Source organism: Adiantum capillus-veneris, chromosome 8 (assembly GCF_014529385.1).
Source record: "Adiantum capillus-veneris isolate H3 chromosome 8, ASM1452938v2, whole genome shotgun sequence".
NCBI lineage: Eukaryota > Viridiplantae > Streptophyta > Polypodiopsida > Polypodiales > Pteridaceae > Adiantum > Adiantum capillus-veneris.
Window position 1 is genome coordinate 69,741,346 of NC_140938.1, and position 72,089 is coordinate 69,813,434.

The 72,089-nt window shown below is 40.8% G+C and overlaps 3 protein-coding genes and 1 pseudogene across 3 annotated transcripts; all 4 read left to right on the forward strand.

The window, feature by feature from the left end:
• Positions 1-549: 549 nt before the first annotated feature.
• On the forward strand, positions 550-1,260 carry LOC147452328 (uncharacterized). The gene has a single exon (XM_086518923.1). The coding sequence runs from the start codon at positions 550-552 to the stop codon at positions 1,258-1,260; it is 711 nt and encodes a 236-aa protein (XP_086375049.1).
• A 1,198-nt stretch (positions 1,261-2,458) lies between these two features.
• LOC147452329 (uncharacterized) lies at positions 2,459-3,890 on the forward strand (annotated as a pseudogene).
• A 22,929-nt stretch (positions 3,891-26,819) lies between these two features.
• On the forward strand, positions 26,820-27,950 carry LOC147452330 (uncharacterized). The gene is made up of 3 exons (XM_086518924.1): positions 26,820-27,178; positions 27,484-27,696; positions 27,849-27,950. Exons 1-3 carry the CDS (start codon positions 27,005-27,007, stop codon positions 27,948-27,950), a joined length of 489 nt encoding a protein of 162 aa, XP_086375050.1. The 5' UTR covers positions 26,820-27,004.
• A 142-nt stretch (positions 27,951-28,092) lies between these two features.
• Positions 28,093-29,643, forward strand: LOC147452331 (uncharacterized). The gene is made up of 6 exons (XM_086518925.1): positions 28,093-28,162; positions 28,254-28,352; positions 28,448-28,555; positions 28,640-28,798; positions 29,051-29,116; positions 29,515-29,643. Exons 1-5 carry the CDS (start codon positions 28,160-28,162, stop codon positions 29,081-29,083), a joined length of 402 nt encoding a protein of 133 aa, XP_086375051.1. The 5' UTR covers positions 28,093-28,159; the 3' UTR covers positions 29,084-29,116; positions 29,515-29,643.
• The last annotated feature ends 42,446 nt before the right edge of the window (positions 29,644-72,089 follow it).

Genomic DNA, 72,089 nt, shown 5'->3' on the forward strand with positions numbered 1-72,089 from the left:
GAAATGTTGGGAAGGCTCATGTAGTACAGCATTTGCGTACCCGAAGCAGACGTTAGTATGTGAGCAATCGTGATAGGCCAATGCATGCATAGTTGAACTATGTAGGTTTAGTTATTTGCGCGTGACCAGAAAATGTGTGTACAAACCATTTAGAGTTACAAAACTAGAATACCTAATCTAATGAACTCATTAGGACGTAGGGTTCGAATGCTAGAATACCGCAACATGGACAAACCATTTAGGTATCACCATAAAAACTTTACAACTTAAATCACACGAAAAAGTCATGAGTCATCGCTTTGAGAGAGAGAGAGAGAGAGAGAGATGAATGATAGTCTTAACATGCTAAACTTATGTTAAGTGCTAACAAGATAGCAATCTCATGGATTGGAATTAGCAATCTATTTCTCTAATGATTCATGGAGTCAAGTTCTCATGGGTTGGTAGTGACGTGTGAATAACGTATTTTTCAGAATGAACACATAGCACAATCATGAGTATGCTCTCAATGAAGCTATTTGGAATACCATTACTAGGATCCAATCTATGATGGATTCCCATCGAGCTTCCATAAAGCTTCAGGACGATGTGATGCGTATCTTATTTCAAGGCTTATGCTTTGTTTGTGAACGTAAGGAGAAATATGTTGCTAAGCTATTGATAGAGAAGAGCAGTGATTGGAATGGAAGTCTTAATGATTTCAATACACCTAGTAACTTCTCTGAAATACTAAAGCTCTATAAAGACAAAGGTATGGTCATTCCTCAAGAATGGAAACTATGTCTTGGCAGCAAAAGTCATCCCCATGAACCACAAGTCTTTCCACCTAGCCAGGAAGATGTTGATCGAGACACCTCTATGTGTATTTGCATCGATGGAATCCGATCAAGACGCTGTCAACGGGATTGCCTTATATGTTGTGAAAGATGTTCAAAGTGCAGTAGAAGCAGAAAGGAGATGGTGCCATTCTTATACACATCGTTGATAGATCAATTGAGGTGTCTCTGTCAAAGTGAAGAATATTGTCATGATTTCTTGAGCATGTGGAGAGCTCGAGAACGGTGGTTGGGTAAGGTGCCTTCTCAGTCTCCTGAGTTCATTCAAGAAGTTTGGGATGGAGAGAAGATGCGGATTTACCAAGACTTTTGGAATCCTGATGCCCTTTGGGAGGCTCCAATTGTGTGTCAAAATGACAAGTGCAAGATGATGTATCGTGCATTTCCTAAGTGTTTGTCAAGTAAAGAGCTTCTCAGTAGCTAGAATGAGGACATACAAGCCTACGAGTTTGCATGTACCAGGTGTAAAAAGAATATTCGGGTAGAGAGAAATCTTATCAAATGAGACCCAAGAAATTTTTCTCTTCTTTTGCATTGGGATGGATTTCAGGCAGCATCCACAACTATGAAGGATAGTGCAGTAGTTGAGGTTACTGTCTTGAATGGAGGAAAACGATCTACTCTTGGTTCTATTCCAGTATTGTTTTTTCCGCTATCAAACAAAGAGTTGGAGAAGAAGCATGGAGACATTCTATCTTCTTTCCTACAACCATTGCTTTTGGATCTAGAAAGCTTAATTTTAGATGGTTTCGAAGCTAACTATGCCTACAACAAAAGCCGTATTCATCAAGGGCTTCCAGATGAAACAACAAAGCTGCGAGGAATCCTAATGATGTGCACTAGGGACCATCCAGATCAATGTAAGCTGGGACAATTCAAAGATGGCGGAAAGAGCTTTTGTCGGCGTTGTAAAGCACATGCATCACTTCAGCAAGATGCAAATGGGTCAAGATATGTGTATGATAATAACAGATTTCAAGCTAGACATCCTCCTCAAGGTCGACATGTAGAAGACATGTGGTCAGCAATCAAAGGAGCCAAACGATCTTCTACTAAAGGATGCAGGTTTGTGCGAGCAATCCATTCTCTGGAGATTGTATCACTTATATGCATTCGACCTGTCAAAAGACTTAGTATATGATGCTATGCATGTACTATCTCTGAACTTATTTCAAAAGTACATCAAAAAGTTGATCTCATCTGCTACCACACCAATGAAGCGTGAAATCAACAATGTCGTTAAGGAGGTTACAACTTCCATTCCAAAGATTATATTGCACTCAGGGTGATGGCCAAGAAATCCATCAAAGCACTTTAAAATGTTCAAGGCAGAAGAGTGTCAAAAATTTGTACAGTGGTGTCTGCCTCACATTCTAAATGTAGTGCAGGGAATCACAGATGAACAACATCAGCTTGGGATGCTTCTTGTTGATATTGCACATTTCTTTTTCAATTTCTCTAGAAGAAAAGGATGGTCATTGAGCGATATCAAAACATGCCGCTCTCTATTATTATCATGGAGAATCTTGTCAGAATAGTACGAGGGTCCCAATAGCTCCCCTTTGGAGCATGTGGCAGGTACATAAGACTCTCTCAAGAATATTGTCTCAAAGAGATTTTATTAAGTGCTTGATTGTTATAGTATTGACTAAGTGATGCTTGCATTACTACTGTGTATAGGTAGCGGAGAGATGCTTGACGATATCTTACGCCATGGCTCTCATGATTGCTTTTGGTGCTTCTGTTTTGAGAGGAGCATATCAGGCTACTTGAGCATTCCAACTAACAATAAAGCCAATGAGATATCCTATATGAATTTCCATAGTCGCATCTTGTTCACAAATATATGGAAGCAATTAGAAATCGAAAAGGACGGGCTATTGTGTGAAAACAAATATCTGCAAGCTCTTCACTCTTGCTTACTTTCACCTCAAGGTTGGAACTCTGATGAATTGTCAAACCTTGAGTGTCATAATTCGCATTCTTTGTGTGCCTTTCTTGCAACCTCAGAGAAGCAAGCTCGAGAGCTATGGAGTAGTGAAATTTGGCTTGGGCACCCTTGTGCTTGTAAAGCTTTGCTTAATAGAAATGGAATAGTTATTGGACGAAAATTGAGAAAAATTCCTTTCTTATTAAGTGCCAATGAAAAAGAATCGATCAAGAGCCTATCAAGTGGAGACCCATGCTCCTATGGATATGAATATTCCAAGGTTTTTGTAGATGAAGTGAAGTACAATGTAGGAGATTATGTGGTAGTAGCTCAAGATCACGACTCTAAATTTTATGGGAGGCTATCTAAAATATTTTCTGTGGAGCAAGAAGGATTTTTCATTGTGTTTGTCACAGTGGAGGCCATTGTGGAAAGCTTTGATGGTATAGATGATGTTTCTGGAATGTTCATCTTACACAAAAGTAAGAGGAATCAGTGTGTGTCATTGATACTACTAGTCCACTGTATTTGCTGGAAGTTCTTTTATATTCAACAAGCAAGAGTTGATATGGAGGTCTTGCATGAAGTTAGTGGATCTGATCGACGTCATCGTCTAGTGCTTCCAAGGGGGCTAGGATGTGTTCCTCCTTGGCTAGAGGAGGGCGACATTGTAATTGCTAAGGGACTTGAAGTTACAACAATTGAAGCTTTGGTGCAAAGTGTTAATGTAAATAATAAGAAAGCATTGCTATACTGGAAAGATGATCATCAGGAAGAAACTTTTTGGGTCGATTGGAAATTCATCTTCTCTATTCTGATACCTGGAACCAATTAAGTAAGTCTTATGAAATACTATGTAAGTGATTTATGAAAAGTTTACTAATGTATGATTTGTTCTGCAGGTATCCAAAAGCATGGACGGGCGATATGATGCGTCACATATGGATTGATGGGACTTATTTCAAGTTTTCAAATTATTTTGTTGAGATTGAAAGACATAGGGATTTCAATTATATGTACATGCGTCCTTTCGTTGTATAGGAATTCAAATTTCTCTTTTAAGGATTATTGATCAAAGCTTGTATTGATGACAAGCTATTTAAAATTTAATTGAGTTGCTTTTTATGGTGTTTTGTAATTGTCTTTTTGTGTATTACTAGTCAGCTTTGAGTTGTTGTGAAGCTCTCTTATAGTTGTCATGTTGTCACTCTAAATTGTTTTTTTGGCAATCGACAATATGTATCAATTAAGTGAGAAATGAAGAGGTAAAATGTACTTCTGAAATAATCTTTTTGCTTGTGTTAAGAGGTTAAACATGCAATCTTTGTGTGTTATGAGAGAGTGATAATCCAAACATCTATTTCACAATGTTACTATGTTACTTGCATGTGGTAAGCAATGATAGCAACCTTCTGAAGTGTAAACTATAGTCACTCTTAAAAAGTGTAGTCACCCATAAAGAAAGCAATCCATCAAATAAAACATGTATCAAGCACGTAGTATCAATTATCAAATAAAATTACCACATGATTGTCTTTGAAAACCATACTCAACATTACCATGGAAGCCATAGTGCCATGATACCAATTATATTTCTCCTTAAATGAGCTAGTAGTCTATAGCACTATAGAAACAATCTCAAGCTACCTATAAGATCTATGCGATTGGCCTTGAACACAATGATTTCTACTCAATAGGGAATATGTGCATACACATGAGGACGTGGATGTGTGTTTTTAGTAGAGAGAGGGAGAGAAAGAGATATTTGTAGGTTATTTTCTTGTTTATAGTGTAACTCTATGATTAATAACACCAAAAAATTTAGTATAGAATTGTTTTTCACAAACTATCATGTCTAAAAGCTTAGCTCTCTGTTATTATTCTACACTAGATCTAAAATCGTACGTAAAATTTATTATTGACATGAGTGTCATTATTTCTACATGGAAAAAAACTCTCAAAAGTTTCCATGTGGAAATGAAGATATATCCGATTCTCCATTCTATTATTTCTATGTGGGAAAGAAATGTCCCTCAAAGTTTTACATGTGAAAATGAAGATATTTTTTATTGATGAAAGTGGGAAAAAAAACCATGTTAGAAAAGTTAAATTCCACTTTGGATATTTATTATCATAAGGAAAAAAATCCCCAAATGGAACAATTACAAATTATTATATGGGAATAAAGAATTTCTCATAAGAAATACATGTATTTCATGATGGGAAATATATTTCCTTTATAAAAATAATTTCTCCACGTTAGAAACTCATTAGGGAATTTGTCATGAAGTTCTTGTGTATTGTGAGCGTATGGGAGCCGTTGGATGTGATCAGTAAGCCCTTGACTCCCTTCTCCCGCCTTTTGCACGATGCCTTTCCACCAGATCAAAATGCCGCATTGACTGGTCGAGGATGGAGGATGGCGCGCATAGAGAAGAGAGCAGGTGATAGAGGCATAGTACAGACCTGCCTGATTCTGGTTCTTGCGTCGACAAGAGCAGTGCGAGTGGAGACTTATGACCTCAGAACGTAGACACAGCGAGAAGAGCTGTATATCGGCAACCTGTTCGACAACGGCAGCGAGAATTTTGAAAGCTTCTACTACAAGCACGACACTAGTACAATAAGTTCAGGGCCTCGTTTCGCTTTCTTTAGGCGGAATAGCCCTTGATTTGATCACCACTTATGGACATATATACAACTCTATGAGGGTACAAAAAGTACGACAAGGATATCCATGCCTGCCACCATAGTATTTACACACAATTATAATGCAGGCCAGCGACGCACCCCGCAGGACCTCCGCTTCCACATGGTGCAGCTTGGTGAGCACCTACTTGTCGTGGCTCTAGAGCGCCTTGAATATACTGATTCCACCTTCATACGCCTCCACGTCTTTCAGTTTGACTTTGCCACCCAAGATTGGATGGCGCTAGAGGGGGCTGCTTTTGACATCAAGCTTCGAACGCTCCCACGGAACTCCTTCTAAATTGCTAGCTGCAGCCAGGTGCTTCTGAGCTGCTGGTGGGTGCTTCTATGTATCTCTATGATTACACAAAACATGTATGGCGCATCATTCTGCCTTGTACAGGGCCGGGCTCCTCAAAATGAAGGGTGGACATTGCCTATTTAGGCTGTGCTTTCAATGCTAGCATCGACGGAAACCTCCATCTTTCTTCCCACAACTTTTACTTTGACATTTTGGGCTTGGCTAGTATTACCTTTTACGTCGACCTTTTTGGCTTGAACATAAATTATTTTTGTTTGAGAAAATAAATTATTAAAACAATGATGAAATTATGTAATGAAATGGTTTTACAACATTTGTTTTCTTTAAGTAAATTGTTTTTTCCAAACCTAAGTGATAATTAAGATTCATGTGTGGTGTATATGCACCAAACGTACGTGACTTCTTTTTAAACCCTAATCATGTTTGAGTTGTTTTTAGACATTAGAATCTTTGGAAGGCTGTCATATGTATTGATAGGATAGAGTAGTTCATTTAATGAAGTCAAGACCTTGTTTGGATATGCTGATAATTGAAGTTAGACCACCACTAGAGTATGAGTTATCAAGTGCTTTTGGTGTGGGAGTGCCTACTTGTGTAAGGGTGCTACCAAAGAGCAGTACCGTATGGGATTGCGGGTTTGATATAAAGTTTATATATTCTTTATGATTAGTTTTGGTGAGTTGTTTCCACCAATTTGACCTTATGTGAAGATGTATGCTTTTCTAACTTGAACGTGTGGTTAACTTTGCATATAAAGGCTTCTTTTTTCACCATAGTGTTAGCATAAGTTTCATATCAATGGAGTGATGTTCTATGATGATAACCTATGTTACAGGGTTGAGCTTGATGCATTGACATGGGTCAAACACTATCTCTTGTGTGTACGGTGCATGCATCCAAAAAAAAATAAAAGTTATTTTATCCATAAGGATGAAATTAGGGTATATGGCTGGCCAAAGAGATCATGGGGTTGTTTTGTGTCATTATTATGGTTATCTAATGAGGTTATAATGTGCATATGGTTGGACAAAAAAGTGATGGGACTCTTTTGTGTCATGATTATAGTTATGTAATGAGGTTATAATGTGCATGGAATCTCAGAGAAAATGTGTGGATGTCTCATGTGCGCATGTGTACTTCTTTTCATCCTTTTAAGTGAAAAAAAAACTAGCTCTACGTAGAAGGAGGAAGATGTACAATTGTGGTATGTTGTTCACATGTAGTTCAAATATTTTAAGTTGGTGATTTGAGATTATGCTTACTTGCTAGTCGGATTTTTTTTATACATTAAAAAAAATTGTTTTTAAGGACCATGTGTATTGGATGAGTTTGCCAACAATGAGTGGAATTAAAACTCCAAGTGTGGCACTTGGGTTCATTGATGATTATGGCTTATGATCAAGGACTGAGATTTCCCTTATGAATACCCTGATCTATAGAGAGTCCATTGTGTTGTGTTTCATGTCTGTTTCCCATTCCCCCTCTCCATCTTCTGGTGCCCCCATGGAGGAGCACACTAGATTGACAAGAAGCATAGTTTTTTGCATTGGTAAGCATGCCGACGTGAAGCTATGGACCAATTTTCACTGATGAAGAGAATTCACACAAGTAAATTGCAGATTTTGAGTTGTACATGCTATCATCGTGTATGCCTAATGAGGACAATAAGAAGCAAACGTTTCCATTGGTGATGCACGGTAAAGCGAAGGTGTGGTGTGAAGCTTTGGAAGGCAAGATCAAGGCATGCGTGGTCGGTTGTACGGCATACTTTTTTCATGTTTTCCATAAGAAGGCGTCCCAATTGAGGTGAATGTGAAGCTAAAGGCTCTTAAACAAGATGTAAGTGAGGATTTCAATCTATTTTTTGATTTTGTTAAAGCATGTTGGACACAATTATCGGCAACTATGCAGTTGGCTAATGGTGAGTACTTCAAGGTGGATAAGTTCATGGCATGCTTGCATCCCAAAGTGCGAGAAAAGGTTGAATTTGAAAGCCCATAAAACTACAAGGGTGCAGAGGTGATTGTACGAACTAAGACTAGGAAGATTAAGAAGAAAATTAAGCAAGGCATGTTGGGCTACAAGGTGGTGGTTCTACTCAACCACAGAGTCCTTAAGATGTTGTTTAGGATGAGAATCATGGGAATCAAGGTATGGGAGCTATTCCACAGCATTGGGAGCATACAGTCCAGGATTTGTCTGAGAAAATGCAAGAATTTCTATTAACTGTGATGAAGAGGGGACAACAAAGAGGATCAATAAGATTTTGGATGCAGGTATCATCTATTATATGAACGAGTCGGAGTGGGTTTCACATGTGGTCATCACTCCAACGAAGAATGGGAAGTAGAGAGAGTGCATCAACTACAATCTGTTCAATGCTACTACGGAGTGGGATCACTACTCTTTACCATTATAGGATGAAATCCTAAACCAAGTAGCGGGTCATGAAAGTTATTTGATTATGGATGGGTTACAGAATGTGCATCAGATTTTGTGGCCAAAAATTATGAGCCCCTTAAGTGGCAACAAAAGAAGACAAATTTTTAAAGTTTTTGTGGATTTTTTCTGGCCTCAAAGATGTGCTTCCTCTCTCTCTCTCTCTCTCTCTCTCTCTCTCTCTCTCTCTCTCTCTCTCTCCTCTCTCTCTCCTCTCTCTCTCTCTCTCTCTCCCTCCCCTTCTTGCTCTTTACACACGCATAGCATTCGTGCACTCACAATTGGTATTAGAGCGACGGCTTGGCGATGACAAGGAGCACAAGGGTTTTGAGAGCTTCAAGGTGATAGCTTGCTTTCTCTCAATGGTGGAGAGATCAAGAAGCTTTGTGAGAATGCAATGGCAGCTTGCGAGCTCAGCTTGCGAGTGGTGTATACTCTTATGGAAGCTCAGAAAAGAGTATGGAAAATTGTGTGTAAGTGAAGGTGTTTCCCTAAAAGCTGTGTGAGTAGTAGCATTGTTTTTAAATTCCTTTTTATGCTTGTAGAATGCAGATTTAAATATTCTACCCACTAAATCCCTTCGTTTTGATGTGGTCTACAACTTTGCAGAATACACTTTCTACAAAATCCTCACCGTTTTGTTGATATTCAGCTCAGACTGACTCTATACAAAAATTTTAAGTTTTTTGTTTTCACATAGTGTGCAAGATTAATGCATTTTTTGGAAGCACGGCAAGTGCTTAAAGTTGAGTGCATAAATTATGAGTTTAAGATGCAATTTCAGCATGTGCAGAGATTAATGCATTTTTTGGAAGCACAACAAGTGCTCAAAGTTGAGTGCATACATTATGATTTTAAGATGCAATTTCAGCTTGTGCAGAGCTTGTGGTTTGAAGGTTTTTGGTAGATTTGGGAAACAAAGCACGGAGGTGTTCACACACCATTGAAGCGATCTCTTGAGAGACACAGTTTTTGAGCACACAGGTGAAGCTTCTTTCACAAGTTTTCATAGGATACGTTGATAGTGATTTTGTGCTTTAGTTTATGATCTTTGCAAATGGATTTGCAGATGGTTATGGTGAGTGGTTGATGCCCATTATACATGCATTTTGGCGAGTGCTTTTGAGTGTCGATGAGCTCTCTTGAGTCTTGAGAGTATTGGTTTTGCATTGATCAAGTTTTTGGATTGCAACTCTTTTGGCGCTTGTTCATGCGCGGTCACTCTGTGGATGTATGCTGAGTGCGTATGTGGAATTGTGGAGCCATTTTAGCATTTCTACTCATTGGCATTGAGTAGTGTTTTGGTTTATGGTTTTGAGTCCTCTTTTGGAGACTGTAGTGGTCGAGGTTTACTCCCATTTTGCCATAACTTTTGTTGATAGATTTTTGTCAGTTTTTAGTGATCAAGAGCTTCTCCCACTTTGGCATCTTGGATGCGATTTTATGGTTGAGATTTGCATTGAGATTTTACTTCAATTGTAGAGGAGACTCTCTTGGTTTTTCACCAGGTTTTATGCATTTTATTACAGGTGCTAGAGCTCTATTTTAGCCAAGATTTGGCTTGTGCCTATACGGATGGTCATTTTGCTTGCGCTCTCATTGCATATGGTAACTATTTATGTGTGATTGGCCCTTTGTTTTGGCAGAGGGTTATGCGCTTTATGTGATGTTTATCATAGATTTGGTGGCAGGTGTTTGATCAGCTAGTTTTCTTTTGCATCATGTTGAGCGGTTATACTCTTGTGGACATTCCATTTACAATTTGTTTGGGCTGATGTGTAGATTCATTTTGTGCTCAATTATGGCATCTTGTAGTGACAGTTTGTCATTGGATACACAGGTTGGTGTATTATGTAGACATGCCGCTTGATGGCATTGTGGCAGGCCAGGACACAAGAGAAGACGTTATTTTAGGCGTTGGAGACAACATAAGATTCCATTAGATATTACTCAAAGTACGACTATGGTAGGCACTCCTATTTCTACAGGTTCACCTAGGCATGCATGGACTTTGTCTCACGATTGGTAGCTGGACAATAAAGCTTTACGCCATGTTTCTCCTTGTAGGGAATGGTTTAGCACGTTTTCTGCTCTGAAACATGATGGTGTTCATGGTGTGGGTGACATTCATTTTCGTTTTTCCAGTGGGAGTATGCTTGTGCTCCATGGTGTTAAAAATGTTCCTACTTGTGATAGCGCGAGGCCATGATGGTGCTCGTTTTACTCTTCTCTAGGTTCTTGGTGTCAAAGATGCCATAGTCTCTGTGTGTCAGTTTCCATACAAATTTTCGCAATCTAGGTGAGTACACTTTACTAATGAGCAGTGTGTAACACTTTGTTGATTTTGTGTGCACGGTCTAAGGAGAGACATGTAGAGCAGGACAGCTCTGTGAGTGCATGACTAGAGCACTCACCAGTCGTGGTGACAAATTTTGAGGCTTTGAGGGAGCAGAGCAGCGAGTCACATGTACCGGACATTGCAGTCATAGTGACTTTGCAGACATATACTTTTGCGGATGAGCTCCAGAGTGTTATGCACAATATGTCTAGAGATGTAGAGTCAGAGCGGACATGCTCTAGAGAGACACAGCGGATTGATCCTCTTAGGACAAAGATGCCTCCTACCACCGAGATGAGTGACATGGAGTTCTTTGACATGCTCATATTAGAGGTTGATATGGTGATGCCAGGACAATAAGATACAATCCCTATGGACAATGAGGGAGTGAAAACTACCCTAGATTCAGGGGATTGAGGTGTGGACATGTGCAGGGAATCATTTTCCCTTCCACTTCTCCTTGCGCTCCTTAGTGTTTGCTATTGCGGCCATAGCAGTCATCACACTTGCAGGGCATCATTTACCCTGCTGCTTCTCCTTGCTCTGAGTTTGCTATTGCGTCCTAGGTCATGAAAGACCAATTGTGCAAAGCACCACCAATTGGCATGCCACGAAAGATCAATGCTTGCATCACAATCTTACCCCTTGGCCCATGGTGAGTTAGGGAAGATCAGTGATCACGACCCCTTTACCCTAAGAGTTTCATTTGGGAAGAGTAAAAGGTTTGATCCTGCCGTGTGTGAGACTGACATGTGAGTTAAGCTCTGAACTTTTCCCCTAGGTAGCCCTAGCTCTATCTATGGCGTGAAGCAGTGCTCGAGAAAAAATCATTTTTCCAGACATACAAAATTCCTTTTCTTAATTTTGTCAAGAGTAAATTTAAGGAAATTAGGTTATTTTTTCAAGTTTTTACACTATTTTTCTCTATTTTCCCCTTACCCTCAACCGACATCTTTAAAATTGAAAACGACACGATATTAAGTTGAGACACATTTTTTTCGAACACTAGCGTGAAGAGAATAGCAGCGCCACCGCTCCCTCTTCCGTCTCATTGTCACAACTACTTTTAAGCATCATCACAAATACTTTTATCATGTTTAAGCTTCCTCACCACTGGCTTGTGCACAATAACGCCTCTCTGTTGTTCCAACACCTGGACAAGTTCCAACTGATAGGAGTCCAAGGAGTTTCAAATATCCCATGGTTTACTCTTTTCTTTGGCCCTCTCGAGGTATCAACAAAAGGATCGGATCTCCTTAAAACGCTCTGGAAGGCTTGGAACAGGTATAGACCCATCCTGAGGGTTAATTGGGAATCTAAACACAGCGTCGCAAGATATGCCCAATATCATATGTGAAGGGAACGCCCAATGCTGTGATTCCCTTAAATTGTATACAAAGGGTAGGCCTTCCTATACCCTATACATGATACAACATCATGGAATGCATTACTCGTAGGGTTTGCAAAGTAGGGGCATAATGAGGCAATCCTAGAAAGCTTTGCTAAAATGGAGTGTCAGGAAGTCTATTTGGATGCACCAACATGTGTTTTTTTGCATGCGATTTTGTAGCCAAAATAAGATTCTCTTCACTTCAGTACGGTATGCATCCCATGGTCCCAACATCCACCTATATCCCACACCCATTTCATTGCTTGTAATTGGGCTATCTAAAATGGTCTCAGATTTGGGTCAACAATGTTTACTAGCTACAATATTGATAAGTCTGAATTCATAGTATAACGAAGACATTAGACAAGATGAATGTGAAAGACCCATGTTGGTTATGAAATCCTTCTACTATACTCCACCTTACATTAGCTTAATTTTCATGAATGTACGGTGAAGAATAGTTCAAGAGTGTAGATGGAGTGATGATGAAGATGGTTGTTTGAAAAAATGACGCAAGAGTTGGAACATTAAAATATTTTACCCTTGATAACAAAGGGGACTCCAGGCTAGAGGAATCCTAGAGGGCAAAGCAAAATCAGCAATTAGACCTTGGTTAACCTCATGGTTAAATAGGAGTTTCTAAAATACGAAATATATTTGTATGGGAATTAATCTTGGTTTCTACTTGTTGAGAATTTTATAGGATATATCTTTAAGGCCTCTTAAGAATTTTCTTGTGATGTTAAAAGGACTCTTCTTCTTCTTGTTCGATTTTTCTTCCAACCTAGTAAGATGCAATGTTTATAGAGGCTACTTGTAGGTAGGATAAGCCACATGATTGGCGTGGACACCAATTAAACCCGCTTGAAGTGCTTCCTATAGGTTGAGGTAGAGTCAGGGACTCATGAGCAACCACATGAAACCCACTTGTATATATCGGTGTGGGTGGCTACAGGTAGGTGCTTCGAGTCAAGATTATCAAGTAAGAAGTTCATTAACCAGGGTCCTCACGTTGATGCCTCATACAAGTATGCAACTTGTTGAAGTGAATTGTAGTGTTACAGCTTGTGGATGAGCTTCTTGCTTAGGATCTCATCTCTTCGGGGTAGCAGTTTTGCCAAGCGTGCTCTACAATAATGTTTGGAAAATTATAAGTGGAAAGGAAGAGGATGAGAAGCACAATGGATATGTTCAATGTCTCGTCTTTCGCAGTTTGGGCACGTTGCTAAGGATTGCCCCATGAAAGCTTTGGTCCATATGTATGCCAAATGCAACTCCTTCACAAAAGCACAAAGAATTCTTGATAACCTTTGTGCTTAAAATGTCATCTCTCGGAACACTTTGGTTGCAAGGAACGGTTTGGTTGCAAGGTATGCTCAAGAAGTGTAGAGTCAAGTAGCCCTATGTTGTTTCCAATTGATGCGAAGTGAAGGAATCTCTCCAAACAAAACAACATATACTTGTTTCTTATGGACCTATGGCCTTTCCAAAGATGTTGACGTGGGTTAGACACTAGAAGTCATGAACTGAAGGGAGGTTATACTTATAAAGAGAAGAGTACTAAGTAGTAACTAACTAGAAAGAGGAGGACAAACAAAAATAACATACTTGGGAGGGGACAATATCCTCTTCAATGTCTTTTAGCAGCAGCTAGAAGCTTTCACCTCTTTGACAATGTAGCTGGGGGGATGGCAACATTGTGACTTAACATCGTGAGCTTTTGTGAGGGAGGTACCGCATACCTAGCTAGGTACTGTTGGAGCTATATATGGCTCACTCTACTGAACTTGGTCTCACCTATATATTTGTATCTTGTCCTCAATATGAATCAGTCTTTGGGAGCGTATATGGTGTGTCTCTTGTCTTGTCTCTCTCTCTTTCTCTCTACATCTCAACATGGTATCAGAGCGGTAACGATCACGCGCCGATTCAATTCATGGTGACAACAGTATGTGTATGCGATTCGCATGTAAGATTTAAAATTGTTACAAATTTTATTTTTGAACGTTGATTCTTGTTAACTGTGGTTGTTTTGTGTTACGAAGAATATGATTAGTGTTTTATGTGGCGTTTATTTATAATCAATCTAATCGTTGATTACGTTTTCTTGTTAATGACACTCTGAAATTCATCTCAATTTTTCTTGCTGTTCGTCTCCTCGAGCTCTTCGATTTGAGTTCTAGGTTTGCGCCAATCGGAGTTCGCAGCAGAAAGTTATGCTGTTTTTACTGCAATAGAGCTTGACGCAGCTTTCTTTGTCCTACTTCTTCGTGAAGCGTCCGCGATTGTTTTTTCTTATTTTGGCGTTAACTTTTTCGAGAAGATTTAGCTTTTTGCTATTCGTATTGTGGCCGTCAATCTTGCGTCTCACGCCACTCTATTTTGAGGACTCGTTTATCATTAACGTCTCCTTTACCCTGTCTTTTTTGGGTGACGTCTCTCACATCTTTGGACGTTCCTTGAGCATCCTTCTTACGTTTATCGTTGACAGAACGCAGTACTCATATCTCTCTCATTCTCAATTGCGGCCTTCACCATATATGGTGTGCAAATTCTGCGATCTTATCTTATACGTCTTCTCGCAACAAGATATGGCTATGAATATTCTCATCAACGGCTTTCCTTCTGGCCAGCGTTCTGTTCCTCCTTTCCAAGGTCAAGGATTTCCAGGCTGGAAAGCAAAGATGTTGTTAATTCTTGAAGGCGATGAACTCTCCGATGTTGTTCTTGGAAATCGTGTTTGTCCGCCTCAGCCTGTTGATACGGATAATGATAACGTGCTTATCATTGAAGGACCTATATTTGAAGATTGGAATGTTGCCTATACAGATTGGCAACGATGTGATAAAGCAGCTCGTCGGTATATTCTTTCTGCTCTTACTGATTCCCTTTTGCTTGATATGTATGAACTGCCTACTTCCCATGACGTATGGAAGTACCTTATTGCAAAATTTCAAAAAAAATCTGTTACAGAAATACTTTATTTGAGGGGGTTGCTTAACAAGTTACAATATGAAGTTGGTACTGCCATGACGGGACATATTGAGTCTTTCAAATCTATTATTAATCAACTTGCTGCTACCGGTGATCCTGTTCCACAAAAGCAACTGATTACACTTCTCCTTGATACGGTGAAGGACTCTTCTTATGATAACATTGTTACTATTCTCTCTAATAAAGATGGTCTTGATTTCGACCAAGCTTGCATGTCTTTAATTGAATACTCTCAACGTCAAGAACGTCGGAATGCTGGTCACGATACAACTATGATTTCACAAGAGGAGACTGAGTCACAACAGATGGAACGTGCTTTTTATGCTCGAAGGCGTCCATTTCAACGAGGAAACCGCAGAGGTGGCCGTCGCGGTAATATTTTCTCTCGTCTCAAATTTCCTAATAAGCAATGTTCTTACTGCAATAGAAATGGCCATACTGAAGATGATTGTTGGGCACGTCAATATGATGAAGAACACAATATTACCACAAAACAACCACGTTTATCTAGAGACTCTTCTTCTTCTTCTTGTGAATATTGTGGAGGATCTGATCATCCCACTCATATGTGCTACAAGCGTCGATTCGACACAGATCGGAATAGAGCATATGCTACTGAACATCGAAACAACATTGTACCAGAAACAAGCTGCGTCCTATGTTCAGTTGCTCCAGACAGAATACTTCATGTACGTGATGGATCACTTTTTATTGTCGATTTTGGTGCTACAGGAAATATGACATATCAGTCTAAGTGGCTCCATAACTATCATCCACTGCCATTTCAACGTGTTGTTTATCTTGCTGATGATACTACTTGTCAAGTAAAGGGTATTGGAGACTTATATCTTGGTACCTTATCTTCTTCCACTCGAATTTTGTGAGGAGTATTACATGTACCAGATCTTCAACGTAATCTTCTTTCAGTTGCTAGACTTGTTGATCTTGGTCTGTTTGTTGGATTTGATTATACCAAATGCCGAATTGAGAAAGATGGACAAACTATAGCCACTGCTCCTCGAAACGATAATTTTTTTGAACTCTCTCTCAACGATGCTGTAGCAAATATTGTCACTGCTCCAGGTGATCATGATTGCAAAGTATGGCATCACCGTTTTGTTCATGCTGATTTCTCAAAACTCCTTGATCTTCAACGTCGTGATCTTGTTCATGGCATGGATCTTAAAGCCCATCCCCATATGGGAATTTGTGAATTTTGTGCTCTTGGGAAACACAATCGTAAACCCTTTCCTCTTTCAAATACAACTCATTCTCATGACATATCGGATCTTGTTCATACTGATATATGTGGACCTCTACCTTCTTCGAGATCACAATATCGCTACTTCATTACTTTCATTGATGATTTGTCAAGGTGTACGACTGTATTTCTACTGAGACAAAAATCTGAAGCCTTATCTGTTTTCAAACAATTCCACAAGGCTGCGGAACTTCAAACTGGTCGTCGCCTTAAGAAGCTTCGTAGTGACAATGGAGGCGAATATGTTTCTCGAGAGTTTGTGAGTTACTGTGCTGATAGTGGAATTCATCATGAACACACTATTCCATATTCGCCTCAACAGAATGGTGTTGCTGAACGAAAGAATCGAACTATTCTCAATGCTGTAAGATGTATGCTGATTCATTCTGGCTTATCGCGTGTTTTCTGGGCTGAAGCTACTTTGACAGCAACATTTATTCAGAATCATCTTCCTACTACTGCACCCTCTGGTAAGATACCCATCACAGCATGGACAGGTGACATTCCTTCTGTATCTCATTTTCGAACCTTTGGATGTATTGCTTATATTCATGTTCCCAAAGAAACACGAACAAAGCTTGATGCTCCTGGTCTTAAAGTTATTTTTATTGGATATTCTGACACTTACAAAGGCTACAAATTCTATGACCCTTCCTCCAAGAAAGTAATTGTGAATCGTGATGCTACTTTTAACGAACAGCTTATGGGAGGCTCATGGTCCATGGATGATTCTGATGATACTAAATCATTGCTTCAGGCTTTTCCATTTCTTTCAGAAGATGAAACTCTTCCTATAGAGCAACTTTCCTCCTCACAACCATCCATTCCAAATGTTGCCAATGATGATATTGATATTTTTGTTGATCTGCCTATTGATTTTGAACATGGCTCATGTCATGTTTATGATGACGATATTGCTGATAATGCTTTTTCTACTTCTGAAGATCCCGTTATTTATGATGAAGCTATCTCTTCACCACAAAAGGATCAATGGCAAGAGGCTATGGAAGCAGAGTACGATTCTCTTATCTCTAAAGGTACATGGATACTAACTGAATTACCTCCTGGTCGTACAGCTATTAAATGTAAGTGGGTGTATAAAACAAAAGTAAAAGCAGATGGATCTTTTGACAAGTTCAAGGCAGGTTTAGTTGCAAAAGGTTACTCCCAACTAGCTGGTGTTGATTACCAAGAGACTTTTTCACCAGTTGTTCACATTACAAGTGTTCGAGTTTTATTGGCATTTGCTGTTCAATTTGATTTAGAAGCTCATCAAATGGATGTGTGAACTGCTTTTCTTAATGGTGACTTGGAAGAGGAAATTTATATGGAACAACCAGAAGGGTTTGTTATTCCAGGTAAAGAAGACCTTGTTGCTCAACTCCATAAGGCACTATATGGTCTCAAACAAGCTTCGTGAGCCTGGTATACAAAATTTGATCTTTTTCTCACCTCTAAAGGATTCATCTCTTGCTCGTCAGACCCCAACTTATACATAAAACGCCAAGGTAGCAGTTTTGTGATTCTTGCTCTTTATGTGGATGATACCATCCTTGTTTCCAATGATTTGGGATTTCTTCAGCAAGTGAAAAAGTTTTGTCTTCTGCATTCGATATGGTGGATCTTGGAGAGATTCACTCTTGTCTTGGCATTCAAATCCAACGGAACCGTACAAAAGGTATTTTATTCCTTCGACAGTCAAAGTTTATTGTAGATACTATTCAAAAATTTGGTATGGAATTTGCACATTCAGCCAACACACCTTGTCTTGCGAGCTCTACGAAGAATACTTCTGACAATGGCGGTCAACTTGTCACAAATCAACCTTATGCTAACTTGATTGGATGTCTTCAGTTTGTTGGCATGAACACTCGTCCTGATATTCTGTTTGCTGCTAACTATCTTGGACAACATCTTGCATGTCCTTCTCTTAAGCATTGGTCTGCTGCAAAGCGTGTATTGAAATACTTGAAAGGCACTACAGATTTTGGTTTAGTCTATCGACGACAACTCACATCGGATTCTATGCAATCTCTTTCTCTTTGGGTTACACAAATGCAGATTGGGCAAGCTCACATTTATCTATGCGATCTACTAGTGGAAATTGCTTCTTTATAAACGGTTGTCTTGTTTCTTGGACCAGCAAGAAACAACGTTGTGTTGCAGTTTCTACGACTGAGTCAGAATATGTTGCGGCATCACTTGCAGCTCGTGAGTTGATTTGGCTTCGACAAATGCTGGTTGATATTGGTCACTCTCCTCTTTCTAGCACACCCTTGCGGTGTGACAACCAAAGTGCTATTAGTCTTGCAAAAGACTATGTTCAACTTGATAAGTCAAAGCACATTGCTATACATTGTCATTATGTCAGGTATAAAGTACGCAAGGGAACCATTATGGTTGAACACTGTCCAAGTGACCAGATGATTGCAGACATTTTGACCAAAGGCCTCAATGAGTCATGTTTCATCCTCTTGCGCTCGGAGCTCGGAGTTGCTTCGGCCTCACTCTTTCTAGATTAGCTTCTTTTCTATTGTAATAGCTTTGTACATATGACATTGTAATCTTTTAGGTACCATGCACTATGCACACTCCACATTTGCACCTTGTGATATCTAAGTCACTTGAATATTTGTACATAGATGCACAATTCACTTTCACATCATCACCGCTGGTTCATATTTGACATTGTATAGGGGCTTGGGTTTTTCCCTTGAACTCCCCAAGGGTTTTTTCATCCAAAGCTAGAGACCTTTGTTTGAGTGGGGTGTTGGAGCTATATATGGCTCACTCTACTGAACTTGGTCTCACCTATATATTTGTATCTTGTCCTCAATATGAATCAGTCTTTGGGAGCGTGTATGGTGTGTCTCTTGTCTCGTCTCTCTCTCTTTCTCTCTACATCTCAACAGGTACGATTGGGGGAAGGCGACCTCCGGTGGGGGGCCAATGGTCCCTTGCCCCCAATCGTACCTAGCTAGGTATGCGGTGCCTCTCAAGAACAAGCTCATGATATTATTCATTGTATGAAAAACACTCAAAAAGACTCCGTTTTCCTACATGTGGGTTAGACACTAGAAGTCATGAACTGAAGGGAGGTTATACTTAGAAAGAGAAGACTACTAAGTACTAACTAACTAGAAAGAGGAGGACAAACAAAAATAACATACTTGGGAGGGGACAATATCCTGTTCAATGTCTTTTAGCAGCATGTAGAAGCTTTCACCTCTTTGACAATGTAGCTGGGGGGATGGCAACATTGTGACTTATCATCGTGAGCTTTTGTGAGGGAGGCACCGCATACCTAGCTAGGTACGACTGGGGGCAAGCGACCTCCGGTGGGGGGCCAATGGTCCCTTGTCCCCAATTGTACCTAGCTAGGTATGCGGTGCCTCTCAAGCACAAGCTCATGATGTTATTCATTGTATGAAAAACACTCGAAAAGACTCTGTTTTCCTACATGAGAAAATTTATAAATCTTATTGTGGTGTTGGCGATGCGCCAGACTGCACAAACCTTAGATAGGGCTAAAATGATGTTCCTCATTAGTGGCACTTCTTTGTCACTCTTTTCACACGTTGTCGTGCTGTGACACGTACATAGTGGGAGCGCATCCTATAAGAGTTATCTTGTAACTTTTTAGATACATAGTTATATTTTCTATAATGTACATATGCATGTTTAAGTATAATAATATGCTTTCTATCTCATCCTATTATTTATCTCAAGGGTAACCTATTCTTACTTTACCATCAGAAAATACTATGGAAAAAGCGTCAATAGCTCCGCCTCTTTAACTTGGGGCAAAAAGCATTGATTCTTTATTTCTACTATCTCATTATCATCTCACACCCTATCTAGATCCTATATCTAGGGTAAACTCCAATATATATATATTCTATGTATTTTTCATATTTTTCTTATATTTCTTTTTAAATAGCTACTAGGTGGGAATCAAATCCTAGTGGGACACTAGGTGGCATGATTTCAAAGATACACTTATTTTAATGCATTATTGCAAGCATGATCACAAAAATTTGTCAAAGAGCAATGTCATGCTTTCATATGGCATGAGGTTTCCTTTGGAATCAAATGAAAGTCTAGGCTAAGAGGACCACAGGAAGACTTTTGCTGCCAGAAATGGATCCTATTTTGATGATTTTTTTACACAAGGTTCCAATCTGAATTGGAAAACAATTTAAAAATGAAAATCGTAGCTAATGAGCTGAATTTTATGCCCATATTTTTACTTTTTTATTTGGAGCCACAGTTGAGGAGATATGATCAAAATACTGGACCCCAGTCTGCCCACATCATGCAGGGAACTGATTTCCAACTTTTCCAATTTCTGTTCACACTGGCTCCTCTCTTCTTGTGTAAACCCTTGGGGGTTCCCTTCACCTATAAAACGGGACCTTTTCTTCCTTGAAAACAACTCAAGGATTCAATCCATTGATGAGAGAAATTATTGAGGGAGTGAGTAGTAATGCCTAATTGTACTTAGCCATTAACATAAGCCCAAGCCTACACTTTCTCCTAGAGGAAGACTAGCCATTCTTGTACGCTATCCTTGAAAGGTCAACTCTAATCAAAGAAGGTCTTGCACTTGGCGTATCAATCAAAGTGGAGTTCTCTCCTCTTCTTCTCTCTTCGTCAATAATGGTGCCAAAGGGTTTGTCAAGTAAGATGTGTTCTACATTGATGTTTTCTTGATTTCTTGTTGTTTTCTTTTTTATCTATAATCGAACATATATATATATCTCTAATATCATCTCCTTAACCAAATATATCTTTCTCACTCTTAGTAATTCATCCTCTCTACAAATTTTAGGTTCTCCTTGCTACAGGTACATCTCTCCCCGCAGTATCCTTATTGCCTACGGGCAAGAATAGGGCCTGGGAGGGAAACTCTCTTCTCTTGTCTTCCCTTCTCTTCTCTCATATTCTACATTTCTCACATACTATCCTAGATGAATAACCCACATGATGATATTTTCTATTGCTTTCACTCTGTACGATATATTAGAATTAACGTATGGATTAGCCGTAAAATACACTTTCAACAACGTATAGTGTTTCTCTTTGGCCCAGAAAGGCTCAATGAAATACTTCTATTACCGGATCCCATTATACTACCTCTCATAGACTATAAATTTTCTTTTGACGTAAGCGTAGTTATCTTGCTATGAACCAAGAGGTTTTGTACACATAATTAATCCCAATCACTAGACAAAATATATATATTATGGTAAGCACAAAACTACAATTCCAAAGAACAATTCGTAGCCTATTTGGTCAGCCAAGATTGAATGCCATTAACTCATATATTAACCCTTTCATACTACCCATGATACGATATGACCATAGCCTTGATGTTTTCATCTTTGTGTTGTTTTGACATTCTCTTTTGTGTTCTTTCTTTGTGTGTGTGAGTGCAAGAGAGAAAGAGTGGGTCTTGTTTGATTGCACTTATTTCCAAACCCTAGTCTTCATGGCATCTATGGTTTAACTCCTTCATATAGTTTTTGTTGAGTTCTCTCATAAACTCTCACAGCCATAAGCTCGGTGCTTTCCCAACAAGATAGCAAATTTCTCGACAGCGTGAAGCCCATCGTGCAACATTCTTTAGAATTATCATTAATGAAACAAAAACTGCGACATGGCTGGAGGGTGATGTATTGTTGGTAGGAGCCCTCGAAGAAGCCCATATGACGCGGCCACGCCGAGTGATGGTGCATGGGATGCCTATCCTGCTTGCTCACCGTTGCCTTGTTAGTGTCGAAGCCCAAGTTTTGCAAATGTTCCACCACCCTCACCGCGCTGGGGTTTCCTGTAGCTTGTTCCATGTACCATCATATGCACATCTCACATGCATATGCTCTTCTCTCTTTCTCTCTCTCTTCTAATCATCAAGCAGCTTGTTCCATGTGCTGTCATATGCGCATCTCACATGCATGTACTCTTCTCTCTCTCTCTCTCTCTCTCTCTCTCTCTCTCTCTCTCTCTCTCTCTCTCTCTCTCTCTCTCTCTCTCTCTCTCTCTCTCTCTCTCTCTCTCTCTCTCTCTCTCTCTCTCTCTCTCTCTCTAGTACTAGCCAGCAATGGATTCGACCTGCACGCAGGTAGCGTTTATTAGAGGCGACAGCTTCACTCTTGGCGCAGAAGTTCAGGCGGCTTGAGGGCTTGTAGGACAACATATTGTCTCTCTCTCTCTCTCTCTCTCTCTCTCTATTTGACCTGCACCACTTTCTTATGTATTGTTGGTGAGTAGACTCGCTCTCTCTCTCTATGGCGACGCAGAAGTCCGGCCGGCTTGAGGGCTTGCAAGAGAGCATGACTATCTCTCTCTCTTTCTCTCTCTCTCTCTCTCTCTCTCTCATATCTGCCTACACACTTGCTTACATACTCTTGGCGGGTAGACTCTCTCTCTCTCTCTCTCTCTCTCTCTCTCTCTCTCTCATATCTATCTGCCTGCACCACCTGCTTACGTACTATTGGCGGGTAGACTCTCTCTCTCTCTCTCTCTCTCTCTCTCTCACACACACACACACACACAAAAATACACACACACACACACACACACACACACACACACACTTGTTCATTGAGCAGTGATCTCACTAGAAGGATATGCCTTAAGTTCATGCCTTAAGTTCAGCCGCAAGGGTAGACGACAGCACTTACAAGACGGTAGAGCTCAGGTTATGCTTTGGTCCACCAAGCCAAGTCCACAGAGCATGGAGGAGGACCAACGATGTACTTTCAAAGGACAAAACTTGCTTATTTGACATCAACTCACCATTGCTTGTGGGTAAAGAGATCCCTTTTGCCCAGTACTTCGTGTGCGCGTATGTTCTTGATTCTTTTGGAGAAAAGGTTGCATATGGACAAAGCTCAGATGCTCAAAAGACCAGCAATCTATTTACCATTGAGCCCATTTCAGGAAGGCATGCATAAATTGACATAGCCGCAGGTGTCTTTTCAGCCTTCTCTGTGGTTTCTCTGTTTGGTTTCTTCTTCCATGAGAAGATGGGATCCAAGAAGAATTAATTAAGCCTGATGAATTCTAAAGCAAATCACATCAGATGGGTCCTTGCTAAGCCTTTCAAGGACTAAAAGCTACAGACATTGAAGAATACATCAGGGATTTTTGCTTTGTATGTAGATTTTCACTTTTCATTGCTCTCTATGTGGCTGTTAGTGTGAAGCCTCTCGCTTTTCATATGCAAATAGATTGCGAGTGCTTGCCAAATTCAATCAATGGATCATTTTGAGTATCTCGCCATCTCTCTCTCTCTCTCTCTCTCTCTCTCTCTCTCTCTCTCTCTCTCTCTCTCTCTCTCTCTCTCTCTCTCTCGTAAACACCCACAGTCTCATTCGTTAGGCAGACGTTGCATGAGAATGCATTTCAAAAATGTGGTTTTGGAGCCCCATTGAAAAATCTGGAGTTTATTATGGGCCATGGATCGATTCTTTTGGAACATCAAAGCCAGAAATATTCTTCTTCAGGCCACTAACTCAAATATACCTCCTAAGTATCCTCTCTTGCCGCTAGCTCGATACCTCGACAATCGACAATGGACCAGCATAACATTGTAAGAAGGTAAGCACCATATTCAATCATATTGGGATAAATACTGAGGCGGTTCGGGGCGGGCAACAACAAGAGTGGCCTCTAAACACCCTTCGAGGCTCCCGTGCTGCTCAATTGGGGCTGGAGCTAGCACAATCAGAGACAACAAACACCCACAGCCAGAAACCAAACAAGAAAAGGGACACCACCTAGTTGTAGATGTGAACTAGGATGCACCTGATATCTCCTTATACTCAAACGCACAGAGAGGGGAATGCAAGATAGCCACACACACCAAACACAAACATTCACCACACCAGAGAGAGGTAAGAGCACAAATCCACTTGAGCAACTTAGTCTTAGCCTTAAAGGCTAGATGCACACAAAGCTTGATGAGAAATAGAGAGACAACACAAAACTTGACCTTGTTGCCAATACACAAATTGTCTTAGGGTCACGGGAGCCCTCTCACCGAGCACCCTCTTACAATTGACTTTTTAGGCAAAAAATTCAACAAGCCCTCAAACCATCAAGCATGAAATAGAACAACAGACTTGAAGGAAAATATACCTTCAACCACCTGATGAGCCAACTTATCAAGTCAATTTGGAGAGAAGAGTCATAGTTGCAGCATAGAATTGCACCCAAAACTATGAATCTTATTTATGGACAAGAGTAGGCTACAAGTGTGATGCAGAGTATGGTATCACTCCACTCCTCTAGATGGCATAACTAACTTCAAGCTTCTCCATGCACTTATGTGTAGTGATGGAATAGAGCACTCACAATGCACACACTCTACACAACTAGGCTTGAAGAGTGGTGTGTTATGTGTTGAGAATGGTTTGGTGTAGTGTGATCATGTGATAATTTACAAGGGAGAGAAGGGCTCTATTTATAGGTGTTACAAGCCCCGATTAGGATTATACCTAATCAAGTTTATTTGAAGAAATCAAAGATTATGCATATTTTAAAAAAAAAAAAACGGTGGGTCTCTCTTATCCTTTGAGTCACATGGATGTGGGCTCAAGGAAGAGAATTATTGAGGATGAAAGGAGAGAGGGATTGAGTGAATAATTTGGGAGTGCCTACTCTAGTAGAGGGTGCATTTTACAATAAGGTTAGTGGTTAGTAGTTAGTAATTATAACTAAAAAATATTTACAAAATCACTCACCAAATGGTGAGATATATGATGAGAAAAGTTAGAGAAGGGATAAGCTTGTAAAGCAAGGTTGAAGCTTTGGGGAAGTTGACATTCACCTCTTTACAACACCGATAGAAGAGGCGTTCAGCATGGCGAAGTAGCGCGTGTTGATGAAGCTATGTTATCCTCAAACCTTGGAAAATTCATGATAAAAGCCTTCATTTGCAGAGGTTAACCTTGGATTTTTTCTGATTTTTTGAAGTTCTTTACAAAGCTGAAGAGAGTATGGTAATATGGACATATATGTAGAGAGAAAGGGGAGCACCTAGGGGTGTAGAAATGGAGGATGAAGGCTATGGAGGTGTGAGAGAAGTGGCAATGCTGAAGAGAGTGAATTAGGACATGGGAGTTGTAGGTTTGGGAGTGGGAAGGAGAGGGAGGAGTGTGTGTGTGTGTAGAAGTGTGGAAAGAGGTGAGAGAAGACTAAGGGCTACTTGTGAGAAAAGTGGGCAGACTGGGGTCCGCTCAAAAAATCATAGCTCACCGGAGGTTGCTCCAAAAATCACCAAAATGTTTGAGGTGATTATTCAGCTTTTGTTCCACATTTTCTCTTTAGACCACCGCTCCAAATTCGGAGTGCAGACGGGTGCCAAAAATCTCACCAAAAACCCTTTTTTTATGCCTGCAAAAGTCTTTTAGTGGCCCCCTCCTTTGTTGAATTTGTACAATGCATCCAAGAGTGAGCCCCTCCTTTGTCATATCATAATACAAAGCATCCAAGTTTCCCTTTACACATGCATGGAGGAGGATTATTGGTGAATAAAGCAATATATACATGGTGGGACTAGTGTATGGACTATTCATGGATTTTAGCTCAATGAGCACATGGTGTCAGAATAATGAGTATAAATAATAATAAAATATGGAGAAATTATGGATATAAAAAGATATTGGAATCATATGATATGGTCCCTCTTTGTATTATTTTGGGTGAAAGAGGAAAAGGTATGCAAGTAAATAATATAATAAACGCGACTAAGAGAGTAGAAATCAATTTTTGTTTTCACGAGGGTGAGGGTGAAAATGTAGGGGTGATTTGTAGAAAAGAAAAAATATGAGGTAAGAGTATGTACACATTGGCAAAATACTTATGGTGTAAGAGAATGAAAGAAGGAATATACAGGTTTAATAAAACACACACCTAAGTATAAATATTTAAACAAAATACCAAAATAATTATAGAAAATCCCTATTTTTAGGCCATATATACAATGCAATATTTACACACAAATGGGTCATAATATTTTTCATTTTTTTATTTTTTTTGGCTCAACTAGCCCAGCGACTAGCTAGCTGAGGGTTTTTAAGAAAATATGGGGAAAGTCCCCTAACTCACACACGCCTATGCACAGTGAAATGGTAGGGATAGCCACACTGTTTGGGTGATTTTGGTAGGGTGAGGTAGCTTACTATGGAAATTATGGAAAGCCGAAAAACGGCTATCAATACTATACTTTCATGCATTTCTTTTCATTAAATACACACATTCCATATGAATGATAAGGGGTAACAAGCAAGATCTTAAGTGTTTTCAAATTCAAACTACATTAGAATCATTGAAAGGGAGTTAATAATCCTTCCTTCACTACAAATATTATGCATCAAATCCCTTCAAATTCTTCTCTTTCATCCAGAATTTTATGATTTTTAGATAGTCCATGGTATAAATATGACTTTTTGTCCTTGACTAAAGGAGAGATGTGAAGGCAATTTTTGTGTATAAGTATATAACTGTGTGGATGGAGAGAGAGAGAGAGAGAGAGAGAGAGAGAGAGAGAGAGAGAGAGAGAGAGAGAGAGAGTGAGAGAGTATTGATATTTTGCAATTGTATTTTATGTAGCAATGAAAGCATCACAAGCATTACATTGTGGGATAACCAAAGAGTAGTAGCTCTTTTGTGGAGGAGTTTTGTGTCACAAGTGAGTACTCCCAAGCGGTGTCATCAAGTGGCATCAACGCCAAAACACTCTTATATAGGACATTCGAAGGTTGGATAGAGCTTGGAATAACAGGCTTTTAGCATCGCCACATGCTTTTGGGATGGAGCAAGCATATCCTCAATGATAATCCTAGTTCACACACACATGCTCCAAGTATTAGGAGAGATCCTCGAAGGATTATTCATCATCCAATCAACAATGAAGATCATGATCACCTACAAATGTTGCATGAGATGAAGTATCTTCACGCCGATGCTGTACGGGTGAGCGCAAATGGGTTTTCTATCCATCTACCGTCAGACATGAACATTCTCTTGTAGGAAAAGCTTTCCTTAAAAAATATGGGACAAACAACATTTTTCTTACAATGAAAGCATGAGAAAAATTAGAGGTTGGTTCAAAGAAGGTTTTGGGGATTTAGAGAAGCATGCATTCACACAAATTAACTTGCGAAAAGATCCATTGATTTCAACTAATCTGATGGAATTCATCAAGGGAAAGATGTATGAAAACTCTAGTGTTTGCAAAAGATGTAAAGCTTGATGGGAGTGTCACGTATGTGTATCAGAAGGTCTTAGATTGGAGGCATGCACAAAGAAACCCAAAAAAATGTTTGCAATTGGGAAATGTAGAGAAAAGTCCTCCTTTGCTTAGCCCACTTACTATAGACCCAAGGAGACAACGGTGCTATCCCTCTCAAGATAGCTCCATGAAAGCACTCGAGGGCACCTCCATGCTCCAATTTATGAAGAGTGCTCTTCACTTTGAAGATCCTCCCAAGGTATGTAAGTACATGAGTTGCTTTTAATTTTGTTCTTAAACATCTTTAATGTGAGCTCAATGTGTGTGTGTGTGTGTAAGTGTGTTTCCTCAATGTTTCTTAGTTTGTGAGCTAACTTTGATTATTTTCCTTCCATGCTGTGTTGACAAAAGACCTTCACAAGCTCCTCAAACATTGTGCATGGTCATGCCACACAATATTGTGGTCAAAAGCATCCTTTTGAAGAGCCTTATATGCAGGAGGTAAAAAAGTAAAGAATATTTACAAAAAACATCCATAGTGCTAATACAATGGTAAGATATACATTATATGTTCTTTAAGATATGACTTTTTATTGTCCATTTTAAGTTTTGCACATGTCATATTTATCTCATGGTTATGCTCTCTTGGTACAAAGCATAAGGATTGTACCACCATATCTAGGGGAGGGGCTAGTTATTACCATGATGATAGCACTACAAACATGGTAAGAGTAATTAATTACATGCTAATTTATAGTTGTTAGATTATCTTATTTGAGGTTCTTACTTTGTTCATTTTTACTTCTTGTAAAATAGCATGAAGGAAGCCAAATTTTTTGCATAGATATTGATTGTGATGACATGCAAGTGAAGGAGCACATCGTTATGCTTGAGACACAAGGATCAAAACAAGAGGTGGCCACAATTGAATCATTACTACCTCAATTATGATACTCACTCCTTGTTTAAGAATGCCACTAACTTCTAGCTTGTTTTTTGTTATGTTATAGGCAAAGACTCATGGCGACCATGTGAATGAAACATTGTTATGCAAGTATGATGTGATTCCGCCCAAACATGACAAGTTTGTGGGGCTAGGAGGATCAAATCCATTGGCGGTTAGTCACTCAAAGTGTATGTTACTTTCAAACTTATTTTTTTAAAGATGGATTTTATGACATGATCTTATCAATACATTTTAGGACAAGGATATTCTCACTAAGTTCTATAGGATCCCATTATACAATGGAAATATCCTTGAGGTGGAAGAAGCGACAAATGATGAGGTGAAGATTCGTAGCGAAGTGGTGAAAAGAAACAACAAACTTGCTAATTCTAAAGTGGAAGAGGCAATTGAATTGGTAAGTGGAGAACTCTTGTATAGATGACTTGAATAAATAAATATAAAAGCTTTGATACATCACCTAGTAAGTTCTCTAAACTCATACCGTGTTCATGGAAAATGTGCAGCATGAAGACTTAGATGCAACTACTTCCACCCATGTTTTTGTGGATTATGAGGAGGAAAATGTTTTGGAGTTAAATAATGCTTTTCCTACTTAAGTACCATTGGTTTTTTAATGCTTTTAGAATTGACATTTTGTGTGCTGCAGCTTTGTGAAAATCCTAATGCAAGGGATAATTAGGAGATAAAATTTGCAAGTATCAACAAGATGATGGTATGTCTTTAGATTTGAAACCATGTGCCTATGTGTTCTCACATAAAAAAATGTGGTTTATGCTTGATATGCAAATGAAAAATATTAGGATTCTTAAAGACAAAAATATCAAGTCAATGAGCTCTTTCTAAAAAGTCTTGGTACCTCAAAAAATGAAAGGGTATCGTATTGATTGCATGTTACACTATCTTAAAGTTTTGTAATATGGCTTAAATGGGGTACATAATAAAAAATCTTGCATTTTCTTTTAGGCCTTTGATGGCTTAATACATCAAAATGCCTCAAAGAAGAGGAAGGTAATGCCATGCACTCTTTACACAGTTTGTAAAACTATGAAGTAGTTTACTTTCTTATTTGCGAAGTTCCCACTTACTCCATTGTTTGTTAATTTTTTGTAGGCCTTTGATAAAGAAGGGATGGCAAAGATCTTACTCAAGAATATCTATCACTATCATGAACTTCCAAATCACATCCAACTAAATCACCCAATGAAGAATCTGGTTGCCACAGATTTAACACACATTTATAGAGCCTTCACAAAGAATATGAAAGAGGATCAAATGAGGTAAAAAAGAAGTGTAGACGAACAACAAGTGCAACATTTCCACCATATGATATTGGAGATCGAGTGTGGTAGCTTCTTCGCTAGGATCTACATTCATCCCGTCGTCCCCATGAAAATCACGATCATCAAAGACTTGGACCATTCAACATAATTACCAAGCTAGTACTGAATGTCTCATCGTGATCACTTGAAGCACTCATATTTCACTGCTTATATAACAGATGGTGCCTCTCAGGGTAGAGTTGAGGTGAGGCTGGAAAATTTGAGGTGGGGATTAAACTAATTTAGCCTAGGGCTTAAGTTTTGAAACACGCCCAAATTGAGTGTCTTGTCTCCATAAGCGATCACTTGCAGTAGACTAGATCTCACAATCACTCAATTTTGGCGTTTACTAGACTAGTCTCCGTAAGCGATCACTTGCAAGATGGCGGATGTCACGAAAGAAGATCAACAGGAGGAGAAGAATGTTGCTTGTCTGTGCCGCACAGCTCCAAGCCTTCAAATATTGTCTTCCAATATTTGGCGCTGCCTCACCACGCTGCCCGCCAGGGATCTGGTCCGATTGAGTGCCACGTGCCGCTCTTGGCATGAAGCCATCCTCTCTCCCTCCACTGATCCTCACCCTTGAAAGCTCCTTCACCTCACCCTTGAAAGCTGATAGTTACACACATTTTGATCCTCGTCTGACGTTGGTTTTTGTTCTTCCCATAACTTTTACTTTGAAATTCTGGGCTTGGCTAGTATTACCTTTTACGTCGACCTTTTTGGCTTGAACATAAATTATTTTTGTTTGAGAAAATAAATTATTAAAACAATGATGAAATTATATAACGAAATGGTTTTACAACATTTGTTTTCTTTAAGTAATTTTTTTTTTCACCAACTTAAGTGATAATTAAGATTCAAACGTACGTGACTTCTTTTTAAACCCTAATCATGTTTGAGTTGTTTTTAGACATTAGACTCTTTGGAAGGCAGTCATATGTAATGATAGGACAGAGTAGTTCATTTAATGAAGTCAAGACCTTGTTTGGATATGCTGATAATTGAAGTTAAACCACCACTAGAGTATGAGTTATCAAGTGCTTTTGGTGTGGGAGTGCCTACTCGTGTAAGGGCGCTACCAAAGAGCAGTACCGTATGGGATTGCGGGGTTGATATAAAGTTTATATATGCTTTATGATTAGTTTCGGTGAGTTGTTTCCACAAATTTGACCTTATCTGAAGATGTATGCTTTTCTAACTTGAAGGTGTGGTTAACTTTGCATATAAAGGCTTCTTTTTTCACCATAGTGTTAGCATGAGTTTCATATCAATGGAGTGATGTGCTATGATGATAACCTATGTTATAGGGTTGAGCTTGATGCATTGACATGGGTCAAACACTATCTCTTGTGTGTACGGTGCATGCATCCCAAAAAAAATTAAAAGTTGTTTTATCCATAAGGATGAAATTAGGGTATATGGCTGGCCAAAGAGATCATGGGGTTGTTTGTGTCATTATTAGGGTTATGTAATGAGGTTATAATGTGCATATGGTTGGCCAAAAAAGTGATGGGACTGTTTTGTGTCATGATTATAGTTATGTAATGAGGTTATAATGTGCATGGAATCTAAGAGAGAATGTGTGGATGTCTCATGTGCGTATGTGTACTGCTTTTCATCCTTTTAAGTTAAAAAAAACTAGCTCTATGCAGAAGGAGGAAGATGTACAATTGTGGTATGTTGTTCACATGTAGTTCAAATATTTTAAGTTGGTGATATGAGATTATGTTTACTTGCTAGACGGATTTTTTTTATACATTAAAAAAAATTGTTTTTAAGGACCATGTGTATTGGATGAGTTTGCCAACAATGAGTGCAATTAAAACTCCAAGTGTGGCACTTGGGTTCATTGATGATTATGGCTTATGATCAAGGACTGAGATTTCCCTTGTAATTATCGATACGCTTATGTTTTTTTTGTTGTGTTAGCTAGTGTGGCTCTTGGATTATTTTTTTGGTATGTTTGTCCTATCACATTTTTTGCAACCATTGGTGTGCTAAAGTGGTTTGCAAAATGGTTATGTATCACATAAAGAGGGGTGGAGTCCTCACCCATGTCATGGGAAACGGATTATGATTATGATTGAATTTTGGATTATGGATGGTTTATGGCAAGCATTTTGAAACATGTGTTGATACGCCTAACAAATTTTGGCCCCACTAAAATTTATCCTTATATCAAATGCTTCAAATGGTCTGTGAGACTTGATCAACACTTAGAGACTCCATCCCACTACATTATTAAGAAAGAAGGTGCATGGGTCAATCCTCCTAGAGACTCATATTCTTCACCTGTGGAATGTCTCCCATAGTGATGTTCACTATGTGAAGGTGGCATTCATCATAAACCTTGCTCCAAATTGGCTACATCAATCTCCTTTATTTCGAAGCCCAGATTTTGCAGCCTTATATATAGTAAGAGCAACATGTGGCAATTCAAAAAAACGATCGCTAACCTTGTAGCCATATAATCTTTGATAGAAAATCAATTAAAATAAATTTAATGCCTATAGTTGTTAACATATGAAAAGGGAAGCTTGATAGAGGAGGTACTACGTACACTAACCCCTAGAATCCTTTCCTTGAACATGACTTTGTCATCTACCTAAAGAGATAAGTGGGTGAAAGTTCATTCAAAGCATATTTAAAAATGAAATAAAAATAAATTGAATACTTATTATGATGAGGAAAAGTATCATATACTTACCTCAAGGAAAAAGGGCATTAGAAAAAAAAAAAGGTAAAGGTGCATCACCAAAATCCCTACCTCTATTAATCTAGTCAATTCCTTCACCTGTTAACAAAACACTAAAAGTATGGATCAGTGAATATAAACAATACATCTAAACTAATGGCATGGATTGAAAACCTTGGTCTTCTTAGCTAGGAGTTCAATATACGTCAGTTTGAGAACTACCTTTTGGAGTGAAATCCAATCCACCAGCTTGATCTTACACAAGCTATACTTTATCTATAGGCACAACAATTCATGTAGAAAGTACTATGATATACTTAAGTTGGAATCATATTCACTACATTATAAGTGAGAATTGTATAGTTAGGATTATGACAATTTTCCCCTTGTTCCTACAAGTAAAGACCATCTAATGCTGACTCAGATCATCGTCCTCTTTGTCTTCATCTTGGCTTAATTGGAGATGCTCCATTATTGCTTGATTTTCTAAAGCACTTGTTTATTTGGTCACGTTATCTTCTAGGTCCTCTTTCATGTTTACAATCGGATCTTGTAGGTCCGCCTGGTTTAGGGATAGATTTCCTTCCAAGTTTGTGATATCTACCAGAGACTAGTGGATATAATTATCCAAAATGGACTACTTCATTACATTGTGGGCCTCCTTTAAACTATCAACAATTGGTTGCTTCTGGTCTAACATAGACTAGTATTTTTTCAAATCATTCCCTAGGTTCCATTTCTCAACCTTCTCATTAATGGAATTAAAATTTTCCAGTTCTTTAGTTTGCTGCTCCAGTCCTTTGATGGCTTTCTCTATTTTCTGTTAACTACTTGCTCACTATCAAAACCTTGTCATGTGTGATTAATTCAAAATTCCACTATAATTCTAAATTTTGAGTCTCTTGAGTCCAACCATTGTCTGAGTTGCCGATGTCAAAAGTCACCTTGCTAGCCTACGCTTGCGATCATTTGGCCCACTGGATTGACAATTTTATTCCATCCTGTTTGGATTGTGGCTATGCATCCATTGGTAATGGTATCCACATTTATGCTCTTACTTTCATATTTGACTACATGGGAATTGTATGGTATTTTTAGTTGGTGTGTGGTATTGATGAGTTGAAACTTGATGGAACTTGAGCTATGAGCTAAGCATGATGGGATAAAGGCATTGTTGGAATTAGGGTTGCAGAGAAACACACACAGCTTAGAGAAGACGAAGGAAGCTCAAGGCACACAATAGAGAGTGTTTTACTTAGTGTGCAATGGAAAGATAGATGGCCCTAGAGTGATGGGCGTATATACAATGCACGGGGGGAAAAACCTCCTTAAGAGGGAAAAAATGCCCCGGCGGTCCTAGTGTGTTCACACACATCACTACCACATGTATATGGTAAAAAATCCCCCCTGGAGTGATGCGGTGAACAAGAGCTGGCAGAAATTCATTAAATTCATGAGACATATACTCCCCCCCTCGATCGGAACGGAGGGTGCCCATAGTACATTCCGAGACATTTTCAGCCACCATAGCCAGAAATTGTTTGAAGCACATAAAAACTTCAGACTTCTCTTTAAGGGGAAATACCCATGCATGCCTGGAGTAATCATCAATGAAAGTCACGAAGTACAGGTAATTGCCCAAGGACGGAGTTTGCATGGGCCCACAAACATCACTATGCACAAGCTGCAATCTGCATGTGGCCCTAACTGAACCATCCTTTGGAAATTTAGAACGCTGCATCTTACCCAAAATACAGCCGTCACAAACATGTTTGACAGGTGCTTCAAGAGGTGGCAAAGAAGCGACCATATTAGATTTCTGCAAACTCAACAAACTGGCAAAATTCAGATGACCAAAACGTGCATGCCAAAGTTTTTCATCTGAAATAGCCCTTGAATATGCAACAGCATTTGCAAAATTTTTTCCACACTTGTCATACAAAGTGAGCTTATATAGCCCATGAAACAAAAGCCCAGATGCAAAAATTTCATCACCAAAACTGAGATCATGAACTGTACATCTGTCATCCACAAATTTCAAGTCCAAGTCTAGCAAGTGCGGATACAGACAAGAGATTCTTCTTGATCCAAGGTAGATAAAGTGCATCAACAAGTGTGAAAGAACTTCCATTAGCAGCAGTAAGCACAATCTTTCCAACTCCCTGAACTGGATAAGAGGCGTTGTTGGCACAACATTAGGAAAAAAATGGACTCTCCATGGGCCTTGTAAGAATCCCTAATTTTAAGGAAGCCTGCCAAGATCAAGGGGGACAAAGGCTTTGAATGGGGCTATTTTGGTAGGGTCTCCTCCACCTTTGACCCCTAAAAAGGTAGGGGGAAGGGGGGGGGGGGGGTAACCATTTAAAAAGTAGGGAAGGGGCGGGGTAAACCATTTGAAAAGTACGGGGGTAGGAGGTCTTCTCTCTCTACCTTTTTGGCCAACTTGTAAGTGGCCTCTTAACTCTCCCATTCCACCTAAGCAAATCCGTGGGTCAAAGAGGTTTAAAAAAATGACTTTTTTCAAAAACTTTCAAAAAAACTCTATTCCCCCCTAAAAAGTACCCCCAACATATACACATAATAAAAAAAAGTTTTTAAAGTTAAATTACTCAAAATTCAACATTTTTTGACTCCCTCCAAACTTTTAGAAAATTCCCCCCAAAATTGAAAACTCTCTCTCCTAATCTAAGCTCCTCTCGTACACCCATCCCCCTTGCACCTGCACCTGCTGCTGCACCTACGCACCCATCTCTCCATCCTTCAAGCTCCATCTCTCCATCCTACAAGCTCTATCTCTCCATTCTTCAAGCTCCATCTCTCCATCCTACAAGCTCTATCTCTCCATCCTTCAAGCTCCATCTCTCCATCCTACAAGCTCTATCTTTCCATCCTTCAAGCTCCATCTCTCCATCCTACAATGCCTCTTGACGACGTGACCAATGTCCCAGCAAGCTCTTCACGCGGTAGGTCTCCAGGTATTTTCCTACGCCTACCTCAAGAGTATGTTCCGACAAAGAAAACATGATTGGGTACATTACCTTCAGCCAATGAATGCCGCGCTCAAGGGGAGAAGAATGCGGATCTCTGGAGAGACAAATGCTTGTATCCAAAGGATCCTTCTCTCAATGTTCATCCGTCTTTCACAAACATTCCATCACTTTTGCAATACGTTGGAAATGGAGAGCAAGGTTTGTTGGGCTACTGCAAGAGACTCAACAAACACGAGATTGTGCGGTCCGAGATCTACTTGCGTCATTGGCAGTTGCTCAATGGGAGTTTCCACAATCTTCAAGCTTAGATGCAAACAACTACTAGTGCGCTTGAGGAGGCAAAGAGCACCATCACAACCAAGGAAAATGTAATTAAAAAGCTTGAGGATACTCTTTCACACATGAAGAGTACTGCCATGGGAGGTAGGGTGAGGAAACGAGAGTTGTCCGAAATTCAGACTCTTGCACCACGTGGAGGTGCAAGAAAATGAAGGGTGACAGCTATGAGGTAACATGGTCTATCCCTCATGTTGTTTAAGTTTAATACGGCTCATCATTGTTGTTTTGGGCAATAGGAACTTCGTCCAAGAAACGTGCGGCGGCGAGAATGCGTCAGCTAGGGCTACTTTACTTTGTTCTTGTTTCAACAAAGAGGATTTTATTGGGATGCTTGATGCTCCAGAGGCAAAACACTTGAAAGACGCAATCACTAAGAGAGTTCTTAGAGATTTTTCTAATATTGTCACTGATCTAGATGTTCAGGATATTTGTGATGCTGTTGGGATTAGTACCAAGGGCTATCAAGCAATACATCAAGTGTTAAAAGATGCATTAAGAAGTCGAGGAGTCACGGAAAACCTATTCCCACTTCCTCACGGAGTGAAGATTGCCAAGAAGGTGTCAAATGAAGATGTTGTTCACCGATTAGGGGACTACTTGTATATTGAAGACACGATGCCTCTTCAGCCGCTCCGTAGCAAATCACAAGGAAGGAAGGGCCGCGGGAAGGGAAGCGGTATTGTTTCTAACAATATGTTGCGGACCGAAGGGTTTGTTTACACCAAATTCAACAATATCTTTGTGGACTTGATACGATTGCAACAGTCCATGGCTGTTTTCTACAATTTGAGTGATGCAGGTTAGTTTAGAGTTGCCTACATGCTCTATGATGTGTCATAACATGCATTCTGAGGCTTTATGTTGTTGGCAGTTCTTGAAGGCAAGCTTGTGTTCGTGCTGAAGTTGGATGAGTGTGTAATTATTAAAGGGAGAAAGTTGGAGAGAATGAGCATCACACTTATGAATGAAGCCCTAGCTTATGCCAAGCAATCTTGCAGTTCGAGTGAAGCGACAAAGCCCTCTTTTAGTGTGCAATCAGAGAAGGATATATGGTGGCTTGGTGCAATTGAAGTTCCGAAAGAGACACATGAAGTCCTTGCATGGATTTTCAGTAGAATCCCATGGGTCACAGAGGTCATTAAAGCTCAAATAAACGGTGAGAAGCTCATGGTTCCAGGACGTGGGGAGTTTGATGTTGAATGGCATTTAGGTGGTGATCTAAAGACCATAAAGTGCATGCTTGGATGCAAACAAGGTGCAAATTCTTTACTTCCCTATCCATTCTGTATGAAAGGGCACAAGACAAGTCGAACAACTCAAGTGGAAGGTCAAGACGATGATAATGATGACCATATAAATAGGGAGTGGCAAAGTTCGGTTCTTTCATGTGATATGCTGCAGTTGCCCAATAGGGATAGCAAAGATCCTGGGTGGAACCCCATAATTCCCTTCTCCCTCAACAATGTTCACTTTTTCACATTGCATGCGTTTATGCGAATATTTGATAGGATCTTAAAGCATCACATTGATTATGCTTTCACAATGAAGCACCTTCAACGGTCAAAAGACTCCTTGCAGGGGTGGAGACGCTCCTTAATGAGATTGGATGTCACCGATCAAGGGTGAACATTGTAGCAGAGACTTGTAGGGAGAAGACATATGAGGTGGCACAGAAGGTTTCCATGAATGGAGCCAAAGCACGTCGATTTTTCAAGAAGATGTCAAAGTCTCCAATGCACGTATCCAAGGCAAGTGTCGATCTAGCAAGTGAGAAGCGGTGGGAGTTGTGGAAAGATTTGTGTTCATGCACGACGGACAAAGATCCCAATGTGGAGGTTGCTAACCAACGCAAGCTAGTATGGTCATCCTTTCAAAAGGTTGTGCAATTGATGAATCTTTCAAGCACCACCGTTGAGCAGTGAAAGGAGTTCAAGAAGGTGCTTTATGAATTCACAAAGGCCGCTAAGGACGGATGTTCTGAAAGCAAGATTACACACTACATGGTTTGTTTTAACGGACTTAATACATATGCAATGTTTGAAAATGTAACTTTTCTATTCGCTTATCTCCTTTTTGGTTGTTTTAGCACATTCTCTATTCGCATGGTGCATACTTCATGGACCGCTATGGTTTGCTTGATATATAGAGTACACAAGGCATGGAGAAGTCCCACTATCGAGCAAAAGGAGTCTACTTCAAGAATACTCGGTATGGTGGTGGTAGTTCACACTCCAACTACCTCCAAGAGATGTTTAATTGGTTTTTTAGGCACACCTTTGGGAGAACTCGTACTATTGAGAAAGCAAGAGAATCGATGTTAGAAAAGCAGTTACGCAATGCTTCCCGTACTGCAGCATCCGAGAAGTGGAAACGCTCGCGAGCGTCCCTCGGCCACGAAGCTTGGCGTGCAACTAAATATCCAAAAGGCAACGTTTGGGCGTCGCGTTAGCCGTCTGCATGATCCTGGTTTAGTTGTTCAATTCAATTGCTTTATTTGAGTTTCACTCAATTGGCCGCATAGTGTGAAAGGGCCCAAATCTCAAAAAAACCTATTTAAAGGTTGAAGGGGCTCATTTTGTCATCTTCCCTACTAGGTGCAACCATGGCACGAACAAAACAAACGGCTAGGATTGCATATCCAGAGGGGCCGGATGGCCAACGACTCAAAGGTACAGCAACAAAAGCTGGAACTTCACAAGCTCAAGGTGAAGTCCACACAGAAGAAGCTGGAGCTTCAAATCAGCATGGCTAGTCCTCTACAGCAGCAAAAGAGAGACGGAAGCATCGTCTTGTTGTCTATTCATCGGACTCCAACGATTCTGATGGCAACAGGGAGGATGAGAGCGACCAGGGTAAAGAAACAAACAGCCAAAAGCAGCCGTCAGAAGGCTTCGAAGAGACACAAACGGATGAAGATGTCCCATGGGTTGGCGTCCAAATACAAACTTATCAGGCTCACATGTCTATTGGGGGTAAGACACTTCCTAAAGGGAGTGGACCTACACCATCACATCAGGTCGATAGTGAAGAGCACGAATCAGATGGAGAGTGTGTGGAATCCGATTATGAGGTGTTGGAAGTGCCTGTGCAGAAAAAAAATAGAAAGAGCATTGTCTACAAGAAGAGGAAGCAAGCTACCCCGACTCGTGCCAAAAATGCACCTCCACGTCAACCTCAGAAGGTACGAAAGCGCAGCCGTGATTTTGAGGAGATTCGACACTATCAAAAGAGCACCGAGCTTTTGATTCGGAGGGCCCCTTTTGCAAGGCTATGCAGGGAGGTTTTGCAATTGTACAATACTCAGTTTCGGATGGGCGCCGTGGCCATAGAGGCACTCCAAGAGGCAGCAGATCAATATTTAACTGGAATATTCGAGGATTCTAACCTCTGTTCCATCCATGCAAAGCGTGTAACCATTATGCCCAAGGATATGCAGCTTGCTCGCCGTTTGCGCCATGAGGAGTAGCTTGTAATTAGGCATCAACCTTTTTGTATTTACGGAACTCCAAGATTGGGAAGAATTTGAATACAAGCGTCTTTTGATTCTATATCCCACTCTGTGCATTGTATTGGGAAGAATTTGAATATAAGCGTCTTTTATTGTATACCCCAGTGCGCAATGTATTGTTTTAATTCTGCACCATGCAATGTAGCAGTGGTTCAAGTTTTGTCTACCTTCTATTGTATGTATGTAGCCATTAGCTTGTTATTGTGAAAAATTGCCTATGTTTAGCACCTTGGCTAAGTGGGGCATGCACTTCCTGATGTATCCATGCTATGTGACTCACTATTGCATGGCAAAAACATGTACAAAGTGTTCAAAATGGCTTGGAATGCCCCCAAGTTGGCTGCCACAAGGGCGCGCATTTGGGGCTTCCAGAGGCCTATGGATGGACATAATGCGCGCCCTTGTGGCAGCCTCTCCTAGTGCTTTGCTGACACTCTCCAATGGTTTCCAGAAAATTTTGACAAGCAATAAGTATGTTTTGTTTGCTTCAATGCTTCAATTAGCATAGATGCTGTTGGAATTCATCCCCCCTTAGTCCATGTCAGTCCTAAACTCCAGAAAGGGCTTAGATATTGCCACAAAGTTTACTCTTGTGGTTTGTTAATACAACTTTAGGTATCTGGGGCAAGATGGGCTTAAGGTTACCTGGGTATCCATGTCTTCCTGTTTTGCAACTGGGTATTATTGTCTTCTCACTCTGTTTTGTAACTAGATATGCTCCTATTCTCCAAGAAGGGTTTAGATATTGCCACAGTTTTGTGGTTTGTTAATACATCTTTAGGTATCTGGGGCAAGATGGACTTAAGGTTACCTGGGTATCCATGTGTTTCTCTTTTGCAACTGGGTATTAATGCCTTGAAACTCTGTTTTGTACGTGGGTATGCTCTTAGATGTGTCCCAATTCATCTGCCACAAGGGCGCGCATTTGCAAACTTCATCTGTTGATGGAAAGCCCTAATGCGCAACCTTGTGGCAGCATTGTTTAGGCACTTCCAAGACCTTTACTAGGCACATACATAACTTTGGAAGCCTAGAAATAACAAAGTATACATTGACGAGAGCAAAGCGAACCCCAAACCCCCGACGGCCTCTAAAACACCGGGGACCGAAAGGCGCGCCTCGAGCCTGTCACGGTAAAGCGAACAGGGGGCACCACCTAGCTTTAGCGGCTAGGACGCAAAGAACACACCACCATAACAAAGTTTTCATCCAAGAGAGATGGATGCTTGGGAGTAATGATGAAGAGGAAAGGGAATGAGATCAAGTGAGAGGGAGAGAGAGAGAGAGAGAGTGAGGGAGGGGGTATAGCGGCTTAGTACTTAGGCACCACCAAAGGATGGCGAATCCGCACACCCTTCACACATACACAAGCTCACTCCAAACACAAGACTAGGTGGCGATTCCACACACCTCACATGGGAAAAACATTGCAAGAAAACATACTCACAAAACCTCAAGCTTTATTTAGAGAATAAGGCGATGAAATGGGGAGCATAGAGTAGGGGAATGAGAAGGGAGAGAGTGGTAGAGCACATGGCGGATAGGTGGGCGTTGATGGCGAAGACTCGCACGAGGATTATGGCCATCATCCTTCATTTAGCTGCCCTTCATCTTCCATAGCCCAAGGGTGTAGAGGTCATGCTCAAGACGAGCATGGTGATTGCGGTGATGGTGATGGTGTGTGTGTGTGTGTGCACTAGGCACACACAGTGCATAGTGTATTCTTTGGGGATGTTGTGTGTGTTTAGTGTGATAGTGACCCCTCTTTATATAGGGTAGGAGGGGGGAGAAATTCTAGAATTTAGAAATGAAGAAATCATTATCTACACAAACCATGTGACTGTGGGCCCCACTTCTCTGGCTGTGTGTATATGTGCCAGAACAGCAGTCTCATGAGAGAGTGACTAAGAGAGAGAGATGGGTTGATGAAAAAAAGTGAGAGGTGACATGGAGAATAAAGTAATTACAAGAGGGGAGAGAGGGGAGTGTGTTAAGAGGTGAATCTGTGTGCAGATGTGTGTGAACACAAGAAAATCAGGTAACCACTGGGTGGGGATGGGTCTGTGGGCACATTTTTCAGTGAAACTGAGTGTGTGTGAGTGTGGGGGAGGTCATCTGGCTACAAGACAAGAGAATTTTCAAATTTTAGAGAGAGAGGGGGGTATTTGGATCATGGGAGAGTGTAGGAGAGAGAAAAGGGGGGTGGGGTATACTGTTTTGGAAGATAGCATAAGTTGCATGTGAGTTAGGGTGCATTATTGGTGAGTTATAATGCATTATTGGTGAGCGGTGGGGTAGCTTGAGGGGAGAGAGAAAGGAGAAAGGACAAGGGGAAGAGAGAGGGGGTTGACCTTTTGAGTGGAGGAGAGGAAAAGGGACACCCGACGGGACAACAGTGAAGAAAAAGGAGGCAAGGTGGGGATGGGCTGCCCCGCACGCATGAGGTGGCCTATTTTACCTCATATATTTACATAATCATACTTTATTTTTTCTTACTTTTTCCAATGCCTTTTATCACTCCCTCCCTAAGAGGGGGTTTTCATGGGGTGGGGACGAGAGAAGAGGGGTATGGGAGCTTGGCTTGTGAAAAGCCCCCATCATTAGCCCTCCCCTTTTGGCTAGAGGCATTCATGCCTCTAGCTCATGTGTTTCTTCTTCCGCTTAGCTGTAGGATCCGATATCGAGTTGCCTTCTGAACTAGCCATTCCATTTGGCCATTGGTGAGATTTCTGGGATATTCATGAATCTGTAACAGGTCCGGGTGATAGATTGTTTCTTGGAATAGTGTCGGTTGATTAAAGGGGAAGCCCATGGCTTCCAGAACTTTGTGCCAGTGTCCTCCTGGATCCCAAGTGAAAAATAGGATCATTGTCTGCAGTGTCCGAAGAATAAAATTTGCATGCCAAATTGGACCAAATTTGTAACCACCAGTAGCGAGAGGGGAAATGAGCATCTTGGCTCCTGCAAAGACAGAACCGAAAATTATGATTCCCAAGAGTGTACAAGGAATCCACCATATATGGCCGCCTTGTTGGTGTGGTGAGCTCAAGTTGTCTTTAGAGTCCTGCTTACTGCCATTAGAAAAAACTGCAAGCATATCATGCTTCTTTTGGGTGTGCTCAAACATGTCAGCTTCCTTTACTGATGATAATAGCAAGCCACCTACCTTGCGGCTTAAATACAAGCGTAATCCACTTACCTTTCTCCAAAGAGAGGATGCACTATTTCTAAAAAATTGTACCAAATTGCGAATGAGGTCTTCATTCTTGCATTCTATCAGGCTTTTGTCTATCCATGGCTCCTTTGCTCTTATCTCCATGCTGATCTTCTCTCTATATGTTATAGCAGCTAGCCATAGCCATAGGTCTGATGCATCCCATGCAAACACAATGCTGTGTTCTAGAGGAGTTTGGAACATCCTTAAAAGGTTGGCAACATATTGATCATCAAACTTACTATGAACATCCTCACATAAACTGGAGGCATTACCCATCTCCAAGTTTATAACATCTTTCAGTAGACTAGAGGCATTACTCATCTCCAAGTCTATAACACTACACAATAAAATCTTGCTCGGCTGCCAAGCCTCTGGAGAAATATCCAACTCCAAACCTTCAGTCATACTTACCTCTTTGTTATGTTCCTCTAGTGAAACTGCCTTGATGCAAGATTCCTTTAGCTTGCTACACTGTCCTGGGTCCATGCTGGTGCACAGGCTTCCGTTTTCAAAGCCCTCCCCTTTGCTTGATATGTTGTCCATCTTCTGCAAAGCCTTGCTAACAGGCTAGTTTTCCTCTTCTCTTGTATATTTCATGACCTTTGCATTCCTCTTACTCTGACGAGGCCTAATCAATACTTTACACCTTCTTACCCTTACTGCCCAATGTTGTCGACTGATTGCTTTGGTGCCTATTTCATCCAAGGTTAAAGATGTACTTACATTTGTAACATAATTTTCTTGGCTTACCTCCCCCACCTGGGTAGCATCTTTTGATTCTTTAACCTCTTGTTCCACTGCTTCAGTTCTTTGAATAGTCTTCTTACTTGATCCTTCTTCTGTTGCACTCATCTTGACCTCTTCTGCAAGACCAATGATACTTGGTGTGCGGGTACCAATTGGTGGTGGGCGTAGGATGATTGTAAGTGGTGATTGTGGTGGTGGTTGCATTGGTGACTGGCGTCGAATTGGTGTGGCCAGCTGTGGTTGCACCACTGGTGGTGTGATTTGAACAGGTGGGATTGGTTGCCTGAGTGGTGGTGGTCTTGCTCTTGGTGGAGAGATATGATTCTGTCTGCCCCCTCTATTGAAATTCTGCCTCCTCGGGTGTGGGCAGTAGTACATTTCATGGCCATCTTCCCCGTAGTTGTAATAGTGGTACTCTGGGTTCTACCTTTGTTGTCCTCTTCCTTGTTCTGGGTTCCTACCAGGTGCATGCCCTTGCTGCACCAGATGCACAGATAAACTCTCTATGTGGGTGGTGATACGACTCATTAGGTCTTGCTCTTCTGATGCCTCCTGCGGTTGGACTCTATGATTGGCTGTTGCAGTCACTGGGGTTGGTTGTATCGAGCTTGTTTCCTCTGACTCGTTTACTCTTGCTTGCATGCGTAGCTTCTTGTCTTTAAGGCGGGCTACTTCGACTGCCAAATCATATGTTGCAGGAAACCTTGCCTTCACCTTCTCTCTAAGAGGCGACCATAGACCAGCAATGAAACGGTCCTTCTTTAGGAAACTAGGCGCTCCTTCACCTTCCTCCAGCGAGGCAACCCATCTCTCCCATAAGTCCACAAATTTAGACTCGTAGGTGGCATACTCCAGCAGGCCTCCCTGCTTTAATTATGTCAGTAATTGCCATAGCCTCTCCGAGGTTGTGCCTCCACCAAACCTCTTTACAAAAGCAGCCATTAACACATCCCATGCATTCTTGGTGGCCTGGGGCAATGCATTATACCAGGACTTGGCCTCTACTTTCATCAGTAGAGGAAAAATTCTAAGTCGTGAAGCGTCTTCATCTTTGTTGGAGACGATACAAGCAATGTCGAAATCATCCAAAAAGTCGGTGGTGAGATCCTCTCCCTTCTTTCCACTGAACGTGGGGAAAGAAACACTTGCCATGGTAGTCACTCAGGAAATTACAAACCTCTTTTTCTTTTTTTTCTTTTTTTTAACATTACATTAACAGTACGGCTCATAGCAGCTTTTTTACAAGGGTGGGTGGATAGGTTAAAACAAGATAAAGATAGAAACATTAAAGGAATGATGGTAATCTAATATGGGGAGAATGATAGGGTTCGGGGAATTGAGGATTTCTCCTAGTACTGCCGCACCGAATAGGTGTACGATCTTCTGTTGGTAGAAGACTTTCCTATCTACATAGATATTCACATGCATATGCTGCAAGAATCTGAACGAGAATGCCGTTGGCCCGTTTTCCATCATGCACAAAGGATGAAATACTTACTTATACTCTTATCGTGCCAGTGTTGATGAGTCGGCACATCCACAAGAGGTCGTCGCCTTTCATGGGCTCTACCTTTCCTTCGTTGCTCAGCACGTACGGGGTGATGGCGACGCGTCTGACCACTCCCAGCCTCTTGGCTAGCAAAAATTGCAGGTAATTTCCGTAGTCGGCGTGTTGCATGAATTCTACTCCATTCAGTTGCAACTCGTCCCCAGCCCACTGGGTTTCTCCCGTGGTAGAGAGCTTCTTCAAGATAAGTTGTATAGGGAGAGGAGGAATATCCTCCACTCTCTTTCCAAAACAGCGAGAGCAGTAGCCGAACCACTCTTCTCTAGGACATGGGAATCTTCTTACCACTTCTTCTTCCGGATTGTCGAAGTGGATTGGTAGCACTCGCATGCGTCGTGCAAATCGGTAGGCGACCTTTCGCCGCTTAGCTTCGGATGACTTTCTCTTTGGAAAACTGGGTACAACCCGGCGTTCTGAGCTTGAAGCACTTGCTTGGCCAGATGCTTCTCCGTTCGGGGTCATGTGTTTCCAGACTGGCTTATCTTCTCCTTGCCTTTGGCTCGAGCAGCCCCTTTAGGCCACTTTGGAGTTATAACTTTGACTGTAGTTTCTTTAGGGAAAAGAGGTCTCACCGTTTGCTTCCCTTCCTTGATGTGAATGACTTCTTTGCGATGAATGTCGATGTCGATGACTTCAGCCCTTTCGCTGCCTTCGTTGCTGGCACTCATTGACAACAGTGATGGCACTTCACCGACCTCCCACCTGATGCTCTCAATTTATAGTTAGAACGAGCGACACGAGATGGAGAATTTACCTCTTGAATGCTGACGACACTGCAGCCTGGCAGTAGCACCTCAATGAAGGTGGCTAGTGCCTCCTTCGTCTCTTCTTCTTCCGTCCTCCAGTTAAAAAATTCCTTCAGCCATTCTTCCATGATTGATAGTGGGCGTCACTTTCAGCATTGTAAATTGAAGGGTCTTAGAAAGCCCTCCTTAGTGTGGGCACCAAATGATGAGAGCAAAGCGAACCCCCGAACCCCGACAGCCTCTAAAACATCGGGGACCGAATGGCGCGCCTCGAGCCTATCACGGTAAAGCGAACAGGGGGCACCACCTAGCTTTAGCGGCTAGGACGCAAACAACACACCACCATAACAAAGATTTCATCCAAGAGAGATGGATGCTTGGGAGTAATGATGAAGAGGAAAGGGAATGAGATCAAGTGAGAGGGAGAGAGAGAGAGAGAGAGTGAGGGAGGGGGTATAGTGGCTTAGTACTTAGGCACCACCAAAGGATGGCGAATCCGCACACCCTTCACACATACACAAGCTCACTCCAAACACAAGACTAGGTGGCGATTCCGCACACCTCACATGGGCAAAACATTGCAAGAAAAAATACTCACAAAACCTCAAGCTTTATTTAGAGAATAAGGCGATGAAATGGGGAGCATAGAGTAGGGGAATGAGAAGGGAGAGAGTGGTAGAGCACATGGCAGATAGGTGGGAGTTGATGGCAAAGACTCGCAGGAGGATTATGGCCATCATCCTTCATTTAGCTGCCCTTCATCTTCCATAGCCCAAGGGTGTAGAGTTCATGCTCAAGACGAGCATGGTGATTGCGGTGATGGTGATGGTGTGTGTGTGTGTGTGTGCACTAGGCACACACAGTGCATAGTGTATTCTTTGGGGACGTTGTGTGTGTTTAGTGTGATAGTGACCCCTCTTTATATAGGGTAGGAGGGGGGAGAAATTCTAGAATTTAGAAATGAAGAAATCATTATCTACACAAACCATGTGACTGTGGGCCCCACTTCTCTAGCTGTGTGTATATGTGCCAGAACAGCAGTCTCATGAGAGAGAGACTAAGAGAGAGAGATGGGTTGATGAAAAAAAGTGAGAGGTGACATGGAGAATAAAGTAATTACAAGAGGGGAGAGAGGGGAGTGTGTTAAGAGGTGAATCTGTGTGCAGATAAGTGTGAACACAAGAAAATCAGGTAACCACTGGGTGGGGATGGGTCTGTGGGCACATTTTTCAGTGAAACTGAGTGTGTGTGAGTGTGGGGGAGGTCATCTGGCTACAAGACAAGAGAGATTTCGAATTTTAGAGAGAGAGAGGGATATTTGGATCATGGGAGAGTGTAGGAGAGAGAAAAGGGGGGTGGGGTATACTGTTTTGGAAGATAGCATAAGTTGCATGTGAGTTAGGGTGCATTATTGGTGAGTTATAATGCATTATTGGTGAGAGGTGGGGTAGCTTGAGTGGAGAGAGAAAGGAGAAAGGACAAGGGAAAGAGAGAGGGGGTTGACCTTTTGAGTGGAGGAGAGGAAAAGGGACACCCGGCGGGGCAATAGTGAAGAAAAAGGAGGCAAGGTGGGGATGGGCTGCCCCGCACGCATGAGGTGGCCTTCTTTACCTTTCTCATATATTTACATAATCATACTTTATTTTTTCTTACTTTTTCTAATGCTTTATCACTCCCTCCCTAAGAGGGGGTTTTCATGGGGTGGGGACGAGAGAAGAGGGGTATGGGAGCTTGGCTTGTGAAAAGCCCCCATCAACATTTTTAAAATTTTAATGCCTGCCAAACCCTTTAGTAGTCATAGCAAAAATTATGGTGCTTCTCATACACAATGGAAGCCCAACATATAAGAAATTCAAAACCTTGCAAGAAAGAGAGTCATAGACAGCAAAAAGTAGTTTCATTAAAGAAATCAATGCTTTACATGATCTCCGGCTTTTGCTTTAGGATCTTTCTAATTACAATTTTTTGGCGCTTGGCCTTTTGCGGTGGCTCCCTGTTAAGTAAAGTGGTTGTTATTTCTTGGGTGTCATTAACCCCTACAGCTTGGTTCATGCCGACATGGGCAATAAGGCGCCTGCGAAAGTTTACACCGAAAGTGGATATTGCAAAATCTTTCTTTACAAGCACTACAAGGTTGGCCGTTTGGGCAAGTGTTGTTAAACACAACGCCTTGGAGAGTGAACGGAGAGCAAAAATGTTGTAGCGACCATTGGGAGAGTAGTCGGCATGGACAAACACCACGAGACCAGTGGGAAGTGTGCCGAGGTAGTGAGCAAGTGCCGCTTGAGGTCCGAACGGCGTCCTCCTCTCCCCTGACCGTTGCGCCCAGGAGTCAACCTCCAGAACATCCTGCAGAACATAGGTTTTCTGAGATATAGCACAGAATTATGATATAACATTAACAAAATCATTTGTAACAATCAAATGTAAGTGAGCATCTATACCTCTTGTCTACGATCCTCCTCATCGACATCCGGGTGCAAGTAAAGATCCACGCTTGACTTCCCCTTTGGATCAAGCAAAACAGGTGTTGCAGCAGGTGGTGGTGAATCCACTCTTGCGCGTTGTCGTGCTGTGACATGTACATAGTGGGAACACATGCTACAAGAGTTATCTTGTAACTTTTTAGATACATAATTATATTTCCTATAATGTACATATGCATATGTAAGTATAAAAATAAGCTTTCTATCTCATCTTATTATCTCAAGGGTAATGTATTCTTACTTTACCATCAAAAAATACTATGGGAAAAGTGTCAATAGCTCCACCTCTTTAACTTGGGGCAAAAAGCATTGATTCTTTCTTTCTACCATCTCATTATTATCTCACACCCTATCTAGATCCTATATCTAAAGTAATTTTCAATCTATATATATTCTATGTATTTTTCATATTTTTCTTATATTTCTTTTTAAATAGCTACTAGGAGGGAATCAAATCCTAGTGGGACACTAGGTGGCATGATTTCAAAGATACACTTATTTTAATGCATTATTGCAAGCATGATTACAAAACTTTGTCAAGGAGCAATGTCATGCTTTCATATGGCATGAGGTATCCTTTGGAATCAAATGAAAGTTTAGGCTAAGGGGACCACATGAAGACTTTTGCTGCCAGAAATGGACCCTATTTTGATTAATTTTTTACACAAGGTTCCAATCCGAATTGGAAAATGATTTTAAAATGAAAATCGTAGCTAATGAGCTGAATTTTATGCCCATATTTTTACTTTTTTATTTGGAGCCACGGTTTAGGAGATATGATCAAAATACTGGACCCCAGTCTGCCCACATCATGCAGGGACAACTCATTTCCAACTTTTCCAATTCCTATTCACACTGGCTCCTCTCTTCTTGTGTAAACCCTTGTGGGTTCCCTTCACCTATAAAAGGGGACCTCTTCTTCCTTGGAAGGAACTCAAGCATTCAAGCCATTGATGAGAGAAATTCTTGAGGGAGTGAGTAGTAATGCCTAATTGTACTTAGCCCCATTAACATAAGCCCAAGCCTACACTTTCTCCTAGAGAAAAACTAGCCATTCTTGTACGCCATCCTTGGAGGATCAACTCTAATCAAAGAAGGTGTTTTACTTGGCATATCAATCAACGTTGAATTCTCCCCTCTTCTTCTCTCTCCCATTAATAATGGTGCCGAAGGGTTTCAAGTAAGATGTGTTCTACATTGATGTTTTCTTGATTTCTTGTTGTTTTCATTTTCATCTCTAATCCAACATATATATATGTATCTAATCTCATCTCCTTAACCAAACCTATCTCTCTCATTCTTAGTAATTCATCCTCTCTAGGTTCTCTTTGCTACAGGTACATCTCTCCCCGTAGTATCCTTATTGCTTACGGGCAAGAATAGGGCTTGGAAGGGAAACTTCTCATCTCTTCACTTCTCTCATATCTACATTTCTCACATACTATCCTAGATGAATAACCCACATGATGATAATTTCTATCGCTTTCACTCTGTATGATCTATTAGAATTAACGTATGGATTAGCCGTAAAATACACTTTCAACAACGTATAGTGTTTCTCTTTGGCCCAGAAAGGATCAATGAAATACTTCTATCACCGGATCCCATCATACTACCTCTCATAGACTATAACATTTTTTTTGACGTAAGCGTAGTTATCTTGCTATGAACCAAGAGGATTTGTACACACAATTAATCCCAATCACTAGACAAAATATATATATTATGGTAAGCACAAAACTACAATTCCAAAGAACAATTCGTAGCCTATTTGGGCAGCCAAGATTGAATGCCATTAACTCATCTGTTAACCCTTTCATATTACCCATGATACGATATGACCATAGCCTTGATGTTTTCATCTTTGTGTTATTTTGACATTTTCTTTTGTGTTCTTTCTTTGTGCGTGTGAGTGCAAGAGAGAATGGGTGGGCTTCTTTGATTGTACTTCTTTCCAAACCCTAGTCTTCATGGCATCTATGGTTTAACTCATTCATATAGTTTTTGTCGAGTTCTCTCACAAACTCTCACAGCCATAAGCCGGGTGCTTTCCTGGCAAGACCGCAAATTTCTCGACAGCGTTTAGCCAAACACATGGCTTGCACGGCCACAAACTCCTCCTCAGAGACCTTGGCCTGCTCGGCCGCTGCCACCTCGGCTTGTGCGATCGCCACTGTGTCCGCCAAAGTATTCCCCATGGGCAGTAGGAGATCATCGTCATGGGAGGTGGTGGTATCAAGCTCAAACTTTCCATGGGCATCGAGGATGGCAAAACACTCATCCATGCGAAGCTCAAAGGATTTCTCCAGATCGTGCATAAACACAAACTCCTCCCCACCCACCACAATGGAGGAGAAGCGGGTAATCTCTACCTCACCAATTCACTTAGACAAGATGATTTCGTCTGTAGCCCAATCTTTGTAAACAAGCATAGTGGCCTCCATCCGCCTTCCAATATATACAACCAAAAATGGAAAATCAAAATACAAAAACCCACAGAAAATAAGAAAAGGTAGCAAAGGAAGCACAAAGCAGACCTTGCGTTGTTCTAGTTTGAAACTTGCATTACCGACATCCTCGAATCCCATTATGACGAAGTGTTCCCGAAGATTGGCAAGAGTCCAATGCGGATTCACTGCAACCACCTCCACCTCGTTATTGGGCATGCGGACACGAATTTCAAAGGATTGAATCTCTTTGGCTGTCAGCTGCAAGGGTATCCATTTTCCACGTTTGTGCATCCACCTCTCATAGCTAAACCGTGCATACAAGGTGCACCTTGCTTTCAAATACCGAAGGCAAAGCTGTGTGGGGGACACATTGCACTTATAACGGTCACCATCATGCAAACCGTCAACATAGCCCCAATTGACACCTAGAATGGTGTTCACTGCATCTATGTCAACTTCTTTGCAAACAAACATTGTTGGTGTTTCTACAATCAGTAGAGAGCGGAATGCATGCACAAACAAATGAATGGGACAATGCCAACTGAGACCCACTGATCTAGTTGCCTTACCAAACTTTAGGGACCCTTGGAAATCTTGCAGCACCTTGCGCTTGAAAGAAAGCAAAGCCCAATGGTCTGGAGTTGGCCATTCTGCACTCTGCAATGAGGGTGTCTCCACGGCTTCTAACCTACCATAGCTTTGGCTTGACTTCGGCACCACGTACTTGTGGGAGTACATGAATATTCGCTGCTCGGTAAGTTTTTTCAATGAAACATTAGGAAACATAAGCTCCCCAATGTGAGCATGCACAACCATGAACGTGCCTGAGAGACACTCAAGCGGCTGCTCCTCAACTAAGCTGGATGGAAAAACATCTTTACAAATGTCCTTAGTTAAACATAATGATCACATAAACGTAAACATGACATATGCATGGGATAGCTAAACCATGAAAACTTACAATGAGGTGCAAATTGAGTAGAAGCTCTCTTGCGGTGGAGCTCAGCTGCACTGTAGACGTGTTGCACGATGGCCACCATTCCGGAATTTGTTTCTTTGAATGTCAATAGCCGGCCCTTCCAATGACGTTCCAATACGCCTCGACACCGTACGCGATGAGGTCCAGCACGTGACGGTTGCATGTAGATCCATGCACCCTTCTTGAACACTTGTGGGATCCATACCCCCTCTGAGTCTTTTGTGTTGTGCAACACAATCTCCTCTATCTCTTGTTTGGGTCGTGTATGCGTGGACATGCTTGGGAAGTTGGGCTTAGGAAGGGATTTGAAAGAGTTGAGTACTGTGGAGAGAGAATGAGGAGCTGAGGAGAGGGTGAGGTGAGCTACCTATGGTGGCTATGGTGGCTTTGACAGTGGAGATAGAGAAAGAGAGGAGTGAGAGGTAGAGAGGTAGAGAGGATATTGGAGCTGTGGGCTATGGAGTGTGGGACTGTAGAGGGTTGATGGAGGTGTGAGAGAAGGGGGAGCTATGGAGAGAGAGGAAGAGAGTGGTGGAAAGCTTTTGGCTATGGCTGCCTTGACTGTAGAGAGAGAACGGGAGGAGGGAGAGTGTGGGAGAGAAAAGTAATGAGGGAGAGAGAGAAAAGTGGATTTTGGGGGGAAAATTTGACTTTTTTAAGTTAATTTATGTTTTGGGGCAATTTTGGAGGCAAATGAGTCAACTTTGGAACTTTTAAAAAAATTTCAATTTTTTGGGTTTTTAAGCATGCGCGTTTTTTTTGGGGGGGTCCCTCCCTCTTTTATGACACCTCTCTCCTCCTATTTACCCCCCCCCCCTCCCCCCCCCCCCCCTAGTCTACCTCCCACCTCTCTCTAAGAACCAAGCATTGAAGAGGGAGACAATTAGGCTGCACCCCTACCATTCCTCCCCCTCTAGGTGATATCCCAAGAGCCTTCTCATTGGTTCTCGCTTAAGCCTTCACTAATCAAAAAGGTCCAAGGAGAGTCCATATTTTTCCTAATGAGTGAATGAATTCCCATGAGGGACAGACTCAAGAGAGGTAAACAATTCACGATGTGAGGTAATGTGCTTTGTAGCACCACTGTCGAAATACCACACATGTGAATCTGCAGCAACTGACAAGCATGCATCATGGACATCACGATTATAAGTGCACTCTGCGCTAAAAGCCCATTCTGCATCAACATCAGCAACATAGTCTCCTTTCACAGAAGACTCAACAATGGCTGCATTTGTAGTGGAACCACCCTCTTTCTTCTTAGCCTCTTTGGCCTTCAACTTAGGACACAACTTGATCAAGTGATCATTGGATTTACAATAATGGCAATGCATCTTCTTTTTGCCCTTATCACCAGAATTTCCAGACAAAGTGCTTCGAGCAGAAGCATTAGGAACAGAATTTTTGCCACTCGCAGCAGAACCACGCTGCCTAGTCCTATTTTTTCTAGAAAGTGACTCTTGCAACAGCAATGTGCATAATGCATCAAACTTGACAACTTCAGGATTTCCTTGGGTCATCAGTCTCCAAGTACTAGCAAAAGTCTGGTAGGAATGTGGTAAGGTATCAAGAACAGTCTGCACAAGGGAACTGTCTAAAATGACTTCACCTACAGAAATAAGTTTCTCATTTATATCCTTGACACTAGCAGGAAAGTGTCCATATCATCTTCCTCATGCATAATCTTCGACTCCAGCTCTTTACGTAGCAAAGCAATTTTAGCCTCATTGCGACTTGCATAAAGACCAACCAAAATATCCCAAGCCTGTTTTGCAAATTTTGCTGAACGAATGTGAGGAACAATGGTGCGCTTCACAGACAACGCAATCAATGCATGATCCTACGCATCCTTAACATCCCAACAAGCTTGTTGTGCCCTAGGCAAAACAACTCTAACAGCTACAATCCTTGCAGCAAGACCTGCAACATCCTCAACATCGCCTACATCCTCAGAACCAGGACGTACATCAATGCCCTACACAATGTTCCAGACACCCTTTGACACAAGAACATGTTGCATCATATAAGCCCACATAGGGTATTTGTCCCCATCGAACCTGTGCTCAACAGCAAACATCCTGAACACATCTGTGTTGTTGTTGTCAGCCATGGTAAATGCTGCACCTGATGTGAAAATTTTCCGAAAATAGGAGAAACGGAGCGGGAACAACCTGTGCTATATAGCACAAACCGTAGAAGACTATAAGGCACCTTCTATGCAGAAAACGGCACTAACAAAAATTCTGCACAAAATGGATAGCCTGTGCAGTACTGCCTGTAGTGAAAACGGAGGCTGAAATGAGCCCAAATCAAAATTCTGAGCAAACCGACTTCTTTGAGCTCTCCCAAAATATTTGCTGACCTGCGAACGCTCTCCAAAGCTCACTGAAATTGGAGAAAGTGAGCAGGCGTGTACTGGAGCAGCTGGCGACTGAGCCCGGGAGGACGTGACCTGCTCTGATACCAATTGTTGGAATTAGGGTTGCAGAGAAACACACACAGCTTGGAGAAGATGAAGGAAGCTCAAGGCACACAATAGAGATTGTTTTACTTAGTGTGCTATGGAAAGATAGATGGCCCTAAGGTGATGGGCGTATATACAATGCACGGGGGAAAAAACCTCCTAAAGAGGGAAAAAATGCCCCGGCTGTCCTAGTGTGTTCACACACATCACTACCACATGTATTGCAAACAGGCATTGGAAGTGAAAAATTATAAATATATCCCAGTAGGTGTTGCTTTTGTAAGGCCTCAAGTCTGTAAGGTAATCTTTGAATTGTTGTTGTAGTGGTGATTGTGGACTTTTGTTTCAATGTGGTAGTTTTCAATTTTGTGTCTTCTTAGATTCATTTATTTCTTGGCGTACATTGATGGTTGTCTTTGGGGTTCCCTGATAGTGGTACTATGGCCGTGAATTATAGTTTCCCTCCTACCAGTTTAATGGTTCATTGTGCCTTCTTTTCTTTGGATTATTTGCTTTGGCGATGAGCTAGTCTCAATATTCTTTTGATAGTTTTTTCTTTGTGGTATTTTCAAAATCTCCTTGCCTGGTCCACTTTCTGTTCATGTTACATGTCTTCTTGCCCTTCTAATTTTGCTAGATCCAATGTTTGATCTCATGTTCTATTGGGCTTTGGTGCCAGAAGTTTGGGATGCCTTGGCTTGCAAGTCATCTAGTAGAAAACTTGCCAAACATACGAGGATTTAAACAGGTGTTGGGATTTTACCTTGGCTCTCTAAACACCACATAGAGAATAAAATAGTGTGCTTAGGTTAATTGGACACTTATTGTCCAAAGCTATCACAAGAAGCATGGTGAACAGCTCCTTGGATACATACATAGGGTTGATAGTTTTTAGATTGATGGCCTCAACTACAAATTTATAGGTTGTTTTTTGTTCCAGAGTCATGTCTAGTGATGTTGGCTTGCACATTCTCTCACAAATGTCACATGTCTTCCAAAAATATCAAACATTTGATATCATACTCTACCACCATGAACCAACTTGAAGAATTTTCTTGTAGTAGAGAAGTGTCCACTCAAACTTCTAGTGTGTGCTTTAGTAATTACTTGCATCTTGCCTTGCATTTGTATACACCTTCTCAGAACTCCATCAATACTTAGTAAGATTCTAGTTCAGACTTCTTTGAATGAGAGCCTTTTTACTAGGCTGTGTGCTTTAGTAATTACTTGCATCTTGCCTTGAATTTGTACACACCTTCTCCAAACTTCAACAACACCTAGTTGATACAAATGTCCTATTATGATAGTAAAATTTAGACTTCTAAGAATGAGAGATTTCTTACTCGATTGTCACCTGTCCTTTGGTATACACCCATATTGTAGGAATTTATACACGTTGGTGCAATCAAACATGGTCGAAGCTAGGAGGAGGAACAGACAATGCTATGTATGTTTACAAGTGCATGCTAGAGTGCTAAAGTAGGTGTGGAGGTCCTAGGTAGGCAAGTGGTTGCTGGAATGTATGCTTGAGGTGTATTTTTAGGCCATAAAGGATCCATGATCGGCTAAGTATGTCTGTGCCTAAAAATACCTGTCCTTTGGTATACACCCATATTGTAGGAATTTATACACGTTGGTGCAATCAAACATGGTCGAAGCTAGGAGGAGGAACAGACAATGCTATGTATGTTTACAAGTGCATGCTAGAGTGCTAAAGTAGGTGTGGAGGTCCTAGGTAGGCAAGTGGTTGCTGGAATGTATGCTTGAGGTGTATTTTTAGGCCATAAAGGATCCATTCCCCCTCTCCATCTTCTGGTTCCCCCATGGAGGAGCACAATAGATTGACAAGAAGCATAGTTTTTTGCATTGGTAAGCATGCCGACGTGAAGCTATGGACCAATTTTCATTGATGATTCATGGACAACCCAGGTAAAGATCATTGGCAAGCTGTGAAGTGGATACTTAAGTATCTAAAAGGGACAACAACAAATGCTTTGTATTTTGGAGGAACTGATATTTTTCTAGAAGGTTATGCTGATGCAGATATGCCAGGTGACAAAGATACTCGAAGGAGCACTACTGGCTATGTGTTCATGGTTGGAGGCACAACAATAAGCTGGGCTTCAAAGCTGCAGAAAGTGGTTTCACTTTCTACCACGGAAGCAGAGTATGTAGCAATGACGGAGGCAAGCAAAGAAATTCTGTGGCTTCACAGATTCTTAGAAGAGCTTGGATTTAAACAAGACAATTGTTTCTTGTACAGTGATAGCCAAAGCGCTATCCATCTTGCGAAGAACTCAGCCTTTCATTCAAGGACAAAGCACATTGAGGTGAGATATCATTTCATACGCACTCTTTTGGAAGAGGGACAGCTAAAGCTAGGAAAGGTGCATACAAGTGAAAATCCTGCAGACATGTTTACAAAGGTGTTCAACAAGGAGAAGTTGAGCTTTTGCTCATCTTCAATCGGCATTCAAGGATAAGAAGCCAGAATGGAAATCAGTCACAGGTTTGGTTTGGAGTTGATGGGACTAATGAAGCCAATGCCCCACTTGGCAAAATCGCATACTCCCATCATCGACCTCAGTGGCATTTCATCTCTCCTCAGGGGTGGTTTTGTGCGTTGACATTCATCACATCGTTTGACATATGTGGTTGCATCCATGAATAGGGTCGGCCACCATATGCTTGAGTGTAGCACTAGCTTTGCCATTTTATCAGCGGAGAAGTGTTTTCTGGGTTGTTCCGAGTGTGCTTGATCTAGGATGACGTAATATTCTCTTTCTGTAGCACACAGCCGTAATTGTTTGGGGACCTTTGGAAGACCAAAATTATGCTCTTATTCAGCACGTGCTCAAGTAAGAAATTATGTATGTAGCTTGTATGTGACTCGTTGTAACACTAAGTGCTAACACTTGGCTTTTATAAACATAAAAAAGGCCATCTCTACAAAAAGATATAATCATTTTATTATTTTTTTGGCAAAACAGATTGAAATTTTGCTAAATTTTATGTCTTAGAACTTACCAGAATTCTCTCCATACAAATTGTATTTTGATATGGAGAAAAATCCAGTGTTTTCTTTCCCCTCATAACAAATCTATGGTAGAAGCAAGGTGTTAAAAACTTCTTTCTAGCTTGACAAATAAATTGCCAAAACTTGGTAGAAAAACAGAACACTTTAGTGTCTCACGACACTTAAGTGTCCAATTAAAGAACTAGTGTTAAGAAACAGAGTCATTTTTCAAGTGGACCATCAAGCATTGCTTTACCTGATTAAGAAGCCATTATTGACAGGAAGATTAGCTAGATGGATGTTATTTTTGTAAGAGTTTGACTATGTAATTACTCATACTCATGGCAAAGAGCATACCATTGTTGATTATTTAAGTAGAATTGATACTAGTGAAGAACCATTAGGTGTTCAAGATGATAGGTTCTTTGAAGCGTGCCATACGTAGCCAAGTCTAACATATCTATTGTCTTGACTATATGGATGCGCGTGAGAACTCTATCTTGGATTAAAAAGGTTTAGCTTGCTGTAATCAGACTTTGAAAACACATGATGATTCAATTGGGATAGTTCTGATACCCTTGTATAAACTCATTTAGAATGATACTTCATTTTTATTATGCTGTACAGACGTTATGAATCATAGAATGAGTTGTTTCGGTACTAATCTTTTCCTAATCATATTTAGCCAGTCATCTTTTGAACGTCTTTTTCCTTGGTGTGTATTTATTAAAATTAAAGCAGCTACACACACACACACACAACTCATGTGTGCTAGAAGAACTCCATCTCCTTCTCCAGGCACTTAGAATTTGAGGCCTACACTAGCAACTCTTGGCTATGGAATGAAAATCCAACCAAGAGCCAAGCTTCAATGGCATGCTTATCTACTTTACATGCTAATCACTAAGCTAAGCTATGCTACTAGAGTGATTAAGTGAGGAGAATACTTCTTTCTCATAAGATACATCTTCTTCCTCTTAATCATCCTCATTCCTTGCTAGCTCCCATTTTTGAAGGTGTGTGAGGTCTTGGGACTGAGGCTAGGGACACTAGGTGTGTTTTTCAAGCATAATTTGGTGCATGAAGCTTCCATCTTCATTGCACCAACGAGTTTTGTCAAGGAACACAAGAATTGTATTGTTTAAACTCTCCTTTGATGGGAGAAGCTATAATACAAAGCCTTTATGGAGGAGGGAATGGCTCCATGTAAATCCGGTCCTCAATTGTTGTCAATTGTTCTATTTCTCTATCTTTTCAAGTATTGTCAATGCCAAATTAGCTAGGTATAAATTTCTAGGTTGCTTTCTCAAATGAAGTACTCTCTCTATGCTCACTATGAACTTGTTCTTAATAAAATGCTCACTATGTTATCAATTTTTGCAACACACAAGTTGCTAGTGCATTAAATGTTACATTGGTATCAGAGCTATTGGTTTCTCTTTTCTTGCTTAAGAAGAGAGGTCCTCAAGCTTGCTACGAATGGTTGGTGTTATTAATTGCAAAAGAGTAAGTAGAATAGGGATTTTTCATCCTTGAAGCACGATTGTTTTATGAAGTTAACGGGGATACCGTCAAGAGCTATGGTCTTAATAATAGAGTCCTACGGGGCTTGCCTATGGCTTAACCATTATTGAGTTATTAGAAGATTGACAAGAACCGATACAGTCTTGGCTCTGTTGAACCCTCTCTTCTTCTATTCCATGCAATTAATAATATTTGAGACACGGGTATAGATGCTTGAGTTCTTATCTTTGAAGGTAAAGAGGAGTAGCAACTAGAGCTTGAAGTACCAAAGTACAAGTAAACATTTACACCTAAAATTTTCTAGTATGGCTGACAAGGGATTGAAATGAATGTTGATAACTTTCATCTTGCTAATGAAAGAGCAAGTAATGATGCCCCTATGCTTGTAAACTATCTTGCTAATGAAAGAGAAAGTAATGATGCCCCTATGATTGTAAATTAATAATATTTGAGACACGGGTATAGATGTTTGAGTTCTTATCTTTGAAGGTAAAGAGGAGTAGCAACTAGAGCTTGAAGTACCAAAGTACAAGTAAACATTTACACCTAAAATTTGCTAGTATGGATGACAAGGGATTGAAATGAATGTTGATAACTTTCATCTTGCTAATGAAAGAGCAAGTAATGATGCCCCTATGCTTGTAAAATATCTTGTTTCTAGGCTTCAACAAGACCTAGGCAATCCATCCCTTCAAGGTGAAGTGCTACAACAATTGTGCACCCATGGTGTTCTCCAAACTCCCCATCAAGAAGAGAGAGTACCTAGGAAAGTTCCTGGTGAGACTTCCAAAAGAGGACTCTCTTCAATAAGGGAAGAAGAGGAGGATCCGTATGAAGGGCTCAAAAACTTGCTACTCGATGAGGCATCTCCCTCCCAAAGGAGAACCCAAATTTAACCGGTAGAGCCCCCACCGAAAGAACGAGAAAGAGGCGAGTCTCCTGCCACCTCAATAGAGATAGCTTCACAAAGACGGCGGGAAAAATACTCTCCAACACCCCCTAAATGGAGAAGACCATTGCACACTTCTCTACACCATAATTCAAACAAGGAAGAGAGAGAACAAGAGAAGAAAATGGGGAGAAAGAGGTCACCATCTTCTCCATCTTCCTCATCCTCTTCCTCTTCTAAAGAAAGTGATGGTGTAGACGAGGAGGAATAAGGGAAGAATAAGGCAAGAAAGAGGTCACCCTCTTCTCCATCCTCCTCATACTCTTCCTCTTCTAAAGAAAGTGATGGTGCAGCTCTCGAACCACCCAAAAGAAGAGGCCATAGGAAATCCTATGCCACCTAGAAGAGGTCGTCCAAGCTCAAAAATTTCAACAAGGGAGGAAAGAACATCTCTTTCCTTACCTACAATGGCACCCTTGGTGCTACAGGCAAAGCCTTGGCCTTTATCCAACAATTTGATGCGGCATTTGGAGATGAGGGCTTCATGGAGTCCTCTAAGCTATGTCATGTAGCTATCCATTTTCAAAAGTCCGTCAGGAAATGGTGGTCTAACCTATGGGAAAATGCTGAATCTCCACAAACATGGAAAGCTTTAAGAGCTTCCATCATGAAGCAATTTTTGGCTACCGATGCCATAGACAAAGTACTCACCGAATGGAAAAGCTTGAAGCTCTCTCCCTACAAATCTATTCACAAATATGTATACAAGTCTTGGGACTTACATCTCAAAGCCACTGTCTTCAAAAAGATGGATTTTGGAGAGCAAAAACAAAAATTTTGTGCCGGTTTAACTGAAGAAATGGCGGAGTATGTCAACTCCCAAAGGCCACGCACCATATGTGCGGTCATACACCGTACCATGTTGGCTTCACAAATAAATTTCCAACAAGGGGCTAAGAGAAATCTTAAGACCACGGAGAACAAGGACCGTAATAATGAGCTTAAGGGGAAGGACAATGTCCAAAAGTCTCCTAAAGGCAGCGCCAACAACAACAAAGCGAAGGAGAATGGATTTTATAAAGGAAAAAAACTCTCTCTTGACTTGAGCTTGAGTGTTATCGTAAAGATAACCGTTGTTTCAAGTGCAGGGAGCAAGGGCATGCTTATCATGATTGTCCCCACAAGAATACAAAAAATGAGCCTCTTAGAGCTACATTGGTCAAAATCCAAGAAGAGGATGCTCACCACAAAGTATCTCCTCTATACCATGCTTGGGAAAAGGTAAGAGAATATGATTCTTTTTTCTCTTTGACCCTGGTGCTACTCACAATTTCATATCCACAAGGTTGGCCACCAAGCTAGGCATCCAAGCCTATGAGATGGGAGATGTCCTACCCGCCGATGGTGCTTTCAAGGGACAAGAATCCTCATTCACTCCCTTCATTGGGAAATTGAGGCTCCATGTCCAAAGCTATGTGGACGAGGATGTCTATATCTCTCCTCTCAAGCATGAGGATGTAATGCTGGGTGCACCATGGTTTGATTGCATGTCTGCCAATGTTAAGTTCCCTGAAAGATAAATTTTCTTTAGGTTCAGTGTAAGGACATGGGTCCTACGAGCAAGGCCATCGGCACGGTCGTACAGTGTGTACACTAGGGGGAGGCTATAAGATAGCATGGTTGGGTGGAGACTAGCACACACACATGACCACCACCCTTTCACTGGTGTCTGAGCTATTTTTGGGAGGAGGGAAAAAGTGGGTTGCATGTGCATGCGACGTTCTGCTTCTCTCCCATGTTCCGCAGACAGTGACGTCTCTGTTGTGCAGCAAATTGAAGAGAGGCACAGTTTCGTGTGCGCAGCACGCGTGGATAAACAACGACAGTTGGCCACGGATGCCCCATCCATGCCCTCCACAACGGGCGACCAAGGCAAACTCGATCGGCAACTTGACGACACTGAGGCTTTGAAGGATTATGTTGGCACTGTTGGTTGCACGTGTAGGAAGGCCCGCTTAACCCTTGCATATGAAGGAGAGTTGAACCCACCCCATGAGGGTAAGAGGCCAACACTTTACCATCAAGCTATTGACCCTTGTTGTGCATAACCAGGAAAGATAACATACTTGTGTTGAAAGGAAAACTAGAAGGAATGGGAAAGCTTCAAACTTCAAGGAAGTAGTTTCACCCTTCCTTTTCACTTCTTGGAGGAAGGCAAGTTTTCCTCCAAAAATTCTTTTTTTCCTCAAGGAGATAGCTTGTGAGCAAAAGCCTTCACAAAAACGACGAGTTTTTGTGAAGAGGCAACAAAGGTGTTCTTACGATAAACGACACATGAAGCGCAATTCCTGCAAGGCAAGGTTCACATGCAATGCAAATTGAGGAGCATAAAAAACACAAAGACTTCAATTTCACAAGGTACAAGTTGACATTTTTTCTGTCTTTACATTAGTGTGTGTTTACCATGGCTAGTGAGGATATCCCACCTACACACACTTCTGATTTTGAGTAGGTAGATAAAAATCAAGGCACCACCAGTGCTGTTGACACTAATATGCATGATGACGATGATCTAGGAGATCATGGGCTTGTAGATATGGCTTCTTTCAAGACTTTGGAACATCACCAAAGCATACTTAAAAGAAACCTCTCTGCACTCAATGCAAATGTTACCAATCTTACAGAGTTACTTGTGAAATTTATGAATTCATAGATGGCTCAAGGATTTACAAGTTGCACGGTTCCAGGGAACCAATCTTGCACAACTCAAGGAGTCCAAGAGACAAGTGCTGCAAAAGATGCAAAAGGTAGCAGTGGATTACTTAAGAATATCACCATTTTTGAGTTTCACGAAGAAGAGCGTGATCGCAACAAGGATGCGGTCAATATGTTCTTACACAGATAAAGTGATATTCATAGATTGGAACACACCCCGGATATAAAGACGGCTATGGAAACAAGTTTATCTCTTAAAGGCAAGACCTATAAGTGGTGGAGGACATTTCCAATAGATGCTTGTCCTCCATCTTGGGTTGCGTTTCAAGCTTCTTTCTCCAAAGAGTTTTTGGACTCTAATGAAGAAGATAAGAATTGGTTAGCATGGGATGCATACCGCATGCTTGGCCTCTCTCTCACACAGTAACTTTCAAAGTATTGGGAAATCATATTAAAACTAGAAGGTCTAGATGAATTCCAAAAGATACGGGGTTTTAATAGGGGTCTTGACAAAGACTATCCTCTTCATGTCAAGACCCTACATCCAAAAACTTTGGAAGAAGCCATCAGTCATGCCCAAAGATATGATGATAACCAAGAGAGGAAAGGAAATGTTCCCTACTCTAAGAATACTTTTGCTAAGATCAATGTGGCTAAGAGCCAATTGTGAGGTAGATCTCCCACACATTCGAAGAGGAATAAGAGACAATCTATCTCTCCACGCCCACAAGAGGCTAAGAAGCCTAAGCAGTCACAAAATACTCCACGTGGGTCTCTCAGCATGGCTGATTTTGAGTGTGCAAAGAAACACAATTTGTGTTCTAGATGTCTTTCAGACCAACATAACAAGAAAGAGTTTCCTCTTTTACAAGGCAAAGGAAAGGCCATGCACACGGTGCAACACCTCACATTAGATTCATCTCCTAAATATTGTGCTATAGAGGTTCTTCATATGGAAGAAAAGCACAAGTGTTGTGTGCTTGCTTCAATGTGGCAGCCCTTCAACCCCCATGGTTTGATTCGCATGCATGGCACTATTAACCGACAACGTTTTTGTATTTTAGTGGATGATGGTGCAACTCATAACTTCTTGAACTATAAGCTAGTCAAGAAATTGAAGCTTACAGAGACTCCCTGCTCTCACAAGTATGTGGTGGAGTAGATGTCTGGGAATGATAAAGAAGTATGGACATGGTAGTTCAAGGGGTTGAGCTTATTGTTCAAGATCATACGATGACCCTTGAGTTCCAAGTTATGAACATGGACCATGCTGATGTAGTTTTGGGACTAGAGTGGCTGCATGGTTTAGGAAACACATTGCACGCTACTTATGAACACAACTCCTTATCCTTCATGGCCAATGGTAAACATGTGTTTTTGCTTTGTGAGAAAAATATACCATCTTCACCTCTTATATGTATAGCTGAGCTTTCTATTCTGCAGAAAGAAGATTAAATAGATGAAGTCTTTTTGTGTTACTGCTTGTCTCGAAGTCTTGCTAATTCTCAAGAGCAAAGTGCGGTGAATTCTAGGAATGCAAAGTGCAAAGAATTCTATTGATAAGAAAAGTGTTAACAAATCTAGCGAGCAAAGTGATCTCAATTTTAATTCTATAGAGCAACGTGCAACTGTTGCAAAACAAACATTACAGGAATTACAAGATTCTCCATCCAGCATAACTCTAGTTTACTTTCTCCTTTTGCACAACAAAAGCGGACTCACTTACTCACGGAGTATAGTGGTGTGTTCTCAAGTGATCTACCACCTGGTTTGCCCCCTACACGTGATGTGCAACATGGCATAGACGTCTTGCCAGACACTAAACCGGTGAGTAAACCACCTTATTGTATGAGTGCTAAAGAAGCCAAGGAGGTTGAGAGTCAGCGGCGGGCATCACCAATTCTATTGGTAAAAAAGAAAGATGGTACTATGCACATGTGCGTAGATTATTGTGGACTAAATACGGTAATTATCAAGAACAAATATCCTCTGCCTTGAGTGGATGAGTTGTTTGATCAACTCCACAAGGCAAGATACTATACAAAGATAGATCTTTGTTGAGGATACCACTAGGTGTGTATCCTACTGCAAGATATCTCCAAAACTGCCTTTAGAACATGGTTCTGGCATTTTGAATTTTTGGTTATGCCTTTTGGTATAACCAATGCTCCAACTACATTTATGACACTCATGGATAGTGTCTTATGTCCCTATCTTGGAAAATTTGTTGTGGTTTTCCTTGATGACATTCTCATCTACAGTAAGACTGGAGATGAACACATAGAAGACTTAGGATTAGTGTTCGAACAGGTACAAGCTCACGTGCTGTATGCTAAGCAGCGCAAGTGCGATTTCTTTAAAGCAGAGATACATTATACCAACATTATCTCGGTCATGTGATCTCTTATTCTGGCATCAACATGGACACTGACAAGGTCGCTGCCATTCTTTGGTGGCCACATCCCAACATGGTTGAGTAGCTTCAAATATTTTTTGGCATGGTTGGATTTTATCAACAGTATATCTGTGATTATGCCAAAATTGTTGTTCCTAAGAGGTATCAACTTAAAGCAAAAGGTAAGACCTTTTCTTGGAAAGAAGCCCAAAAATGCAGTTTCGAACATCTTCAAGGTAGCTATAGCCACTGCTCCCATCCTAGCAATCGTCGACCCAGTTAAGCCGTTTGTGGTAGAGATGCTAGTGATAAAGCAATCGGTGTGGTACTTCTCCAGGAGGGGAGACCTATAGCCTCTGAAAGTAAAAAGCTAGATAGAGCTCAACAAAATTATTTGTCTATGAGAGAGAGCTCTATGCCATAATTTACGCTTTACGAAAGTGGCGACACTATTTATATGGTGTTGAGTTTGAAGTAGTTTTTGACCATGAGAGTATCAAATGGTTTACTACTCAAACGGACTTGAAGGGCCGTAAATCTAGATGGGCCAAAATCCTTTAAGATTATAATTGTAAGCTACGATATCGCAAGGGGCGATATAATGTAGTAGCGGATGCACTAAGTCGGATGCCTCAGATTAATTCACTTGCTTTCACAGAAATAAAGAGTGGATTTTTAGAGTCATTACGTGGCAAGTGTGCATAAGATCAATCATATGCTAAAGTGTGCAGTGTAGTTTTAAAAAGGGATCCCTCACACTCACATGTCTCTGTACAACAAGATCAACATGTCTTTGCACGTGCATATAAAAACTCCAACACAGAGAGCTCCACCCCTACTCAGGAAGAGCTTAAGTGATGGAAGAATTTTTCCATTGATGATGGCTACTTACTCCACAAAGGTAGAGTATGTGTGCCAAAGGACTCAGACACTATGCGCCAAGTCTTATTGAGTGTCACAATAGTCCAAGTGCAGGTTAACTAGGTATTCGTAAGACATATGCCTTAGTTCGATGGCAAGTTTATTGGCCGGGCTTACATCATGATGTTCAAGAGTATGTACTAAATTGCCAACATTGCCATGTTAATAACGCAGAGCGCCTCAAGGTAGGTGGCCTTTTACATCCTTTAGAGATTCCACAAGGTAAGTGGGAGAGTATCTCTATGGACTTTGTAGTAGGACTACCTAGTACAAATTGTGGCCATGATGCCATATGGGTAATTGTAGACCGTCTCACCAAGATGGGTCGATTCATTCCCACTAAGACTATGGCTAAGACACCAAAATTAACATGGCTATTTGTAGAGCATATATATAAACTCTACGGTCTTCCAGCTAGTATCATTAGTGATAGAGATCGAAAGTTCGATAATCACTTCTGGAGAGATGTGTTCCAAAAGTTGGAAACTAAACTTAATCTAAGTACGGTTGATCATCCAAAAACGGATGGTCAAATAGAAAGAGTTAATCAAGTGCTAGAGGATATGCTATGAGTATACGTTAGCAAGAAGCAAACCAATTTGGAAGACTACTTACCTATATTGGAATTTTCTTATAATAGTTCAAAGCATGTGACTACAAGGTTTAGTCCATTTATGCTTTTGTATGGATTTCAACCTAGATCACCCATTATGGTGGGGTTGACTAAGGAGAAGATACAACAAGCGAAGGATTTTCTCCAAGACCATTTTGACATGCTTCGAGGTGCTCGACAGAACGTTAAGCAAGCTCAAGATTGATATAAGAAGTACGCAGATGAGCATCATCATCTTGCTACTTTCAAGGAAGGAGACAAGGTTTTCCTCAAAGTTTCGGAGCATTCAAAAAGTCGGAAGACGGGAAAGGTTGCAAAACTTTTACCACGCTATTGTGGACCATTTACCATTCTCAAACGTATAGGTCAAGTGGCCTATAAGTTAGCTCTTCCATAGCACTCACGAGTTCATCCTGTTTTTCATGTTATCCATTTACGAAAACAGCTAGGATAGAATGATAATGTCATTGACACAGGTGTGTTAGTTGACCTTATTGAACCGCCAAGAATCCCTCATGAGCCCGAAAAGATTTTGGATTCTCATGAGCTTCTCACCAAACATCATGTCAGAGGACAGGTCTTGGTAAAATGGCTAGATAGACCTGAAGAAGGTTTTACATGGGAGAATGTCTCCGTACTTAAGAAACATTTTCCTACGTTCATTTTTTAGGACAAAAACGATTTTCCAAGGGGGGGGGGGTAATATAAGGACATGGATCCTACGGGCAAGGCCACCGGAACGGCTGGACAATGTGTACGCTAGGGGGAGGCTATAAGATAGCACGTTTGGGTGGAGACTAGCACATGCATTACCACAACCCTTTCATTCAGGGAAGAAGATATGTACATAGATGCTATGGAGTTGGGTAGTACCATACCCATTTTACATAAGCAAGCTTTCAATAAGTCAATAAAGAGCTCTATTCCCGTGTATATGATTTTTGTTAAAGATTCTCAAAATGAACCTATGTTTTAGCAAAAGAATATATAAACAATCAAAAGGAATTAGAGTTATCCAATTTCCTCAAGGGATTTCAAGACGTTTTTATTGATGACATCCCTTGTGAGCTATCTCCCAAACGAGGGGATGACAACCGTGCAATTGAACTTCTTCCTAGAAGTTCATCACCTAATAAACCTCCTTCTTGAGTTTCCCAAGCTCAACAAGAGGATATTATGTGATAAATGAATGACTTGGTTGAGAAAGCCATGGTTAGGTCTAGTTCATCTCCATTTTGTTCACCAGTGTTATTAGTGCAAATGAAAGATGTCACATATCATATGTGTGTCAACTATAGAGCACCAAATAGGATCACTATCAAGAATAGGTTTCTTGTTCCACAAGTAGCAGACCTATTTGATAAGCTACAGGGCTCGACCTACTTCAATAGGATTGATCTAAAAAGTGGCTACCATCAAATAAGGATAGTTGATCAAGACATTGTAAAGACCGCATTTCGTACTATGTTTGGTCTTTACGAGTCATGCCTTTTGGCTTGACCAATGCACCAACCACATTTAACCGCTTGATGGAGAAGTTATTCAAGCCTCATCAAACCTTTAATGGAGTGTTCTTCGGTGATATAATCTTCTACTCGGATTCATTAGACAAACACAAGAAACACCTCCCGGAATAATATTTCAAGTTTTACGAGAGAATAAACTTCAAGTTTTACCAATGCACTAGCCACATTTAACCGCTTGATGGAGAAGTTATTCAAGCCTCATAAAACCTTTAATGGAGTGTTCTTTGGTGATATAATCTTCTACTCGGATTCATTAGACAAACACAAGAAACACCTCCCGGAATAATATTTCAAGTTTTACCAATGCACCAGCCACATTTAACCGCTTGACGGAGAAGTTATTCAAGCCTCATCAAACCTTTAATGGAGTGTTCTTCGGTGATATAATCTTCTACTCGGATTCATTAGACAAACACAAGAAACACCTCCCGGAATAATATTTCAAGTTTTTCTTTATATAAATCAAAAGAAAAGTGAATTTTTCTTACAAGAGATTCAGTATTTAGGTCACATTATCTCAAGATGGAATCCAAATGGATCCATCAAAGTTAGAGTTAATAAAAGGATGGCCTAACCCAAGGAATCTTCATGAACTAAGAAGCTTTATAGGTATGTGTGCATACTATAGATGCTTCATAGAAAATTTCTCACAAATCGTGGGACCATTACATGACCTAACAAAGAAAAATGTTAGGTATACATGATCTAACAAGGAGAACAATGATTTCAAAAAGCTTCAAGAGAAGCTTATCTCTCAACCTATGCTTACACTATCAGATCTCTCAAAGCCATTTGAGGTCTAATGCGACACTTGTGGTGATTTTCTTATAGCTGTTTTGATACAAGAAAGGCACACCATAGCCTACAAAAGTCAACATCTTGACCCCATTGAGAAATCTCTAGGGATATATGAGAAGGAACTCTTAGCAGTTATACATGCTCTAGACTTGTGGAAGCACTATTTATTGGGGACTCCTTTCATTCTGCAAACGGATCACCAAAGCCTTAAGTACTTTATGATGCAGACCAAGCTCTTTGACAAACAAATGAGGTGGGAAAATTTCCTTTTGCAATTTCATTTTCATATTGCTCACATTGTTGGCAATCATAATAAAGTGGTTGATGCACTCTCAAGACAACCAAGAGTGAATGTGGTATCCATAGCAACTCACAATGATCTATCTTCTATGATAGATGAGTACGCTATCGAACCCGATTTTAGAGATGTGATTTCAGCCCTTGCACTAGGGAAGAAGTAAGAACCATTTACCCTACAAGATGGTTATCTTCTGTATGGAATAGATTATGTGTTACTAGCTCACTACGTGAGAAAGTAATGTATGAATCTCATGCTCCTCCTTATGAGGGGCATAAAGGGATTTAGTCTACCCTAAAAGGGATAAGAACATACTTCTATTGGCTTGCCATGAAATCAAACATACAAGAGTATGTTTCAAAATGTGTGGTATGCCAAAGGATGAAGTTTGATAGAGGGAAGCAACCTGGATTGTTACAATCTTTGGTAATCACTAATTCACCATTGGAGAGCATATCCATGGATTTTATCTTTGGATTTCCCAAGTCTATCCATGGGAATACAGGAATATGGATGATAGTAGATAGGTTTAGCAAACAAGCACATTTCATACCTGTCAAAAGACTATTAAGGCCCATCAAAGGGCAACCCTTTGTATATCAAAAATCTTCAAGTACCATGGTTTACCAATGTGCATAGGATCCTAGAATGACCAGTAATTTTTGGAAGGGTCTCTTTGAGAATTTAGGTACAAGGCTAAACTTCTCTTTGGCCTATCACCCACAAATGGATGGCCAAAGTGAAATAGCTAACCTAACAATTCTTGATCTTCTAAAATCTCATGTCACAAAAGTAGATCAAAAGTCCAAATAGGAGAAGTACTTACCTTTACTGGAGTATGCTTACAATAACACTGTACATACTTCCATGGGAAAATCACCTTTGGAGGTGATGGAGGGAAGATGAAAAAGTAACTACTACTCAAGGTACATGGGAAGATCTTCGCTGCTATAGATGAAGATAGCCAAGACCTGCAAGAACCTTTTCAAAAGATTAAGGATGCTATCTCTATCTCTTATCAAAGGCAAAATGCTGCTGCTGATAAACACAAAAGAGCCTTAGCCTTTAAACTAAATAATTGGGTCTTGCTTAAGTTTCCCAAGGCTCGATTAAGGCACATGACGGGCAAGAATCCTACGGCACCAAAAGTACTATGCTAAGTTAGCAAAAAGATACTATGGCCCCTTTAAGATTCTTAGACCAATCAATGATATGGCCTATCAACTCAAGTTGCCCAACCATTGGCTCATACACAATGCTTTCCACGTTAGCCTACTAAAGCCTTACAAAGGAGAGCTACCTCAAGAAGCAATTATTGAAGACCCACTAGAGATCAAGGACCAAGAAGTGGTGTTGCAACCTGAGTCCATTCTTTGACACAAAGACAAGGTATTAAGAGGTGGTAAGAATATCCGATGATATCTTATCAAGTTTTAAAATTATCCTTTTGAAGATGCTAGATGGATGCATGGCATACAATTAAAGGATAACCTAAAACTTGTCAATGATTACAATGATTCCCTAGAGTAAACAGATGTAAATATGTATAGATAAGAAAAGTTTTTTTCTTATAAGACTCAGTTTTTCTTTATTGTGTTCAAATGTTAATAAGTATGTATCCTTAGGATCATGTTTGTGGAGACGACGTCTCCCGAACACCAAGTAGAGTTTGTCACTCTACTATGGAACATTGATATGGACTAATGTGCAAACATGCTTGTGGCAGCTAAGGCTCTCAAGCACCAAATGGACTATCATCGGTTCTAGAACGATGTCATAGGGTAAAACAGGGATCCTCTACTAATGACTAGGCTTTATCTTCTCTAGCTCATAGTCGAGGAAGAGTATGATTTCAAGAGAGAGCTAATGTCATAAAAACTAATATCTAATTCTCCCAAATTATTTTCTCATGTTAAACTGACCATTTAATATGGGGAAGTACCAGAAGAGTAAAAGCTAGAATATTGGTAAGGCTACCAGACCGGTTTCTGTAGGGATCCAAAGGAGTGAAAATAGGAATCCAAAGGGGGACAGTCTGAAAAGACCAATGTGCTTTAATGGGGCTTAAAAGAACTAAGGTTAAACTCCATTAATACTTACATAGGCTAAAGCTCCTAAATGTGTTTCAATTGTCCAATGGTCAAAGTAGGCGAAAATTGGATGGTCATGGGAAGACTAAAAAGTCTTCTCACATCCCTAGGAAAAAGGGGGCAAGACCTTATGGTAGGGGATGAGAGAGAAACACACACACACACACACACACATACACACACACACACTCCCAAGTTCTCCCCAAAGGGAAGAACGGACACATGGCAGGCTCCTAGGCCATTGCCCCCAATTTCCCCTCAAATCCTATTGGATGGCCATAGAGTTGGACCAATGAGAATCAGGCTAGAATAAAATTAGTCTAATAAAGATAAAAATGCTTGATAAAAGAACCAATAGAAATAAATCTCCCTAGAAGACTATTGGACAGTCTACCAAGGGGTCCAATGAGCATCCAACAGCCCAATGGCTTGCCTGATTCCTATTGGCAAGAAGACTAAAATGTCCAATGAGAATTTAAATTAATTATTTAATTACCTAAATCTCTCACAAAAGGGGAAAGGGGGACACATGTCACAATGCTATGAATTAGGCTTCTAATTTGTGATTGGTCAAGCCTACAGGAGCCAATGGGAGGCCAACAAGGGTAATTAGCAAGAGGGCTCCGACCAAGACGGGAGAGAGGGCTACATTTTTTACTAACATATTGCTACACACACACACACACACACACACACAACTCATGTGTGCAAGAAGAACTCCATCTCCTTCTCCAAGCATTGAGAAGTTGAGGCCTACACCAAAAACTCTTGGCTATGGAATGAAAATCCAACCAAGAGCCAAGATTCAATGGAATGTTCATCTCCTCTACCATGCTAATTACTAAGCTAAGCTATGCTATTAGAGTGATTAAGTCCAATGTAACATTTAATGCAGACGTATATACAATGCACATGGGAAAATACCTTCTAGTGAGGGAATTAATGCCCGGTGGTCGTAAGTGTGTTCACACATATCACTACCACATGTATATGGTAACAAAATGTACACATGTCTAGCACACAAATAGTTAGTAAATTAGTCAGAAACTAGTGGATCAATTAGTGAGAAAGAGGGAAAACGTGAGAAATAAACACAAATGTTTAAACTAAATCTCATCACAAATTAACCATTCACCATCACCAACACATAATTTAAAATCTAAACTACTTTGATTGATGGTTAATGACACTTATACACACTAATGACTCTGTTAGCTTAGGCAATCAATCCTTGGAAACGCCACCAATGTTGTCAAAGCCGTAGCATAGCCATGAGGGGTCACTATATGTAAAACCTATATATCACGTGCATTCAAGGACTATTTATAAAACCCCTTAGTTGTGAATTTATCACCAATAAAAGAGACCCTTTTCCTATTCAATCTGTAAA

Bases quoted from the DNA above. Each gene is read 5' to 3' on its own strand.
- LOC147452330 (XM_086518924.1), top strand. From the start codon at position 27,005: ATGCTTTTGGGATGGAGCAAGCATATCCTCAATGATAATCCTAGTTCA. The intron at 27,179-27,483 runs GTGAGCGCAAAT...TATGTGTATCAG, and splicing joins TTCACGCCGATGCTGTACGG to AAGGTCTTAGATTGGAGGCA. The intron at 27,697-27,848 runs GTATGTAAGTAC...TGTTGACAAAAG, and splicing joins ACTTTGAAGATCCTCCCAAG to ACCTTCACAAGCTCCTCAAA.
- LOC147452331 (XM_086518925.1), top strand. The intron at 28,353-28,447 runs GTGGCCACAATT...GTTATGTTATAG, and splicing joins CACAAGGATCAAAACAAGAG to GCAAAGACTCATGGCGACCA. The intron at 28,556-28,639 runs GTTAGTCACTCA...AATACATTTTAG, and splicing joins GAGGATCAAATCCATTGGCG to GACAAGGATATTCTCACTAA.
- LOC147452328 (XM_086518923.1), top strand. From the start codon at position 550: ATGGATTCCCATCGAGCTTCCATAAAGCTTCAGGACGATGTGATGCGT.